Source organism: Psittacula echo (assembly GCF_963264785.1).
Source record: "Psittacula echo genome assembly, chromosome: 1".
Taxonomy (NCBI): Eukaryota; Metazoa; Chordata; class Aves; order Psittaciformes; family Psittacidae; genus Psittacula; species Psittacula echo.
Genome location: NC_137735.1, coordinates 96,967,533 through 97,028,480, shown reverse-complemented (window position 1 = coordinate 97,028,480; position 60,948 = coordinate 96,967,533). Strand labels below are relative to the sequence as shown.

The 60,948-nt window shown below is 41.8% G+C and overlaps 2 protein-coding genes across 9 annotated transcripts; one reads left to right on the top strand and one right to left on the bottom strand.

Annotated features, from left to right (window-relative positions):
• The first annotated feature begins 12,861 nt into the window (after window positions 1-12,861).
• ETFBKMT (electron transfer flavoprotein subunit beta lysine methyltransferase) lies at window positions 12,862-20,749 on the top strand. Of its 6 annotated transcripts, none has more exons than XM_080627398.1 (4): window positions 12,862-12,875; window positions 15,807-16,235; window positions 18,953-19,083; window positions 19,831-20,749. In XM_080627398.1, exons 2-4 carry the CDS (start codon window positions 15,913-15,915, stop codon window positions 20,193-20,195), a joined length of 819 nt encoding a protein of 272 aa, XP_080483524.1. In that variant the 5' UTR covers window positions 12,862-12,875; window positions 15,807-15,912; the 3' UTR covers window positions 20,196-20,749. The 6 variants fall into 6 exon arrangements, with proteins under 6 accessions (XP_080483524.1, XP_080483521.1, XP_080483523.1 ...); XM_080627395.1 differs by lacking the exon at window positions 12,862-12,875 and adding an exon at window positions 13,183-13,313 and having other exon boundaries at window positions 14,343-16,235; XM_080627397.1 differs by lacking the exon at window positions 12,862-12,875 and adding an exon at window positions 13,219-13,313.
• Window positions 13,300-39,587, bottom strand: AMN1 (antagonist of mitotic exit network 1 homolog). Of its 3 annotated transcripts, none has more exons than XR_013957833.1 (8): window positions 39,444-39,587; window positions 36,037-36,169; window positions 32,009-32,153; window positions 29,705-29,922; window positions 26,357-26,413; window positions 25,085-25,196; window positions 24,208-24,441; window positions 13,300-14,458 (listed from the first exon to the last, which is right to left on the bottom strand). XR_013957833.1 is itself a non-coding variant. In XM_080627452.1 (7 exons), the coding sequence occupies exons 1-7, from the start codon at window positions 39,503-39,505 to the stop codon at window positions 24,368-24,370; spliced, it is 801 nt and encodes a 266-aa protein (XP_080483578.1). In that variant the 5' UTR covers window positions 39,506-39,587; the 3' UTR covers window positions 21,394-24,367. The 3 variants fall into 3 exon arrangements, 1 of the variants encoding a protein (XP_080483578.1); XR_013957834.1 differs by lacking the exon at window positions 13,300-14,458 and adding an exon at window positions 19,093-19,707; XM_080627452.1 differs by lacking the exon at window positions 13,300-14,458 and having other exon boundaries at window positions 21,394-24,441.
• Window positions 39,588-60,948: the final 21,361 nt, after the last annotated feature.

Sequence of the window (60,948 nt, the reverse complement as noted above, 5' to 3'; positions counted from 1 at the left end):
CTGTGCCAAGTACATCTGGACTCTGATAAGCCATGTTGTGTCTCTGGGGCTGAATTTTTCTCATCTAAACTCCTCTAAGTAGTTCCAGTCTTTCCCTCCAAGCTGGTCTAGCTTTAGTCACTGCATGCTGTATTTGGGCAGCTCTTCATCACTGTCATGTTCTTCTTTAGCTCCATCTTAGCTCTCATCCCAAGGAATCAGTAACTTTTAGGAGATTTTAACAGTGAAAACAGGCTTAAAAGTTAGCTCACTGGACAACAATATTGATTATAATAAACAATTTCAGAGCTCAGCTGCAGGGTTTTAATGACATCAAGACCTTTTCCTTCCTGCCCAGTGGCAATTATAGAATAGTTAGGGTTGGAAAGGACCTTGAGATCATCTAGTTCCAACCCCCCTGCCATGGGCAGGGACACCCCACACTAAACCATGTCACCCAAGGCCTCATCCAAACTGGCCTTGAACACCGCCAAGGATGGAGCATTCACAACCTCCCTGGGCAACCCATTCCAGTGCCTCACCACCCTCTCAGTAAAGAATTTCTTCCTTATATCCAATCTAAACTTCCCCTGTTTAAGTTTGAACCCGTTACCCCTTGTCCTGTCACTACAGTCCCTGATGAATAGTCCCTCTCTCCAGGACCCTTGTAGCCCCCCTTCAGATACTGGAAGGCTGCTATGAGGTCTCCACGCAGCCTTCTCTTCTCCAGGCTGAACAGCCCCAACTTTCTCAGCCTGTCTTCATACGGGAGGTGCTCCAGTCCCCTGATCATCCTCGTGGCCCTCCTCTGGACTTGTTCCAACAGTTCCATGTCCTTTTTATGTTGAGGACACCAGAACTGCACACAATACTCCAAGTGAGGTCTCACGAGAGCAGAGTAGAGGGGCAGGGTCACCTCCTTCGACCTGCTTTCCTCCACTCCAGGAACTGGACAAGATACCCATTTACATCTAATTTTTCCACTGGTCTTCTTTTGCTACATTCATGTCAGCACAAAATGGGTAGGAATACAACCAAATCTGTTGTAAGCTGCTTCTTTCTTCCATCCAGGTATAAACAACTGCTTCCAGGAAAAGGCATCAGAGGCGTTTGCCTTTGGCTGGAGGAAACATGCATCGCATAGCACAGCTGGCTGAGTTACATTGGCTTGCAGCACCCAGGAGAGTTTTATGCCCACCCCATGCTCTGTTGGGCCTGAAGTCTTCCCACATCAAGCATGTGAACAAAATGCAATGACACCTTCTCTATCACTTGCCATCACCTAACACTATCTTATGATGTGCAGCACAGGAAAGCACTGCAGTAGTCCCTCAAAGTCCATAATTGCCTCTTCTCCATACTGAGATTTTTTGTACTACTTTTCTTCCAGAATCTCAGTATTTTGGTTGTCTTTTCACTGTCCAAAAGCATCCTGCACTGGTCACTAGTGCCTCTCTAGAACGGCTGCCCAACTTTAGGAACAGACCAAACACTTCTGCTCTGCTTGCAGTGTTGATTGCTTAAATTTCACAGCATTCACAGGCAGGTCCACAAAGGGCTGTGGAGCTTCTTGCAAGAGAGAGAGGATAACAAAGACAAGGACCCAAGGCATCATGAACTGCTGTACATGCTCCCTAATCAGCCAAATGCTATGGAAAAGCATTTTACAGCCTGGGAAGGGGCAATGACTGAGGGGATTGTGCAGTAAGGCACATCTGGCATGATCAGAAGTAACTGGTGGGATTACAAGTATTTTTTCCTTTCACAAACAAAGGGTGTTAAAACTCCACAAGGAGCATGGATGGGCTGGATGTCCCCTATTCAAAGCATTAACCATAATCCTGGAGAAATAAGCTTTGTCCCTGGCACAGCAGTCCACAAAGCACCATCAGAGAACTAGGAGCTTCTTACCCTGTTCCTTGGAGGAATATATAGGGTAGGATTGAGAATTTCAGACTGGGACAAGCACAGAAACTTGCTAGCATAAAGGAGAACTGCCTGGGATGTTTCGCTTTCATCTGCTTTCCTGTGGCAGCAGCTTTGTCCCATTACCAGCAGGATTACCAGTGGTGCAACAGCAAGGGAAAGTTTTTGGCTTGGCATATTTGTTCTTCTTCCTCAGGTACTTATGTCTTCAGTTGTGGTGAATATTTCTCTCAATATCAAGTTGGTTCAGCTTTCCCTCTCCTTAACCTCTCAGGGAGCCTTTGTTTCTCAGAACCTGGTAGTTTAAACTGGGTCAAATGCTAACAAGTGTGTCATCCCCCTGCCCTAAGGATCTGCCATAAAAGATCAGTCTACAGGCCTGTCAAGCTCTTTGTCCTACTTCTGTAAGAAGCCAATGCCCAAAGCTTCTGAGAAGTGGAAAAACCCTGCTATTTAAAGGTTACATCCCTTCTCCTTGCTGTGATGGTGTTGCATCAATTTTTATTTTCTTCTTTATTTCCTCCTTCAATGACTTGGAAATCACGCTTCTGGTGGTGGATTGCCCAACGCCTTCACACAGCTCTACAGCTCCCTGCAGAAGATCTTTCACCAGCTGCCAAGCCACATTGATTTCCTGTTGAAAGCTTCTCCTGTTTTGCTGTAGTGCCTATGGGGTCATGAGATCTTGTCAGGTGGAAGAGAGAGAAAACAACTAAGATCCAACATGAATGTTTGTAATACTCAGAACAGTTTTCTACTTCCAGCTGATTTTCAGTTGAGTGGTTCACAGCACTGTGAGCTACTTGACGAGAAGTATGAATATGAACAGTATGAAGTAAGAATAGTCAGCTAAAACAAATGGGACAAGGATGGACTTTAAGACCAAAATTGAAGCCATTCTGGCACAAAGTGGAGAAGAGCACCTAGCAGAATGGGAAGAAAAAAAACAACAGTGGAAAATTTTACAGCAAGGTTCATACAGAAAGCGATTTTTATTCTCTGAGCTTATGCAAGAAGACTACTTAAAGCACTGGTAAAAATATTGGCTGCCTTAGGGTTTAAAACCCAATAAACCAAACCACTAGCCATAAGGCATAAAGCAAAAATTGTTTCTTCCAGTGCAATTCATCATTGCTTAGAAAGTAGGTACTGTAGGTACTATAGGCACATATTCTAATATTAAATCAAATTGTAATACCATTATAGCAAGTAGCTCATCTTCTATACTGGCCTCATATCTATAAAGATTAAGCTTGAATAAAAGCACATGGACTTCCTCTGTCAGATTGGGAAATTATTATTCATACAGCAGAATTACAGATAACAGTGTAAAAGATGACAACTTTCCTGCATCTCTGCTATAGGATCTCTAAAGCTTCAGTGGTTTAAAATTTAAATGCTTAAAATCTTTAATTCCCTAATGTAGCTCATTGCATTTTATTCCTTTTATGTATATCCATCATATGTGTGCCCTTGCATTGCAAATACATATAGACACATTTCACTTGTATCTGCTTTCAGAGAGGATTTTTGAAGGAAATGTTTCAAGAGGCAACTGAAATGATTCAATAGTTAACTGCACCTTCTTCCACCCTCCCTTCCAGGACTGGCCCTATGTTCTTGCTGCTTCCTTCACAAAAAATCCTTGGTAACAAGAAAACAGATCCTTAACCACGGCCAAGCATGGAACTACATTGCCTGTCTTCATTTGCACGGTTGTGGTCCTGCCAGCCAGGCTTTGCAGCACACAGCTCAGTGCTCTGCTGAGAAAGTACCTTCTCTTCAGGCTTGGCCTCACCTCCTTGCTTCAAACCTCCCTCCAGCCTGAATCAGCCTTTTCAGGGGTTCCGCACTTGTGGGGAACTGGCAATGACACCCCAGGCAGATAGGGCACGTAGACTTTGAACACTGCCTCAGGAACAACTCACGGGCAAGTTCCATAGTTGCCATGCCCAGTTTCTAGAGGTTTGTGCCCTTTGCCACCCTGCCCTTTCCTCCCCAAGTGCTCAGTGGCACAGAATGTCAAAAGTCTGTGGTGGAGACTGCCATTTCACTCCATTTCTGCCTTTGCTTTTATACAGAGCTTGTAAGATGTGCCTTTACCTGCTGAGCAACTGATTGGGTAGAGATTTTCCTTCCCCCACCCCATGAAGTCAGGAGAAGGATCATATGCAGCCATTACCTTTTGTATGATTCAGTGCCAAGACCCTGAGGTCAAAGACTGTATTTTGCTCAGAGTGAAGTACACCTTCTGCTCTTTGGACATAGGAGGTACACAGACTGTTCCAGCCATTACGGAGATAAAACCTAATCAGCAAAACATGCTGCTGGAATAAATCACTAGCATGTCATGCACTAATGGAGGTGTTGCGCTGGGACCAGCAAGCCAAAGCATCCACACAGAGATTTCCATCCATCTTCAACAGCACCACTCACTCACTGCATGACCTTGGCCAAATCACTTGTAGCCTGGTTTACAGAAGCACCAGCCTCCTGGAAATCAGGTCAGTGCACTCCTTGTGCCCTCAGAAAAGAAAGGAAATACTGCTTCTCCTCTGCCCAAACATCTGGCAGGCACAAAGCTCTATTGTTTCCAAAGCTGGCTCTGATGGCCTCACACTGAGGGGCAGATGCAACCTCTACACAGGCAGGAGCCCTGACGCCGAGTCCTTCCAGCCCACACATCCCAATGCCATTATCCACTGACAGATGCCTTTCACACCAGACCTGAGATGAGGTAGGAATCCAGTGTGGACAACAAGCCTCTGTTCTTCATTTTGAAATAATCTTTGCTCTCTGCTGAGAAAGTTTGTTTCCCCGCCTTTAAACTCCAATTCCTCTATTTACAGTGCTCCAGGACACCAGTACCTTACAATCTGTCTGCTTGTGAAAGACCCAGGAAGGTAAAAGACTTGCAACATGTAAAGCACGAGTAAAGAACTGTGGCCTTTTGTTTGTTTCTTTCTTTAAAAAAAACCATAGGTGCATATTGTAGCAAGGAGAAAGGCAGGAGGAGATCCTGATGAGATCCTTAGACCACATACCCACAGCAATATTGTCTGTGGTATCAGGGGTTCAGGCACAGCTGCGTCTGTGGTCTGTGCTCCCCACTAGCTGATCTCTGGGTGGTGGGAAAGCTTCCAGAGAAGATGCACTCAAGCTGTCACATCTGCATGAGTAATGGCAATGTGTTCAAAGCCTAGTCACAAATACTGTTTTTCTATATTTCAGTTTTCAAAGCTCAGGCAGTCCCATGTCTGCTGATACTGGTGGGAGCATGAACCAACCCCACATTTTCACATGCTCTGGTCAAAGTCTGTCCATGAACAGCAGGTAAGCTCTTTGTCAAAATGCCTTTGGCCTCTGTACAAATGTAATTAGAGTCTGATTTCAGCTTCCCTGATTTCAATTTCCAAACTTCCCTTTGAAGCCTTATTCGGTAAGAAGTGCCAGACACCCCACATCTCCATTACAATGCATCCTAGCACACTTGAAAGCCCAAGGGCATGCTAAAGAAAACCAAATCCACTAAATCCATACCCAATATACAACATAAGATCAAGGACAGATGAAAAGTATTTCCTGCAATGAATATGCATTGTGATTTTTGTCATTTAGCAAGGACTGCTGCTTTGCTGTGCACTCTGTCATAATACGTGTTCACATCATTGCAATATTTTGAATCTAAAAGTAGTTCTTGCTAATCAAAGCACTTAAAAAGGGTCCTTTTAAATTTCTCTCCTAGGGATTTTAGCAGAAGTCTAAACATATACATCCACAGATTCAGCTATATCTCTCTACCACTTATTTTTCATGCCTGATAACAGCACATCACCTTGAAGTACTTGCTGCTTTAGGAGACTTCCTACTGATGACAGCTAGATTGTAGCTTTTCTGCATTTGTTTACTGGGCTCGTGCTTTTCTCAAAATCAGCTCTAACATCGAACAGAAGAAGAGGACAGAGATCAAAGCAGTTCGCTTCTCCTTGAGGATCATGTTTCTTAGTGACTTCCTTGCAAACCAATAGCCACAACTTCTTTAAGCCTGGATCCATGCTGAGCAATCCCCAAAGTTCCCATCAAGCATATCCTTTGGGGGTGGGAGCATTTGGCACTCTCTGATGTGGTGATGAGCTAGCTCAGTACCTCCCTCCAGGCTGAAATGCAGCCATTACTGAGAAATCTCAGTAATAAAGTGTTTCCCAGGCTAAATCAGAGCCATTGGCTTCCTGGTGCTCAGCACTACCAGACAGGCATGAAGGCAAGAGAGCAGCAGCGGTCTTTGTTGCCAGGCACCGTCAGTGTGTCCAGCTGCTCAGACTCTGATATCAGCCCGTGGGTGGGGGCCAGGATCAGGCCCAGCAAGGGGAACCAGGCTGGGAACACAGCCCTGGGGTGGCCATGGGGAGAGTTGTGGCTTGGTAGGGCCCATGGATGGGCAGGGCAGGCCTGTGGGGAGACAGACACCAGCCTTGATATGGCATTGCTGTGGCAGGGACTGATAGCCCCAGGGGTGCTGTAGTAGGGTCCTGGACTGTAGGGAGGGTGGCGGGAGCCCCATGGGGTGGGCAAGGCCCTCAAGGCCCTGACACCCAGCACATACAGCTGTTACATGATGGTTTCAGTCATGGAAGTGCTTACTTTCTTGTATGGAAGATGACAGAGTCTGTCTGCTCCGTTATTCTTGGGCCACTTATTCAGACTGAGGATTAGTCTGCCTGTGGATGGCTCCTGCCCTGGCTCCACCACAATTAGCAGAGCTGAAGCTGAAAAGTTATGCTGTAGGGCCACAACAACACTGCTGCTCCCGCTCCAGCTGGTATAAGCTGCTTGCATGGAGCTTGACACCAGAACTGATAAAACCAGAGATGAGAGATCACACATCACAAGGTCAGGGGCTCATCAGACTGCCCTCATTATCAGGAGCCCCTGGACTGTGACAAGTAAGCACCCAGGCAGCCCCACATACAACCTGCTGAGCCCTGGAGGTAACAGGTCCATCTGGAAGCAGGCCTACTCCCAGTGCACCACTTGGGTGTTGCTCTGCCATGTCCTCTGCTGCAGTGAAGGAAATTGCAGTGCATTGCCAATGCTCCCAGCTTGGAAGAGCTTGAAACGCACAAAGATATCATCCATGGGCTAATGTCAGTTTAAGTTGTTCTGTATGCAAACCCCATGGAATCATCTAGGTTGGAAAAGAGCTTTAAGATCATCAAGTCCAACCATTGGTCATGTATATTCAAACCCGCTGATACAAAAGTGACAGAGTTGCCTGTAAGAAGAGGCATGCCAAGGACCCCTTTGGAGGACGTGCTGCAGAAGTATGGATGGGAAAGGCAGTTGGAACTAACACTTTGAAAGCTGGTAAGAGGTTCAAAGACAGAATCCTTTCATAGACCTTTGTGACCTTCCCACGCCTCCATGTGCATAAATAGTAACCATTCTTTCCCTCGTCACATTGAACTTGAGCTCCAAACTTTTCACCATGTGAGGGAGCTGGCTGGTGTTGCAGAGGAGCTGTTTACATTCATCTGGGCACCCTTGCAGTGGTATCACTTGTTTTCCATGTACTTTGGATACTAGTGCAAAATAGTGAAGAGCAGACATCCTGATATAGCATTACCTTGACTCACAACTAAGTTGCTTGAGGACCCTCAAACCCTCCAAAGATGCAATAGCAAACATCAGCCAAAAGGGAAGGCATATTGTATCTGGTCTCTGGCAAACAGCCTCCTCTAGGAGCTCAAGTGAGCACCACCTGTCTGCCTTGTCTATCTCAGATCTCCATAGTTTCCTATGTTCCCAGGTCCCTTGGAAGAGTCCAAATATTTGGTAGACTAAGACGTGGAATATGAAAGGAAGAGTCCAGCTGGTGCTAGGCTCTGAGCAGCAGTGGGAAACTAAGAAATTAGAATTAAAAAATCAACCAGCTGCTGTGAACTGATGCAGCTCCTTGAAAACTTGATTTACTTACCTTATCCTTGACACCAGTTGGCATGATCATTAAAATCAGGTAACCAAACATACTACAGCTTCAGGCTTTGTTCCTGGACCCAGCTGCAGGAATTGCTCTGCCTGGAGAAAGAGAGAAGGAATTAGTCATAGGTTTAGACGTAACAGTGAATACCAGGCCACCAAGAGAGCTAAGCTTGGGAAATATCATTTGTGTTAGGGTCCCAATTGGTGGCCATGTTTTCATGCTTCAGACTAAAATGTTGTCTTAGCTCTGTTGTTTGACATCATTTCTGCCTGTCTGGGAAAAGCTAAGGTCTAATAAATATGCTGAAGTCATAAGGCTTGCATAACGCCCTTGGTATGTCACATGTGGAGAGAATGTGGGCCAAGCCACGCAGGTAAAGTGGACAGGATGTATCTTCCTGTCATAGGAAGTTAGGAGGGATGAGGACACGGAGAATGTCTTTGCTTCATTCAAGAAAACTTTGGCAGCTACAGATTGTCTGGAGAGGCTCCATAGTGCCTGAGCAGCCCCTATCCCTGGCTGCCCATTTTCACTCAGCTTTCATCACCTTCCTCTCTCAGTGGTTTGCAGGAAAGCACAGGAAAAACCCAAACCCAAACAACAAAAATCCCCAAATAAAGGCTATGACATCAGGCACAGCCACTGCTCGACTCTATTTACAGTCCTTCCACCTTCCCCCTAAAGCTGTGTCCCACCTTGGGCTAGCTCCAGAACTGATCCAGACCTTGGGAATACCCAAATGTTTCTTGCAAACTGCAGTGATCCCAGACCCCTACCCATCCAAGACAGGACACTGGCATCCAGAAAGCTACTACAGATGACAACAGCAGCATCACAACAGCACAATACAACAGGTATAGTTCAGCTTATGGAATATCAAAGAGAACAACAAATGAAGCTCACCGCAAACTGCCCACCACCACCACCTCTGTTGTAGTGTACTAATAACTCAGGTAGCTGTATCACCAGAAATGGCTGTGCCAATGTGATGGCTTCCTCTCAGTCACTGCCTGTGCTGCAGTCTTTTTACTGTGCAAGTAAAGGCAGCAGATACATGTTTTTACAGAACGTATCTCTGGATGTGTTCATTAGCTACAAGTACATTCATCAGGCTGGACTGCTTTCTATCTAGTTTTCCTCTACAGTGAGATATCACTGGGACCTGAAACTTAGGAACCCAAGTGTCATTACTGTAACAGATATATTGGAGCCAAAGTCCTGCTACTTCAAGGAGACTTCAACTACAGAAAAAGGGATCTTGAAGACATGCACATTCTAGTTTTAACATCAAACCAAGCATCCAAACTGTATACCAAAGAAAAGCACAAACCGTCTGACTTTGTATATCTTTTCCATCTTCACCTGTGCTATAAAAAGGCTGTCATGTCTGACTGTGCACAAGCAACCAGCTAAGGCCATGTATGCTATCATTGCACATGTGGAAAAAAAAACAGAATCAAGAACATACTGGGATACAATAGCTTCTAACTTCTTGGTCTTTACCATTGAAACTCTCACAAAAACTCCTCATATCAGAAGGACTGCATGTGTTGTAGCACAAGGGTCATATTAAAACAGCTTTTCCACATTCCATCACCTCAATTCCACCCCCAAAAAAAATCTGCAGCATGCAGCTTCCAACTTCCCCTTCTTACATTCATTGCTGGAAGGTACCTGATGTCTTCATCTCTGTCAGCTGCCTCTTCTTCCTGCTCCTAACCTGATGCAGCTGGTAAGGCAGCCGGGAAAGATAATCCTATGAAAAACACATTTAATGCTTTCAGCACATATTACAGGTAACGTGTGATTTTTGTTATGTTAGGATATCTATTCCTTAACTGAAAAAGATGTACTGTGATTCTGAAAAGAGTAGGTGTGGATTCTTGCTGAAGGCACAACAGAATAATTGAATTGCCTCTCCCTCACCTAGCCAGAGCTCTCATCTTCAATTTTACCTTAGCTAATGCACCAGCTACATTTTTATGACTTGCTTCCACAGCCTCTGGGCAACCACAAATTGATCCTGATGTGCAAAAACCCTGACTGTGGATATTGAGTTGTTGGGATGCTTTTTACAAACCTCTGAATCCGTCCCTCTTCCTGCTCTGTGAATTTCTGCTAAGCAAACTGTGGCAGCTGGCCTTGCAACAGAGGAGGTCTGGAAACAGAGGCTGGAGCTTCAGTTGTACCAGCTGGAAGGGAGGGTGAACTGGGATGAACCTGGTTGCTAAACTGCAGGCCTGCTTTCCTCCTTTTGTATTTATAAAGATTCATGAGTTGCTAATTGCTAATGTGGAGGTAGCTCCACTCTGCTTTCCTCTTCTCTCTGTCCTTGAGCAGTTTTGTTTCTTTGTGGTTAATTGGTTCATACAAGATTTCCCCAGAGACTTGGGCAGTCCTGCCATCAGCCAGTAATCCGCTAATTCCCTTGGAAATGCAGGAGGCCCCTGTGTGCTACTCTGCATCTGCATTTTGCACGTCTTGCATTCCTGCATGATACACCAGATCAATGTTATGTTGTGATCAAAGATGTCCTTGTCCTCAGAGCAAATTCCAGCAGTGGTGGCAGTTGCCTGCACAATATACTATACATTTGAGCAGCAGAAATTCTCAAGATGTCCCCACCTAAAGCAAAAAGCCTTTGGAAATTAAATGGGTTTTTTTCCTCACAAGGAACAGACTTTGATATTTTGCAGAACTGATCAGCACAAAGCATGTCCTGAAAGTCTAAGTGGTTCACCTAAACTTTTACAAAAGGGATGGAAGCTACCAGTGGTATCAGAGCTTTCTTATGTCATGCTAGGAGTCTATACAATAGTAACTAAATATTGGTAGTCAAATAAGAAAGTGGGTTTCTGGTTTTAACACTGCAGCCAATGTAACTGGGAAGCAAGGACTTCACCCCTCCTTTTTAACTTCAGCAATCCCTAAGATGAGAGCAGCTGAGGGATGATTTTTTTTTCCTAACTGCCTCAGCATGATGTTGGTCTGTGTTAGACAGCAGGGACTTCACTGAGGTGTATATAGCTATCAAGTAATACCACAGAGCAGGAGTGCAGAAAAACCAAACCTGAGAAGTTGCCTGTTAAATACCCAGTCAGGGAAGGTGAAAGACCCAAGTGCAAAAGCTTTCCTTTCAGATTTCTCTGAGAACCTTCTCAGGCATAAAATAAAATGTGCAAGGCAGAGGTGTATCATCACCTGTCAGTATGCTTAAAGCTGTTACCACACCTGATGTTACCTGGCACCCTGAGCTGATGCTGATAAGATTTTCCTGTTACATTACCAAGTTCTTTATGCCTAGCATTGTGATGAGTATCTAGAGGGCACAAAGACCTGTGTCCTGAATTGCATATTTTATGCACAGTTTTGGGTATTATGAGTGTTTTCAATGTCTCCCTCCTTGGAGAGGACCAGCAAGAGCTGCTGAAAGGCTCAAGACTTTTGAAACATCATGGTTCCCCTAAGAGCTTCAAGAAATAGTGTCTTTCCTGACCTTAAACCACAAATGTCTGCACCTTTATATAATCTGAGGCATCATTTCTGAAAAGACTGAGCATGATTCCTGCTTTACAAGAGTAAAAGTCATGCAAGTATCCTTAGAGCTTAATGTGTCTGTGGATTCAGGCTCCTTCATGTGGCAGGTGGACACCAGCTTCTGCCTGGGCCCTGGCCTCCACGCAGTGCACCTCCTCCATCCTGTCCTCTCTGCAGCCCAGCATGGAGGGACCACCTTCTCTCGGGACGCTGGGATCACCCATCTTCAAAGAGAAGGTCCTGCTTCATAAGCAGCTTTCACACCCTGGAGAGCACGCTTGACTTGTAATAAGCCGGGAGATCACTAGATGGCCTCATCACCTCAGAGATTTGGGCACATCCAGGTTCAGGCTGTGTAACGGCCAGATGTAATTCCTTAAACCCTGTCACCCTAAGCGCTGCAGAACTTAGGATCGTCACCTCAGACAAGGTATGAGAACCTTTTAAGAACGCAGCATGTGAAATCTGGGACACTTTGTCCCATAGGGAAGCTGGAGAAAACAACATTTATCCCCTTGTTGTAAGAAGGTGCTTTTATGGCCTCCCCGGGCCCATCTAGGGGGAGAGCCCACAAATCTGTCTGGTGGGATTCCTCTGTGGAGGACAGGGGTGACACAGGAGGGGTTTTTGGTTCCTTGTCCAGCCACCAGTGGGTCGCAGTCACCACCTTGTGAAAATGCACTTTGTGGCCTCAGAGGAACCACCACTGTTTGTAGGCTTGCCAGGCAGTGACCTGCAGCAGGGCTGTGTCCTCCTGAGTAACAACGATAGTGCTGTAAGGGAGGACCCTTTCCTCCTGTCTACACTGGAGAGGGTTTGGGGAGAAGTGGAAGGATCTTTGGAGCAGCAGAAATATTAATGGGATGGATGGAGAGTGGGGAAGAGAAACATGTAGAGGGAAAGGAAAAGACATGTCCAGTTTGCCTGAGTAACTGACTGACTGGAGCACTGGTGGGACCATCTTTTGGTGGCTGACACCTTCAATAGCTGTTGCTGTTTCAAAGAGATTGGGAAGATTGGTTGGGCTATGCCGGATGAGGCGGTGGCCTGGGTATGATGTGTAAAGGAAGAAAAATACATGAAATACCATTTTCACTGCTGTCAAATTTGAGTATGTGTTGTTACTCCTTTTCCCACATGGATTTTTTTTCTTAACATTTTAAAGTACAGGCCTAGTTTACATTGACACAAGCCTGTTTAAAAGTACTTTAACTGAAGCAGGAGCAGAGCAAGCACACGATGCCCATCACTGGCCTGCATTTAGAAAGGGGCAGGGCCCGAAGCGCTGCGGGATGGAAATAGACAACCCCAAGCATCAGCCTACGCTTCAGGGCGAAGCTGCCGTGGCCGGTATCGCCCGCTCCGCGGCGCTGCCGCTTTAAGGGCGGGCGGGAGCTCAGCCGTTCTCGGCCCGGCCCCGCGCAGCGGGCGGAGCGGCGGCGGCCTGCAGCAGGTAGGTGTGGGCCTGGCGCTCCCCGGCCCGTGTCGCGGTCACGCCCCGGCGGGGAGTGACGCGGCCGGGACAGCGGAGGCTGTAGCGGTGCGGCCGGGCCTGCGGGGGTTGGAGCGGCCCAGGCCGTGGCGTCGCTGCCAGTCTTTTCCTTGCCCTTGCGGGGCTGGCTGCCCGGCTGACAAGCTGGGGACGTCTGGGTGGAAGCGGTGACCGCCCGGTGGCGCAGGCGGCGGCTCGGTGCCGCGGCGCTGAGTGATGGCGCGGTGTTGGCCTGTCTCGGTGCAGCGGGCGGCCTTTGGCCTCGGTTAGGTCTGGTTGAGTCCGATGGAAAGCGTGGGCCGGGATGGTTAGGGTGTGAAAGGCACCTGCTGCCCTGCTCTGCCGCCAGCGGGGAAAGAAAAGGAACAAAGCTCAAAGGCTAAATTGCACAGTATTTTGGTTGGTTGGTTTGGTTGAGGTTTTGTGGTGGTGTTTTTTTGGGGGGTTGTGTTTAGTTGATTTTGTGCTTTGTTGGGTTTTTGTTGTTTTGGGTTTTTATTTTTCTTTTTTTTTTGTTGTTGTTTTTGGTGGCTTTTGTCAGTGTTCTACTCACCCACTCGTTTTATTTCCAATAAGATGGGAAGGCCATGACTGTCAAATGAAAGAATATCTGTTCTGACACCTTCCTACACTGAGTACTTAAACTCAGTTTGGCATTTTGAGGGCAGCTCTTAGCAGGTAGTTTTCTACCCTTACTGAGAAGGGTAGATTTAGATTAGATGTTGGGAAGAAATTCTTCATTGTGAGGGTGGTGAGACACTGGCACAGGTTGCCCAGAGAAGCTGTGGCAAATGGGTTAGAACTAGATGAGCTTTAAGGTCTCTTCTGACCCAGACCATCCTGTGATTATGTAAACTCATTAGAAAAGAGTAATTGTGACAGGCAAGGTAATGTGCCACTGAATCTCAGCCCTGCTACTTTGTAACGATTCGTGGGAGGAAAAACCAGCATATAGCATTAGCTGGTAGGATTTATATCTCTGACTTTAGTTAACTTCATGCTTCCCTCAAGCAAGTGAGGATTATATAGCCCTGCCTTCAAGAAGGAAGGCATTAATTAATTATGTTCATTAATTACATGGACTGTGGAATGGCATTCTCCAATGTGGAAAACCACAAAGTGTTCAGTCACGTGTATTTATTTGTAACAAAAATATAAACCCTGTAGCCAATGACTTAAGCAAAGACTTAACTGGACTATCAGCCTAAATAGCAAAGTGTAACAGGAGGGAAGTTCATGGCTTAACATTCCAATAAGCAATCAAACTAAACCCAGTATCTAGAACAGAGGCCAGTGCACAGCAGAAATGCCAATAAACACATATGAACTTTTACTACAGACAGACTGAAGCAATGAAACATGAAGTGTTAAGACTTTGTTTTATTAGCATATTTTTCCTGTTGTAACTTTGCCTCATTATTTTTTAAGGACAACCTTCATAGCTCCAGATGGTGAAGCTGGCCACAGTTCTTCTGTTGTGCAGAATGGCCAGGGGCAGGCTGAAGTTGACTTTCTTGATGCATGATTCTGCTTTTTCATGAAAACTATTGCAGAAAAGAGAGAAAACAATCACAAGCCACCAAGTACAGTTTCTCTTGTGTCTCTATACCTACGGTCTTGCTGCTGTGGAATTACAGGCCTCAAACATTTCTCTGGTCATCAGTTTAGGGGGAGGTTCAGAAATTGCCCTGAAGCAAGTAAGAATGACTGAAAAGAAATTAAGAGAGCAAGATGAGGAAGGAAAAAGATATGTAAATGTTGAAGGATGGATGAAGAAGGAGGTGTAAGCAGGAAGGCAGAAAACCAGCTGCTCTCTCTTCAGGCCACCCCTTGGTAGGAACAATCGCAGGATCAGTGTAAGAAAGAATCAGGGTGGTGGTGGGTAATAAAGTGCTGACAGGCTCTTCTTTTTCTGCCACTCAGCCAAGAGCTGCAGCTCTTCACTCTCCATTCTCCTGATTCTTAGATTAGTCTCTGACATACCAATCTTCCATTCTCCTTTTATTCACTGCTTGTGACCTGAAAGCTGGCCTTGAGTCATGTCAGGAGGCCTTTGAGTGAGAGCTGATCCAGTCTGACTGTCTCACCTTCTAAAAACTTCATTTTTAGAAACATGTTGGATTCAGCTTCTCTCTCTTTAGACAGCTTGGAGCATGTTTATATAGTTCCTCACAGTGAGTGGGCTACAGTGATTGAAGTTCTCCTTTCTTCTACAGCTGAGAACATCCACACATGACTGTTGCTCCATAAGACTAATGGAGCCTTTAAAATACAAGCTGAAATGCAACAAGTCAGGAGCATTCTGATTAAGATCAGTTCTTGGGGTGGGGTGTTTTTTTATTTATTTATTTTCACTTTTCATTTTGGAGCTGGCAGCCTGCCAAATCTGAGAGAGAAAGAGGAAAACCTGTTGGGGAAATCCTTCAATTGTTTGCCTTTGAAAAGATGCTTTCATTTGAAAGGCTTGTCGTCCTTATAATACTTGTAATTAACAGTGTCTCTCAAGCAACCTACTGATAACCTTTGCTATGTCCATAGGTCCTGCAATGCCAGAGCCCTACTGCAGAATCTTAAAATTCAGTATAAGAACCTTAAATGGGGTAGGTTGCTGTGTGCAAGGAAATGTTGAAAGACTGCAAGTTCAATTTTTAGCTCTGTCTGCTATCCTGCTAACTGGTTGTTTCTCACTGGATATGTTCATAGCACAATCCTGAATGGGTGTCTTGTTACCTTCATTGAATGCCCTTTTGTCAGACTCCAAAGGCTTTTTGGGAAAGGGCAAGGCATGCATTCATGGTCATACCACAGCACATGCACCTCCTTCCTAAAACCCTGGTGGTACACAGCCTTGAAGTTAGTGAAGAAACATCACTGACATTGTTCTCCTTTTAGGAACTGTCATCTTGCTATGAAAAACAACATCCTGTGAGTTTGTTTCAAGCTTTCTGCCTCATCATCTGCTTCAGATAAGCTGTGCTCTGAGCAATCCTGGGGAGACATGGCCTTCCGCAGCTGGAAGCGGCTCCTCCTCTTAGGCAGGCAGGACACCTTTGCCAAGGCTTGGAGGAGCAGGAGGGGAGGAGGCCCCTCTCTGTGCTGGAAGTGCTGCAGCCATTGGAGCACCGGCAAGTCTCTGGACCCCGAGGTTAGAGCGTTTTTGGAGGAAAACACTGAGGTCACCAGCAGCGGGCACCTCACACCAGAAATACGTCTGCGCCTCCTCACACCTCGCTGCAGGTTCTGGAAGGAAAAACCTGACCTGTGGCCTTATGGGGACCCGTTCTGGGCAATTTACTGGCCAGGAGGCCAAGCCCTGTCCAGGTAACCAACATTTATCACTAAAGTTCTAAGTCCAGTTTGCTGTGGGCGAGGATGTCAAACCTAGCTGTGTTTGTAGTGATTCCTAGTGATGTGTATTTGCCCTGCATGACAGTGCATTATCCATACTCCTCTGCTTATACAGGAGATGCTCAGCCTTTGCTGGTTGGCAGCAAAGGTGTTCAGCACCTGCTGTATATAGAGTAATTTAGAGCTCTTGGTTGAAATCTGTTCTCTTCAGTGGTGATGCATGTGTTGACAACAGGGCTGAATTTGGGTCTGTGGAGGGCTGTGCAATCAAAACCTAGTGAGGTGTTTAATTTTATTACTCATTGTCACTCTGAACAGGAGGATTGCTGTTTTGTTGTGACATGTGGGTTTGGTTATTTTAATTATTTATTTGATTTTTTTTTTTCATGGTATGGTCTGTTGAGAAAAGTAGGTTTATGCTGATGCACTTGTAGTGTTGTTTAGCCTGTATCACCCTCCTCATGTAGGATTTCAGCAGCCTTACTGTCAAGCCTTACTGTAGCTGTCTCTTAGTCACATCTGAAGCCACACTTCGGTTTTGTCTGCTTACTGTCAAAATGTCTTTAATGTTCCTGATTTCCAGGAACTAGTTAGAGTTCTTTTATTCAGTAAAATCAGATCTCTCACTTTGAACAGCAGCAAAACCTTATAATTGCTACAGCAAAGAAGCTGTCAGACATCCCACACACAGATGAAAGAGAAGGATCTGAATTGGGGCTTTCCTGTTTTTCTGTCAGAAAGCATAAGAAGCAATGTATTTTTGACCAGGAGAAAGTGGAGTCTTACAGGTTAAGTTGTGACTTGATTAGCCTGCCATGTAGATGAACTTGAGTGCTCCTAAATATTGCATAATTAAATTAGGTAATATCTACATTTTGTCATTGTATGATCCATATGCTCAGACATTTGGGTAGCAATAATAATTATCTGACGTTTCATTGTGTTTAAGCACTTGTTTGATGTACTGGGGATATCAGAAATTAGCTGCATCATCTGGAAAAGTAAAAAGAAAAAGGGAGCCTGAAAACATGCTGCTTCCGTAACTGTGCTGGTTTCACGGTTGGCATTTCCATAGCATCAGGACTCTCCCATTTCAAGCTATTCCTCTTGGTGAAACCCCAGGCACCTTGCTAACCCAGCATAGCAGATAGCAGTCCCCAATGGCAGCACCATAATGCACTGTACGGGTGCCATGGGAGAAGGTAATTTTCATTAAAACTGAGACAGTTTCACTTACTAGATTTATAACCACATACTCAAAAGCACCAAACTCTGCATAGAGTTTGGTAGGATTTCTTGTGATGACACATAGGAAAAGAGGCATAGAATGTCAGGCCATCCTCATGTCTCCTGATTTATTCTGATCTAGGTATTCTGTATCTTCAGTCCTGGTCTTGACCTTCCTGCTGTTGTCTCTTAATGGCTTGAACTGTTTAGTATGAGGGTGGGTTGTCTCTTGTTCCCCCAAGCTGGGCTCCTAGGAATCTGCATACAGATGTGTTGGGCTCTAGCCATTAGGTGCCATTAACACTCGACAATCTTACTAGGCCTCGTTCTGCCATTCCTGATGGTGCTTCTAGGTCCTGACCTTTCCATCCATCCGTTCACCATTTACACCAATCTTAACATTTCCATTACAGTTCTCTGCATTGCAACCCACAGCAAAACCTGTGCTTACCCATAGCCCTGTGCAAAGAGTCAGCTATAATCCTCCATCCTGAAACAAAACATAGACGTAGAATCCTTTCTGTTTCTACTTTAACAGAAGTTATGGCAATTGGTAGTGAATTTATGGCAATTTGCAGTAACTTGTCACCTAGGGCTCTTGCCCCCTTCACTTAAGGCCTTCCCCTTTGCAGAAGATTGAATTTCAAGGCAATTGTTTAAGTTGTGAACCTTCAGTAACGGCTAGATGATCTGTAGTGTTCAGCAGTAACTGCTGCTTGCTTTCTGCCAGTTCTCCATTTCCAGTCAGAGGTTTTTGCTTGTGGATTCCTCTTGGCAGGTGTCAGCAACTGCATGAAGATACCCTTTCTGCTCACTGCTGCTTTAATCTCATTTGCTTACTCCTAACTCAGGAGCAACGTTAAGCAGACTACAAGTATTTGCATCAGTGTCTGCATGGCTCGGGAAAAGTAAGAGGAGACATTGTTCTTCCAAGCAGTTGCGTAAGGAGCATTTTAGGGCAATGGGTAGGCCTTGTCTTTTGATGGGTACAATACTCAACTGCAAATATATCCTCATGCTTCTTCAGTCAGATTGCTTTTAATTTCTACAGATCCTTCTTTTCCTGAGTCTGGTGCCAAGCATTTTAGTCACCTTGCAGTTTGTGTCCGTGTATTAGATAAGCTCACCTGTCAGAGAAGGAGCTGGTTGAAATAAAATGCTGCTTACTTGGATCAATTTTTTGTTCTTGTTGTTGTTGCTTTGGGTTTGTTTTTGTTTGTTTTGGGTTTTTTGTTTTTGTTTTTTGTGGGGGGTGAGGACAAGTAAGGGAGAAAGACAATGGGTCTTGATTTTTAGATCAGCAGCAACAAAGAAGGAGCCATGTACCAGCTGCACATGTGGAGTTGTGTTCTTAAGATACTGTGCTTCATTACATGTGTGACAAGAACTCTTATGCAGGGTAATGTAAAACAGAAACCTGCATAATTCCATTAATTGCTTGAATGTTAGTTTTTTCTTTTCAGATATATTTTAGATAATCCACGTGTTGTTAAAGGACGATCGGTTTTGGATCTTGGAAGTGGATGTGGAGCAACAGCAATAGCTGCTGTGATGAGTGGTGCATCGCAAGTCCTTGCTAATGACATTGACCCTAGTAAGGCCTTTTTTCTTTTCATCTCTGCGTAAAGATATTTCTTAATTTTTAAAGCACATTTAACACAAATGTTTCTTTGCTCCACTGGGGAGAAATTCATGTTCCAAAGAGAGTTCTAAGAATGCTAAAAAGATGAGTGGATTTTGCCAGTACAGGAAGCTGGGTTGTACCCGCCTCTCTTGTACTGAGTGTATCTCCCTAGCTCTGTAGAATGAACAAACAGGAAAGTTCCTATTGAGTGTTGCCTGTACACCATCACAGCTGAGTTGGAGAACTCCAAGCACACGTGACAAGTTGGCTTCTCTGTAGGACCATAGCAGTTTCTTGCCCTTCCATGTTTTAGGGCCTAGATTTTGCCTTTCCCCTTCACCCCCATTTAGTTTTCCCATTATTGACTTATGAATTCAGTTTATTCATGATTTAGTTACACATTGATTAGGGAGGAAGTATATACATAAAGTGTCCTGCCTTAAATGTCCTGGGTTCAGCAGGTGGGATATTCTGGTTCAATTCTGTGATTGGTTTCCATTGGTATCCATTCCAGGAATATTCTTTCCTACATCATGGTGCAGTGAGGGTAGAATTCTATTACTTTATGCCAGATAATGAAAACTGTGGAAGTTCCTAGATAGGATAAACAAAAATATTAAAGAGATGAAACTGAAAGATGTGTCAAGGAAATTTGTATGGGGTGTGAGTAGCAGAATCCAAAAATGTAGCTTTCATTTTACTTTGTCTTTTCTTTAGTTGCAGGAATAGCAATGATCTTGAACTGTGAACTGAACCACTTGAATCCCTTCCCCATCACCATTAAGAACATCATTAACTCAGAGGCTGGCAACTGGGACCTCATTGTTCTAGGAGATATGTTTTACGATGAACAGCTTGCTGATGGTCTGCATCACTGGCTGAGGAAATGCATCAGGATACAGCGAACTGAAGTGCTGATTGGTGACCCTGGCAGGCATCAGTTTTTAAGCCACCGCATTCACAGTCAGTTGCACAAAGTCATAGAATATTCACTTCCCGAGTATACTAGACAAGAAAACAATGGATTAACATCAAGTATCGTTTGGAGCTATCGGCCTTCGGATAGCTTGGAAAGCTGCTGAAGCTGGCTTTCTAATGAATTCTGTCTCACTTGGCTGGCTTTTTTATTTTTGTGTATAAATTGAAAATGGAACTCAAGATGAAACACAACTGTTGATGCAAAGCAGATTACTGTACCTTCTCTGTACTGATTTTGGTCGTACTCCCTGAGGCTTTCGCTCCATTTGAGGTAAAAACTACATGCAAACTGTATTCAAAGGGGCCTGCTCTGAAGTATAAATCCAAAGACAAGTAACATGAAAGAGTTTGCATGCTTGACGTTTTTCATGTATATCCATGTCTTGCTATTCGACACTACTGTGAAATGCACTGGATGTCCAGCATATTGCTGTGGGGGAAAGGTGGTGGCTGAAGTACTACTGCACTGCTTTCACAGACTGCTGCAGCTTAATTACAATGGAAATTATTGTTGTCCTTCATAAAACTCTACACTAAAGTATTAGCTCATACTGTGCTTGAAGTGCCTTGCTCTTTCTCGGGGTATCTCTTCTGAATGTCAAAGTAATTTATTGAATCTTTCCCTCCCTCCCCTCTATAATAAAGGGTTTTCTCTTCATTTAAGCTGCCAGAGTGATTATTCAGGGGCTGCACACAAATCTAAATTATGCTTCCTGAACTAGCTAAAGTTGAAGTTTTTACTAAGTGGGAAGTAACTAAATAATAATGGCTATGGGGTAACTTTTATCCTTTAAAGAGTAGGTCAAATGATCTACATTCTCTAACTTTGCAGGGGTAAAAAAAGGCAATCTCTCACCATGGGAAGCTGGTGAGGGTAAAAGAATCTTTCCTTCCGTGACGTTTTTGAACAGAAAGTAATTAAATAAAAACAGGAACTAAAAAGTCAGGTAGAATTATTTTTCTCTTCTCTTGAGGAGATACTGAACAAGAAGTCTAAGAATCATTCTCAGGTCCACCTGTCAAGGAAGAACCCTTTGCAGGGTTAAAACACAGGCCGGAGGTTGTGATTACAGCCATTTGAAGAAGAACCAACATTTCAGGAAGTTCTGCAGTTTAGCAGTTAATTACTGGACAAGCAGTGATGAGGAAATAGTAACTGCAGAGTTGAACACAGTGCACCTACATCTATTCTAATACCAGGTGATGTGGTAGAAGCTTACAAAAATGAAAAAGCAGGTGGTGCTCCCTCAGAAAACTCTGGTGTTTATGAAGTAGGAGATTTAGGGACACATTCACAATGTACAAGGTTACAAAATATAATTTAAAAAGTTTTCATAACTATCCAAACAGGAGGTTTGCAAACTTTAATCTTCAGTACAGTAAGTATTCTGCAGTGCTCACCCAACAACATACAACAGTTTGTTGTGTATGAAGTGGTAAGTGTATACTGGATGTTCTTCTCCCCTTCACCCAATGCTTGTAAACATTTGTTGAAAATGACTGTGATTTAACTTGAATCAATAAATATTCCAGTAGTTATGCTAGTAATAAACACATAAGCATACAGACTCATGCTCTGACACTGAAGGATTTAACATGACTTATGTTAAACTTTCAAGCCTAAAAATACATTGGTAATTCACTGCAGTGTTGTACAGATTTTTAAGCACAGATGAGACTACCACTAAGTTACACATTCAGTAGAGGCAATAGGAGAAAATAGTAAATCTACATGCACATTTAAGGACACACTGTAAGCTGCATTTGCCTTCAACCTGACAAATCCAAACTTACATTAACAAGGGGAAAAAGAACCACTCAGACAGTGAGGTTAGCAGTAGCACTGTCCCACAGATACAATTTTTTTTTAAGTGTCCTTTGCTGTTAAAGATTTTGGTGCTCTTACACCTTTAGCTGCTTTACACCATCTCCATTTAGAATCTTCTTTCTGGATGTAGCACTTGAGATGAGAGTCTGACGACAGTCACCACGCTAAGTTGTAGTAACATGTCTTACAATAACAGTTTGAGGGAACTAGGCTTCTTCAGCTTGGAAAAGGAAAGGCTTCAAGTGACCTAACAGCAGCCTGCCCATACCTATTGAGGATGACAGCCAGGCTCTTCCAGTGAGAAGGGTTGTAAACTGAAGCAAAAGAGGGTCAAAACAGGATAGAAGGGAAAATCTTCCCACCATTAATATAGTCAAGCCACGGAACAAATTGCTTCAAAAGTTTGTGAAGGCTCTTTCTCCCTTCAGTTTTTCAAGACTTGGCTGGATGAAGCCCTAATGAAGCAGGTTTGAGTTCTGAGCTGGCCCTGCTTTGGGCAGGAAGTTAGACTAGAAAACTTCAGCTAGAAAACCTCAGCTAGAGGTATCAATATGAAAAACAGTGCAAGACAAATTTATTGCCAACTCATGTCCAGGACTTCAAAGAAATGATGGGCCCTGACTGATACCAGGGATTCCACAGGGCAATCCAATAAGCTACTCTTTAGCCAAGAAAGGGAATAAAATGTGGTAGATTAGGTTCTTAGGCCTCAATCTGGTCCAAGGAGTCACTGCAATTACAGCCTTCAGATGCGAGTTGCTAATGTAGCAAACCCAACCTCTCCTGTTTGCAGGAATGGTTTGTACTAATGCCACTATACCTATAGGTATCATAGGAATGTACTCATCACTGGGCTGAGACATGGCACTGCATGCAGCAGAAGTCAGGCATTTAGGCACTGGAGTTTGAAAATTATGCTTTCAGCTACACGTGAACAAATTTTCGACATGAATTTGCTCTTCCATAAACCATATAATCAAAAGAAGAACAGAGATTATTGTCAGACATCGCAATATCCTTTAATATTACTGGATGCAACATATACTATTATCTTCCATGCAATTTGACCTGAATTTTAAATAGATTAGTAGAAGACTGGTTTATTTTTGCAACACTTTAAATAACTGTGGCTATAACAAGTGTTAAATTATACGTAAACATATTCCTTATGGTTGCCTAAACTCAAGGCTTCCTAAGTGTCATCAGATCCATGTAAGATCACCCTAGCTAAACCCTCCTACTTCCAGATGCAGAATATCAACATAGTGTGTCACCTGTCCTGTATAATGTTAAAATTGCTAACATTTTTTAAAGTTTACTGTAAAAAAATCCTAAAAGTGCCACTAGAGGTTATGCTGTTTCAAGAAAGCCCACAAACATGACTTCTAATTGTCATCATGTAATAAACACATTTTATACTTCTAAGAATTTTTTCTTTATGATGACCACAATTAAACAATATATAAGTGGTTGTTATTTTCAGCTTCTGGGGCCACTGAAAAGATAATAAACCACACACAGCAGAACACATACTCTTCTGAACTCTACCATCCTGAGATTCATGTACTCATTCAATTTGGTCCTATTTCACTCACAGCAATGTTTATGAGTACCAGTATTTTGTTCCCTAGAAGGATTTTCATCAACTTAGGCAAAAGCCAGAGCAAATAAGTATTTGCCCATATACAAGATTTTTTTAATCAGTAATAGCTACTACTTTGTAATTTATTAAATCACCACAACAATTTCAAAGTTTATGTTTACATTTACATGTTCACAGACTGTAGTTTTTGATGTATAAAAATCCAGCAAGTATTAGAAAATAAGAACAGAAACCTGCAGCATCAGTAACATCAAAAAAAAACGTATCTACAGGTTTTTTTCCAGACCCAGCAAAAGTACATGGTGAAAGGAGACTGTTTCTTACTAAAAATACATTTGCATTGCCGTTAATGCCACCTCCAGTCACCAGTTAGATCTGTTGACTTTTGTCAGATTACAGTCCCAACCTTACAAACACTCCAGCATAATGTCTGGGTTGGTACTTTTAGTTGCAACTACCCTCTCAGACTACAAACTCAGAACACAGACTTACTTAAATTTGGTTTGTATATGTAACTACGATGGGAAAAGATACAAAGTAGTAGCCAAATCTCATACTTGAAGGAGGCTGAGCGATGATAGTGTAATATTTAATTATAGTTTAACTTTCCTCTTACTGAAGTATGATTAGCAATGCAAAGACAGACAGGGCTCTAAGTAGAGACAACGGGGAAGCCCAGACTCACAGGCAAAGACTGGAATGGCGATGGAGACCTCTGGCGGGAACAAGGAGGGAAGCAATCTGATGGTCCAAAAGTCACCAAGGTGCTATTTCTCCAAGGTGCTTGTTTTCTGAAAGAGCTCTCCCAGCTGTAAACTTTACACTCATATGTACATGATAAATAATCAGTAAACAGTCCATGTTACTTGTTTGATTTTGTTTGATATGACCAGCTGTTCTAAAACTTCTCGGGAACGATCTGCAAAAGAACCAAGGAATTTCTTGTTATTCAGTCAGAATATACATAAGTGGTGTTTAGAAATTACGTTAACAGCAAAATAATTCCGTATCTGCATTTATGCTTATTATTGTAATTTGCTATTACAATATCGCACTTCAGATACACCTGTAGTAATTCAAAACTACTCAATTTTTTCTCCAGTCACGTAACTGCAATGCATAGCCAACCAACCAAACTTAAAAAACTCAAGATATATCATAACCTCTCTTAAACTTGTTTTAGGCTGACCAGTCCTTCTCCACTCCACTGTTTCTAGAATGGATCCTGTTGCATACTTTTGGAATAGAGGAGGGGTTTAAGATGCTAACACATGTTTCCAAAGTCTTATCATCAACTTTGGGTCTTCATCAGCATGGTGGGCTAGGGGGGAAGGAAATTAAAAAAATCCAAATTCAAAAACAACAACAAAAATTCCCCCTCTGATGTTTTCCATGTATCAAAGCAAAACTCTCACCTTGCTTTGAAAAATCTCACAGTATGATTATTAATTTATTATTATTTGTTTGGGACTATTTACAAAGTGTGGTGTGCGCTTCCAGACAGCAAGAAGATACTATTGGGAAGTAACTACTCTTCTTGCTCCCTGCATGATTTGACCTACCTGTTATCAAAGGGCATCCATGGAACAGAAAAATGTGTATTTTCGGACAACAAGTAAGGACCGCTTCCACAGCGACATCAGTCAGATTCACACATCGTTCCATGTGGATCTCCTGTTATGAAAATAGTAGTTACAAAAGCCTGTCAGGGCACCCATCATTTTGGAGGCAGACCTTTCCTTTGTCCAATCATTTTCAGAGATTCCCACCTAGAAGAAATGATGACCTACTATGCCTCTTATGAAGGCTATCTGCATAGTCTCAGGGTTGTTTAGAACAGCTGGAATCAATGTTTTGCTACAGCTAAAGCTATAACCAGCTAAAAGATAAAGACATTTTCAAGTCAATTCTAGTATATAAAAAATATCTCACTGCTATTTTCTGAAAGATAGCATCATCTTGTACTACATCCCTTATGAAGACTAGAATCAAGACTAAAAAGATTGTCCAAAGTAGACAAAATTAGCCGGAAAAAAACCAACCCCAAATCTAACTGTTCGCCCTCCAAATAAAACAGTTACAGTTCTATTTTTCCACATTATTAATACTGTCAGTTCACCCGGATTTGGTATTTTGTTTGGGGTTGATTTTGGGTTTTTTTTTTTTGTTTTTTTATTATAAGCTAGCAACTGTGACTTGTTTCCCATCTTAACTTCTAAATGCATAGCTTGGATTCAGAACCACTCTTTAGGAAAGTAAACACACACAGAGATATGTACTACATAGAAAAGTAGATAATTAGTAAATAAAAGTAGTAAGAGGTATGGGATGCCTCTTCAACATTTTATGACTGTCTCAGTGTCCAGATATTCTTTATGCAAAGACAACTTCATTTTCATGGTTGCTTTGACGAATTAGAGATTTATCTGTGCAGAGCTGCTAACTGATTTCTTATATCTGTGAAATTATTCACGTTACAAATTCTGCCTAAGTGTTCAACAGAATCAAGAAATAACTACACAGAAATCAAGGGAAAAACTTAAGCATTCATTTGCATTTATTACACAGCTCTCTGAAAGAATGTGAGTTAAAATAAGCATCCTACATAAAACAGCAGAAAACTCATTTTGAAAAGACTGAGCTTCTCAAAAAGCTAGTCTGGGGCACTGCTACAGAGAGAGAGATTGAAAATATTCAATTCATAACCAAGATCAGGCCAAGTGTGTACATAAAGGCAAACATCAGTCAATAAAAACTATCCTTCAGAAGTAATATTGATAATAACTTTAAAATGCAGGTAATTGCTTTACTTTATTTCTTTGCTATTAGGTTACCTTTAAATTCTCTGAACATGTTCCACTTACTAGTGCTACAACACCATCATCTGTTACCTAGAGAAAGAAATCACGTTGTTATTAATACAGCAGATTAAAGCTCCTTTTTTCAAACACAGCAATTTGGGGGTGTGCAGAAATGTTATTAATTTATTCACTCCCTATGGTCACTGAGTACACTTAACATTACAGCATTTTCTTCCCAACTAAGCTTGTAGAGAAAATTATCCAAGTACGGCGTTTTTCAGTCTGTTACATACTGTTGCATTATACTGCTGTGTGATCCAGCCTGCCTTTCTAAACAGATGTTTCCAACTGTGTCACTGCTGTTCCTGCAGCTTCCTTGCCTCACTGAACAGTGGCCACACTATCATGGCCAGAGCATGGCAGTTTTTAATTTCTTAAGGCTTAAAGCACTTGTGCTCTACCTAGACTATTTTTACTCCTGTTTTCAGGACTGCTGCCAATATTAATGAAATTTCTTGGGTTGGGAAAAAAGACAAAAAAGTAACCACAGGAGTCTTTTATCTGTTGTCTTAGTTATCTGAAGTAAAACAGTTACACAAGACAAAAATCCCTCAAACAAGCAGCCTTACAGCAGTTATCATGCACTTGCTCTAAAAGTTTTATCAAAGTGATGGAACAACGATTATCTGCAAGAGCCAGAAGAGAGACAAAAGACATTCCTCTCCTTAGAAAGGCAATGAAGGGCAATTTATTTGTTTGCTTCCAGGAACCAAATTCATTAAACTTCTTCACTTCGAAAGCTGAATTGGATGTCAGATCATACAGGCTTTTTCAGAGAGCTTATATTAGATGGCACGAATAGTAGTCACCAAATACACATAGTAAGGCTCAGCCAAACTGGACAGCTAGAATCCAGAGATCACAAGCTCCATTTCTGTTTAAAGGTTTGGTTATTCCTGTTGCTCCAATTGCTTTCTGGCCCTCTATTACCAGTCTGCCTTACAGAACTATAACAGAAGGGGTCACATCAGTACAAATGGAGAACGGACAGGAATGTCTCAGCATGAAGGCATATAAAGGCCTGTAAGAACTGTCAGGTATTGTCAATACCTATCTTAGCAGGTCATCAAGATGACAGCACATTTAGCACAAGACACCCAGACCAGGAGACAAAGAGCAGTGGTCTCTCGTGAGACCTCACTTGGAGTATTGTGTGCAGTTCTGGTGTCCTCAACATAAAAAGGACATGGAACTGTTGGAACAAGTCCAGAGGAGGGCCACGAGGATGATCAGGGGACTGGAGCACCTCCCGCATGGAGACAGGCTGAGAAAGTTGGGGCTGTTCAGCCTGGAGAAGAGAAGGCTGCGTGGAGACCTCATAGCAGCCTTCCAGTATCTGAAGGGGGCCTACAAGGATGCTGGGGATGGACTATTCATCAGGACTGTAGTGACAGGACAAGGGGTAACGGGTTCAAACTTAAACAGGGGAAGTTTAGATTGGATCTAAGGAAGAAATTCTTTACTGTGAGGGTGGTGAGGCACTGGAATGGGTTGCCCAGGGAGGGTGTGAATGCTCTATCCTTGGCAGTGTTCGGGGCCAGGTTGGATGAGGCCTTGGGTGACATGGTTTAGTGTGGGGTGTCCCTGCCCATGGCAGGGGGGTTGGAACTAGACGATCTTAAAGTTCTTTCCAACCATAACGATTCTATGATTCTATGATTCTATGAATGAATAAATTCTAATAATTCCCACAAGTGGGACAGTTCCCAAAGGGTATAAAATCACGCATCCAAAACCAATGGTCACCAATCTAAGATCAGCCTGAGTATCTCCATGTCACCAAAACAAACCTGGACCAGACTGAACATTGGAGAGATCATCTGAATGCTACTGTCTTGTTGCTTGTGGGTATATGGTTATGAGAGCATGAAATCAGTTTTGTATTAAAACAAAGTCCCCTCCCTTCCCTGCACCACTTCCATACCTTCTACTTACTGTACTTCATTTCTGCAGGCACCAGGTAAGACCTATTTTAAAAATGGCTACATCACCTTGAAGCATTTAGTCCCTTTGTGGTCTAGCTCACATCTACTTCCATGTTCCTACAAGTGAGCTGTGTCCTCCTTTGCCTGTTCATTTATTTCCAATGTTCTTGCTATCTTATTCTTTCACACAGCTTTGCCAGTTACACTTGATACTTTTACTATGCATTCTGGCACTCAAACACAAGAGTATGGTTAGGCCTTGCGATCTCTACAGGCAAGAGCCATCCATAGTTTCTCTGCTTCGCACTTATTTATATCTTGTATATGTTTCTATTTATTTTTAGTCAAATAAAATTCAGAATTCTAGTGTATTATCATGATATCATTATCAGAAAAGAATTCAAAATGTGGGAACGTTTAGTTACTCAAGAAGCTTTAATCTCATTTAAAACATGGAAAATGGGGAAACTTAGTAATTTCCTATGAAGGAGAAGAGAGGCAAGGGAGCAAAAAAGTAATGAAGAAAGTTTGAAGAAATAGAGTTAAATGTTAATAATAAAAATTACCAAGGAAAAGATTAAAATTACTTTTGATGCCCTACTTCTGCAATATCAGAAAGAACAGCATCTAAAATAAGAACCTGTTGTGTGTTTTCCAAACCTGACACTTCATTATGAATTCTCTGTGCTTGACTCACATTCAACATAATCACCCACCATCACAGTCAACCAGATGCTTACAGCGGAAAATCCTTTCCCTCACTTCATTATCTTACTGTAATTATAAAGTATGTTACAGCATTGCTGTTGTAGTTGAGCTCCTCTTCTTATGCTAAATACTATCGTTCTCTTACCTGCCCTGGCATTTTAAATGTCATTCTTTCCAAGTTGACTCCGGAACTCTGACAAGCCATTCAGAAAGCACAGTCACTCCTGAATTAGAACTAATTACAGTGTTTACTTCTACTAGGGGCTTATATTGTTTGATATCCTGCATTATTATTATTCAGGTCAGTTTATTCTAACTAAAAGCAGACGATAATCTGTCCAAGATTCTACTTTCTTTAAATGAAATATTTTGGATTACTTTACAACTTTAAAAAAATTATTGCTCTCAATAAAGAAACTGAAAAAAAAAATCTCCACTATTAGGTTGATTCTAATAAAAGTTTATGTTTGGTCCACAATACATGCTGTAATATCAAAATGTGGGTTTTGTTCTGGTTACCAAGGTGTAAACTGTGTCTTTCTTCTTCCTTGAAAGGAGGAAATTGGAAGGACCTATGGTCCTAAATCTTGTCAAGAGTAAAGCTAAAAAGATCCCTTTTCAACTTTATCATGACAATCTTATAAAATAAACAAATAGAAGTCAATTGGCCAATTGCCACCATAGCTACCTGAGTAGATGAGAAATCCACACTGTGAAGAAATTTGCAGTTTTCTCCTAGTGCTTGCAGAGATGCATCCATGATGCCTGAACAACTGCCCAAGTTCACTATCTGTAGGAACTGGCAGTTGAGCGCAAGAGCAAGAACTCCACTGTCAGTTATATCACAGCACCTTTTAAAAGACGCTTCACGCAAGTAAGGACAGGATAAGGCCAGTGCTATGACACCTGTCAGAGAAACAGAACAATTTAAAGAATTACTCATTTTTTTACATAACTACTGTGCTGAATCCAACATGCTGTCCTCTGGTCATTGACTGCTCAACTCTGACCTCATGCCATCCCAGCAGACTCAGTTTTGCGGTCGGTTTCTTTTAATTCAAGAATAAGAAAAAGAAAATGACCATGAACAATGCCGGAGTTGATTAAAATGTCTAAATACTGAATTCCCTTCTGTAGTGCAGAGGGATACCTGAGAGATCTTACATACACGAGGTATGAACTCAGTGAGTGCACAAGAAAAGGCCAATGGCTCGAAAGCAGACTAATGGTAGTGCTAGGTCCCAGGTAAAAAGTGAGGTAAGAGGTTATGACAAAGGTCAATTCAAAAAATCAAAACAATAGTTCAGAAACAGGACAGGAACCAGGTAAACCTATGACATGGCTGAGGCCAGGACTTGAGGGTCCCTAGGCAGGCAGTGCAAGTGGATCTGGCAGGTCAGACCAGTCATGGCCACTAGGGTCTGTTGGTGCCCTACGAGCCCAGACAGTCAGTAATGACCAAAATATTGGTAGTCAGTAAAAGTACATGAACTGCAGATGCAAATTGTGAAAGGAACTTTTACTGTAAGGATGATAGAAACATGATAATTATAGGGGTACAGAAAAATACATCACTTCTGGATAGACAAAAATAAACAGCTGAACGACATTAAGGTATGTTACTATGCAAGAACTCCAAAGCAGCATTGATAAAATAGCACACACTTGGGTCAGAACCACTTTGCAAAGAACAACAGAACAGACAGTAGTGGTAGTTGAATTTCAAAAAGAAGTACCACTGGATATTGTATTACGGGACATGAGACATTCCATGTGCAACCTACAGAGCAAGTGTTTCCTATTAATGACAGAGCTCAGATATTCCTACACGTGGCAGGCAACAGGATTGCTAAGACAAACAAAAAAGCCTCACTCAATCAAACCAACCAACACCCTCACACACACCTAGTACTGAATTAGTAAAACATAATGCAAATGGGGTGGGGTTAAGTCTTTTTTTTTTTTCTCTATGAAAATTGAGATGAGTGAGAAAGAACTGTTCCAGCTTAAATTAAAGGCTTCATAACTGATTCTCAATTTAAAAAGGGCTCAATTTAAAAGAAGGAGAGTTAGTAAAATTCGGTGGACTAGGAACTTGCCAATAAATAACTAGACTTCAGCTTTAATTGCAAAGTGATCAGGAACCTCTATCCAAACAGATGAAAAATATACCTAAAGAGCTCTAGGCTTAGCTGGTACCTTAATAACCGTACAAGAAATCAGTGGAGAGATGGAGCCATGGAGGAAGACCATCACAAACTGCATCTCAAGGGTCAAAAAGTATAACAATGAGGTGACCTTGAAAATCAACAAAATCCATTTTTTAAAAGTTTAACCACTTAAAAAGTGTACCAGTTTGCAGTGGTAAGAAAATACAAACCAGGACTGATTTAAAGTACGGTATACATTAGCTCAATACTAAGTGAATATTTTGCTCAATTTTCAATAAGGATGACTAAATGATGGAGCAAGGAATAAGTCTAACGAAAAAGACAAAACAAAACTTGTGGGAAATAGAACTCAGCAAGCTTAATTCTTTTAAGCTAATAGCTCCTGATACTTTTAACCTCCAGTTTCAAGTTGTAACACCTGAAATCCTAAAGTCCTAAAGCAAGTCAAGTCTTTTAAGTCAGAGAAGCTACTACAAGCTTATTTAATAACAAACACATTTGATGAAACTTCAATCCCAGTGGTATTGGAAAGGCTCTGAAACAAGTTTTGAGGAAGGAATAATTATGATGAAGTGGAACAGATTATCAAATGTAGCATAGTTTTACCAGAAACTATCATGAGAGTAACCTGATAGCTCTCTTTTGTAAGTTAATCAATGCTCCAGGCCAGTAATTTACACAACCGTGCAATTAGTATTGGTGTGACATTGGGGATTTTTTTAAGCAACATTTACCCAAGACATTTTTTGCAACTTACTCCAATCTAACAAGAAAAATGAAACAGAATTAAGATCCCTGTTACCTGCGCACAGACAACATACCTTCTGAAGTGATTCCCAATCTGTTTTCTCTGCAAGAGTTTAAGTTGATTTTTTTCAGTTGCTTGCAGTTATGAAGCTGCAGTAATGCATTATCTGAAATATCACAGTCTCGAAGGTCTAAAGACTCTACAGCAGGGTGCAATACCTGTAATGAAAACTTACTGTTTCAGGCAAATTCTGCTATGTCATAGAACATACTTATTTTTATCTAAAATACTTGTAACATTAGACATCACATAGAACTTTTAAAAAATATTCACTAGGGGATGGGGTTACCAGTTCTAGGAACTAAAAATTCTAAAGAAAATATGGTATATTTACCACAACTGTTCATCCCCTACAGCATGAACATTCAGTTTCTGTGATTACATCTACAGCAGGAGCACATTAACACTACTACTTAAACAGTGGAAATACTGTTTTGATGGTTCAGTTACTATCACTAATACTTCTGCTAGCTCACCTATGTTTACTGAGGATAACACCCTCAAAGTCTTACAATTTTGATGGCAGTAATCTGAAGTGTAAACATATACTGACGGCGATCAGAACTAAAATCCGCTGAACAGAAAAGGGTAATATTTGAGATATTTTGCCCCAGTGTATTTTTGTCACCATACACACAGGCTCTTTTTCTCATAAACAAGCAATCCCATTATCATACCATGAAGAGGTACCAAATCCTCATTAAATAGGCTGTTTCACTCCCGTAAGACCAGAGGTTGGATTTTGTGAAATCTTCCCCAAGAGCGCATTTTTGAAATATAGACCCAAAGCAATGCAAATCCTCAGAATTTAGTAACACTAGCCATATATATAAACTCTATTTTCAAGGATTCTCACTACTTTTTAGTAAGTACTGTTCATAGCTCCCTGTTATGCAAACAATCTACACCTTCATTGAGCCGTCTTTCAGAACAACAAGCAAGCATTAAATCAGATTTTCACATTACTTTCTATTACTCTCTTCAGCTTGCCATTCCCTTCCTTAACAAGGACAAAAGCATACAGTAGATTTCCATACACAAGCAAAGGTAACAGCATAACTGACAGGCCTGTTAAACGCCTATTTCTTTCTCAGGTTCACCACTCTAAGAGGCACAGTAAAGATATTACAAGGAATACTTATTTTATGTTTTGCAAATATGTAAGGTGCTAAAATCTTTACTGACGAAGACAAATAAGTCTTTTGAAAAACAAGCAAAACTTGCTAATAGATTATAATTCAAACTTTTTTGCAAATATGAATGGCAGACCTCAGATAGCTTTGACAGCTAAAATCTGTCTCAAAGAAAATGGAACTTCAGATAGAATAAGGATTGTTTGGATGCAGAGTTCAGGAGATTGAAGTATAGACTTGTATCTTGTGGACATATGCTGAACGGCTTTATAGATCTTTATGGTAAAAGTGAATTGGAGTAAGGAGTTTAGCATGTGTGTCATGAAAGGCTGCTCCAAGGAAAAAGCAGAATAAGGGAAAAAAAATTCATGATAACACAAATCTGGGAAAGAACAGGGAGGTTAAGAGATGGAATCCAAGCTTATACGTAAGTGCAACTTAACAGAATTTCTACTGGAGGATCTTTAACCTTAGGCAAAACACTTAAACACCATAGAAAGGATATATATAAAAGCAAATGAGATAACACAGCCTGGAAAATTCCAGGAGAATAGACCTAGCTACAGTACCCGGAGATTATGAAAGAAAAGGTCAGGACAGAAGTAGTAGCAAAGAAAGAAAATTCCTTATCTGTATGGATGACTAACTGAAATGTTGCAAATGTGTCACATGTAAAATACTTCAGTCATACATGATGTGAATAAGTAATAGTAAGAAGCGCTAATTAACATAAGCTATTTTTGCTATGCTAAGCAGCAAAAATATCTGCAAAATGAAAGAACAGGAAAACCGCAGAACAAATTGGTACGGAGAAATGCTATGAGTTCAGAATCCAAGAGGTGGCCAGCGTATTTTTAAACATACAAGTGAAATAAACCTGGAAACTGTTAGCAAAAAGAGCTAAGGTATAACATGTCTAAGAAAAGTGATGACAGCTAAGGATATAATTACAGGAAACTGCAGGAACAGAGAAAGGAAAAAACACATGAGAAAAGGAACCAGCACAGAGTATCCCAATGTTAGGAAAAAGGTAAAATTTTACGTTAAATATAATCATATAACCATTCTAGCAGTCATTATATTTGACAAGTTTGTAAAACCAATAGAAAGCCTTTATGCATATGTTAAAATTTGTAACTTTGCTGTTCTGCATCTTAGTTATTTTATAACTGTTCCAATAGGTGATTGTGTTTAAAGTCATAGATCAAAGCTTCATACATTGAATACTACAATTGTGTTGGTTTGTATCTTAGTTACTTTATAACTAAATGTTAACCTTAGGAATAGAAACAAATACCTTATATAGTAAAGAGAGTGTAGGAAAGAATGTACTGTGAAACTCCAACTTAGCAGAACTAAAGATTAAACCACATACCAAGGGCAACCAAGTGAGGATAAAAGGATGGTGCGTTCACATAATGGTTGGGGCCCATCCAAAGAACGGAAAGGTGAAAAGGACAGAGTGAGGAAGACTTCTTACTTCAGCAAAGGTGAAAAGGACAGAGTGAGGAAGACTCCTTACTTCATCAGGACGACCACCAGACGACCACCAGAGGGGGCTGCGCAAGCGCAGAAGAGGCTGATGTCCTAATGGACTGATGAAGCAATCCCTGATGCATATGTATTAGTTAGTGTAGCAACCTATGTTGAATATGCATTAACTGCAAAACTTTTAAAGTATAAATTGCAAACGCGATGTGACAAAGTTGGAATCAGATTTGGGTGCGTACCCCTGGTTCCCAGCGCCTCAATAAAGCACCTCATATAACCATTCCGGTGGTTATGTGTTTATCTTGACACTACCACCAGTGTCAGAATGGAAAACAGTCTCCAAAGGCACAGCTGAATTACAAGAAAGATGAGATTTTACAAACAGAGGAAAAGACTGTATCTTAAACTCTCTAGTTTATTTCCAGACTAAAGATATCCTCATAGGTTTTGCACATTTATACACACACAATCATGTGGTTTTAATGATATATATCTCTTAGGATGCTTAGAAAGGATTACTTACTGAAAAGATAGCCTAAACCAAATTGTGTCAACTCAAATCTTCCAAATAAGATAAATGAGTAAGACTCTGATTTCTACTGAGAGACTTATTTTGTACAATCCAAAAATGGTGTGCAGTAAAGATAAAATTTCTTGTTCATAAGTTTTCCACAATACTTCTGATTCTGCCTCTAGTCTTGGCTTCACTATTCTGACTCTAAGAAAGTGATATTATTTGCTTCTTCCAAGTTACAGGTCAAAGCAGGAATGAACAGGGAGTCATTCATTTTACATTTCACTAAGGCCAACCTTTAGCTTTCCTCAATTCTCTCACCTCCCTTTGAGGCTAAACAAGATAGCAGTAGATAGATACCAAAATAGATGTGTCCCTGAATATACAGCTAAAACAAAAGTCATTAACTGGTTTCATTTTGAAAAACTGCCACACATCAGTGAGCAAAAGAGATGGGAAAATTTGACTGTCAATTTCTAGCCCTACCATCATCATATAATTTATTTAAATCTTAATCCTTTGAAATATGGATATCATGTGCATAATGTCAATAGAACATACAAGAAATCTAACAAGTTCTTGAAATCTTTTTGTTACTAAACTATGCACTAGCTTCTTGAAAATATACTACATTCAGGAACAGAAACTGGTTTGCAACAGTCTAGTTTCCCATACTGAAAAGAGATGATAAATGTCACTGAACAGAGAACATTTTTATCACTACAAACATAATCTTATTACTACTAATAAAAGTTAATGAAGGCTAATGAAGTTTAAGAAAAAACCTGTAGAGACATACAGTAAACAGGCCTGAATTTATCTGTTGTCTAATGTAAAGTTTTAGTTTAGCTCTTTCTTGTGTATTAACTAGCACAGACAGTATTGTTTTGAATGGGTTCTTACCTCGCTGATATTTGAATCAGTTATTTGCCCTTGCCTACTCATTAATTTGATCAGTTTATCCTTTATGTTGGGTGGCAATGACTTAATATCTGCAGCATATCTGGAAAGGTTCTTTGTCAAACACTGAAGGCATCTGAAATAAAGGAAAGTTACAGTATAGTCAAAAATAGGCATTACATATTAAAATTAGAACAATCAAGCCATAAGATGTCATCTTCTGCACCTGGCTATGCTGCCTTCAAACCTTATCAGTTCCACCTGTTCCATCAATTCAGTTGTTGCCCTTTGGGGTCAATCAGCTGATCCTTCTGTGGCAAGTGTTCCCCAATCAACTCTAGGCATAAATTAGCCCCATTCACTGCAATTACTAACCCAGCTCACAAAATGAGTTTGTTTGTCATACATTCACAAGCTCTAAGAAAAGCCTTTTTACCAGCAAAGCCTCCACTTGGTAGGCAGTAAACCTTCAGTTAGGCCAGCTGGTTCCACAGAAAGAACACCTTTGATTCACCTCATTTAAAAACGTTAAGGAGATATTTTCAGATATAGTATTTTGTTCACTGCCTAGTCTGTAGCACCCTTTTAATAAGAATTGTCCTGTGTAACCTTGTGCCCAACCCTCTTAACTTTGTGCTTAAAACTAGAACTGATGACAGAGGTTTGTCACTTGAGACATAAATTTTTCTTAGTATTACCTTTACTAATTTTGTATTAATGAACCATGAAACTGTGAGGCTCCGAAAATAGTACTGCCAGAACAAGTGGCTGAGGGCAGGGGGCAGCAGCAGCCTGGAGTTAAGCCAAACGAGATCTAGCACACAGCCACAACTCTTGAGTCCCAGGTGACAAATTTTTTTTCAGAAGAACCTTGTCTGGCACCAGACTGCCACCAAATCATTAAATTCATATCAAGTAAAAACTCTCGTATGAGAGGTCAAATTATTAAGGCTCTACAGTCTGAAGTGTGACACAGGTTTAAGCAAGGAAAGAAGCAAGATTTCCAGTGTGGAAGCACATTAAAAAACCCAACTAGAATTAGCACAGTGCAATAAGGGCACCTCTAGCAGGTCACTGCAGAAAACACTAACCAGAAGACACTGATTTCAAGCTAAATTCAAGCAGAGTGCAAACACAGGCCTGGCTTGCAGTGTATCAGCATGAGTTGCTGTTACATAACCTGAGCACACACCCCAACTGCCTTCAACTTGTTTCCCTGGAGATGTGTAAGAATGCAATATCTTCACCGAACTTTGGTGACTGCTGGATGAACTCGGCTAACTAACATTGAGAAGCCTGTACATGGCTCTGAGTCAGTACATGTTCAAGCAAGTTACACCACCCACATTCTTTGTCTTGAGATTAAACAGCATACCTACATGTAACATTCTTTTGCTTAAATGCAGTGTTATAAATTGAGACCACAATGGATCGTAATTCCAATTAAAATTTTATTAATTGTAGCAAGTAGAATATGAGCAAAGACAGCGCTGGACGGCAGGGGAGTCTGCGCTCCGCCAACTACCGCACCAAGTAAATCAGACTGTCCCTTTTTATACATCCTGACTTCCGCGTTCATAGAGTGGTGGAGATACTTTGCGCCTGTTCCAGCTGTTGCTAGGGGTTCAGAAGTCTTCCTCCTTTGTCCTATGGTTGACCCCGTCGGTTATACTTGCTTAAGAGATAAGCGGCGTGGGTTGTGCTTGCTTAAGAGATAAGCAGCGTCGGTTATGCTGGCTCAAGCGATTTCACATCCGTTGTTATCCGACCTTTACATTGGGTTTAGTATAAGTCTTAATAAACAATATCCTAGTCCATAGTTTCTCACATGCAGAAATAAGGAACAGTTGTTACTTCCTAAAAGAACATCTCATCAAAGCTCCAAAGACTGCAGCGTGAACCTCACTTCAGACAGCATGCTGCTCAGTGTGAGGGGGCTTGTCTCATGCTGCCATAGCCAGGGTCCCCAGAGTCAGAAGGAACAGCAGATTGCTGTCATGTTTTCTACTATCCTTTATGTAATAAACCAGTTAACTAGCCTTGAAAACTCACATCTTTCCTGTGGAGATCCCAAATGAACCAGCACCTCCTCAGTGTTAAAACAGCACCTATCTTCGGCTAGGGTGAATCAAATAATAGAGTTTCTGAGCCTTTTGGGGGGCTATGTGTGCACTTTCCATGTGGCTGTTCCCTTTTGTATGATGGATGCCATGAGAATGGGCAAGCAGTCCTCTATCATACAAGGGCACGCACTTCAGTCACGTGCTAAAAGCATATTTTCATATGACGCTACATTTTGGCCACTGGGTAAATGAATTTCTTTGTCAATTCATCCTGAAGGAGGCCAACTGTCACCATATACTGTAGTACATAAAAACTGTGGTATCTAAAAACTCAATACAAATTTAAGATTTTTTTTTTTTCTCTTGAAGATACTAAGTGGCAAATCCAGCCATGCTTGAGTACGGACCAAACAGACTGATCTACTTGGTTCAAATTTGCAGAACATACTTCAAAACCTATACAGATACATGGAAATCAATGTAAGCTGTGCCAAATCATCTGGTTACATTTAACTATCTCTTGCCACATAATTTTAATTTTTAGCTTGAGAGGAAACCTTATTAAGATTAATCATATTATTTTTCAAAGAGCTGGTGGACACTCTCAGGGTACATTACTAATCTACAGTTTAAACAATTAATCATTTCAATTATGTTTTCACTGTTATTCATAGGAAACCAAACCACTTGTTGGCTACACCAGGGGAACTATAATGTCACATTCAGTGCTTTAAAATAAGAAAAAAAGTCTAACTGTATTGTTTGCTAGCTAATTTCAGTTGTCAAATATTTTATTCCTATGCTGTCTCAAACTCTCTCCTAAACACAGAGGAATCTGACATAATGAAAAACACAAAGAAAACACCATTCAGTGGATTCACTGGAGCCAGGTGAAGCCAGGGATCCTCACCCATCCCTCCACATCCAGATCTGCCAGGGATCATCCCCTGATCTACCTGCCCAGCTCTGTCACTCCAGTCAAACCCTGCCACCTGTCCTGGAATTCCTCCTATGCTGTCACCCCTGCCAAACCAAATCACTCATCCTGCCACCCCATCAAAGCCTGTCAACTCTCCTGGGGCTCCCACCGAACCCTGCCGCCTGCCCTGTCACCATGACCAAACCCTGTCATCCACTGTGCCATCCCGGACAAAGGCTTGCCCAACCCTGCCCCCCTGGCCAAACCCTTCCTCCGGGCTCCCCACAGGAGGCCCCGCAGGCTGCCCGGCCCCGGCCCCGCTGTGAGCGCAGCGGCCTAACCCGCCCGGCCGGCCCGGAACCCGTCGGACCTCCCGGAGGGAGAGGAGGCCGGCGGGCACAGGGGCAGGGTGTCGGGACGGCACTCACAAGTCCAGGAGGAGCTGGGCTTCCTCGCCGGCGCCTTCCCAGCCGCCGCTGAGGCGGCTCATGGCAGCGGCGGGGAGCGGGTACGCAGCACGGCCCGGACCCAACGGCTCCGGGGGACGGTACCGAAATGGCGGCGGCTCTCTCAGTTCGGCAGGCATGACGGGAGATGTAGTCCTGCTCTCGGCGCGCCCTGGGATCGACTCGGGGTCGTGACGAGGAGCGGCGGTAGAGACTCACGAAGCAGCATGCAAAGTCCCAAAACTCGCACAGTGTGGCAGTCTCGCCCCACTTCCAGCGCTTAGTATTTAGGACAGAGTTCTTCCCAAGCCGGGAAGAAGCACAAGGGGACTTGGGGAGGTCAGCAGCCTTCAGTCAAGGGGTGCAGTTGTTTCAACCGGTTTCCCTCATAGCTGGCATCATTGCCGTCACACCACAGCACCGGTTTTCCCAACCTCCATTGATCTGCAGAGACGAGAGCCTGCTGCCTGCCAGATCTTGCTATTTGCAATTCAGTTTCTTTTTCCTTCTTTTACATTTCTGTCTCGATAGCGTGGTATAAATTTAGACTACACAGTCCTTTAGACCTAACAACATTATTAGCATATAATTGCTGCATCATTCTCTTCAGACCTGTCACCCCTACTAAAAAGAACAAGTGATCAACTAAGATAAGGAAACCCCTGTTTACGCAGAATTAAGTATCTAGGAGAAACATGGGTTGCTGATGATTCCCAGATGTTAAATACGAACTCACTCCTCTAAACAAGATAACAAAGTTTTATTGAGGGACAAAGTCAATAAAGCAAAAGCGACAGTGCTGGACGCATGACCATAGCCAGAGGCACCAGTGATTAGCATTTGTTACAGGTTTATATACTTTCACTATTGCATTAGTCACATACATATTCATAATTCCCGCGTATAGGCGGGGAATATTATAACTAGCTCCAGTAACTTATTATCATAAGTCTCCTCCTCTTGACGTCTGCGCACTGCTCTGCGGTGATTGTGGGCAGGGGTCTTGGGGATGAAGTAAGCAGTCTTCCTCTTGTGAGTAGGGGTCTTCAAGATGAAGTAAGCAGTCTTCCGCACAGTGTACTTTTCACCTTTGGCACAGTCGGACACCCCAGTAATCATACAAATAGCTGAAACCAGCCATATCTGTAATTCTTCTGATAGTTGGCAAAGATTTATAACAGTGTGACCTTCCTGCAAAATTTATTGCAGGATGGGCAGACAAGGAGTATCCAAAGCTAGCAGATGTTTGGGAGGCTCTGTCTCTAAACTAACTGATAAGTAGAAGGATGGTGTGAAATAACTCATTCAGGTTTAGTGGGGCCACTAAATCCTGTTATCTCACCACAGACCTACAACACAAACATTGTTCTTTAAAGCTAAAGATACTTTAGAAGACTAGTGTGAAACAACTAACGCATGTTTAGTGGGGCCACTAAATTCCACAGACTTAACAACATAAACATTGTTCTCTTTCTACAACCTAAGTTAAGCTAAAAAGTACTTTAACTCTATATTTTCCAGGCACTAGCTTTTCTTATATCAAGCCCCCCCCCTTCCCTTCTTTCTTTTACCTTTACAATTTCTTTTGCTATGTGACTCCGTTTTGCTCAAGAGTTCCCGTCCTTCTTTGTTGTCTAATTTGTGTCTTTAGCGAGCTTTGTTTCTGTTATTGTAAACTCCTACAGTTATATCCACATAACCACACCTAGGATTTGCGAAAGCCAATACATTTATGTGATTATCACACCAGATAGCTGCTGAAATCAGTGACTGGAACATCTGGATTAACAGATAAACCTCAAGGATGCTGATGGATGATGATACTACAAGACCTACAAAATGTACTTTGCTATGATTGAATAATTAGAAATATGCATTAGTAGGTAATAGGATGATTCCTATCATACCCTTAGAGCGTAAGCTATAAAACCACTTAAAGAAAAATCACTTGGATAAATATTTACCTTTATAATTCCATTCAGTCAGCACGGGCCAGATGAGATTTTTTTAACAAAAGCAGGAGGCACACAAAGCCAACAGAACAAGCTTTGTTTTAGCTTTCCCCTCGATTGCACAAATGAGATAACTCGGAGGTGCTGAAGGGGTGCTTACTGTAGCAAGAACCGAGTGTGCCATCTGTGAGTTGCTTGGGAGCATTTGCATTCTATATGCAAAAGTCCTTTACTAAATATCCCATCACCCTTTTCTCCTTGTTTTACGACCATCTTTTTAAGAGGTGACACTGCTTTATCACTATGGAAGCACCAGTTTCCTAATAATTACTAAGAACACACAACATTTCCCTTAGTTTTCTTATCCCACCTTCAAGCACCAGCTTTCTGTGAATCCTTTCATGGAGAGAAGAAGCACTGTCACTTGGAGAAGGAAGTTATCATCAATGCATTTCAGGAACCTCCTGGGTTGCTTCTGCCCTGCTGTGTTGCCCGTCCAACAGATGCCAGGGTGGGTGAAGTGCCCCATGAGAACCAGGGCTTGTGAATGTGAGGCTGCACCTACCTGTCTATAGAGGGCCTCACACTCTCAGTCTTCCTGGTCTAGTGGCCCATAGCAGACGCCCACTGTAATATCCCTTGCCCCTGCTCTCCCTTTAATCGTGATCCATAAGCTCTTGGTCAGCTCTTCATCCATCCCATCTTATTTCTCTGTCATACGCTGCTTGAAATTTTCAGAATGGCTTTCATTTATTTATTGTTTTTTTTTTACTACAGATCTTGTGACTGTTCTCTGTCTACATATTACAGTATTTTCCTTACATAATGCCTTTTAGCCCATAGCATGTATTAAGGAAGTCCTAATTTCCCATGGAAGTTCAGATTTTTCTTGAATTATCCCATATAAAATTACTCTAAGTTCTTCAGAGTGATGCGGCCAGTTTAATATGTTCCATTATGTGCTTTGAGGTCAAGCTGAGTGGTCTCACTGCATAATTTAATTTGAAAATAACATTTATGATGCTTCTGTGGATAATTATCACAGTTCTTGTTAATGCAACTCACATGGCTGCAGCTGTGTTGGCCCGATGAGTCAACAAGGCAGTCTTTGCCATTCTTAGAAATGTCATTGTAAGGCAGTGCTTGAAGAACTAGTTGGAGTAGTAACAGCTTAATTGTTGTAATATAAAATACAAACAGGTCGCTCTATGCTTAATTCCTTCCTATGAGCCTACAATTGCTCTCTTACTATCAGTATCCTAATCTGATCCAATATTATTTCTAATATCTTCTTAGCTCCATATTCTCTGGTCCAGGCAAAACTGCACTGGTCCTGATTACACTACCTCCACTGAACTCACACTAATGGCTTGAGCTTTGAGAAAGTGTTGCATGCTGGTCAAAGGCCTGAGCGCGGTTTTGCTTGTATTCTCTGGAACAGAATTGAGACTCAAAACGGAGTCAAGCACCAAGGAACTGCATTTGCACAACAACAAATTTGCAAATTCCAAAGAGAGAGAGAGAGATATGAAGAGAGAAAAGAAGGAAAGTAAGAGGAAAGAATAAAAGAGTTCACAGCAATAGCTACTGTGGAGGATGGATGCAGCTTAGTCTCCACCATGAGCAGCGGTTGGGACTTCATACAGGTGGTTGGACACAGGCCTTGGGAGAGATAAAAATAAAGAAGAGAAAAGGAACCAGGAGAAAGAACAAGGAACTGGCTCTGAGCAAAAATGGAATGTTTAGACGCTGCGTTTGCAATAAAGTGATTATAAGATGCTGTGTTTGCAATAATGTGATCCTAAGACTAACATGATATAAGCCTGTGCAGAGAAAAAGGAATAATGTCATAATCTTGTGATCAGTATTTTATATAGAAATAAGGGAAGTGAAAATTGCTGTGCTGCACTTTGCAGGGCTGGGGCAGGGGCTATAAAACTCAAGCTGTATTTCAATAAAGCGTCTTCTGTTCACCTCCTGAGAGGAGTTCATGTCATCTCTTGTCACAAGCTACCACCCCAGAGCTGTGGCATCCCGACAGTCCAACCAGTTTCCAAGTCCAGTGGGGAAAACTTTCCTCCCCCATGCTGGTTGGTGCCATTCTTTTATGGAGTTGTCATGAGCTGCTCTGGTTAACCACATCCTCCATCCAGCAACAGTAGTGCGCATGCCCAGTACCATCACTAGGGGGTCTTCCAGAAGCTTTAGGTAGTCCTCAGGGGCCTCCTGGCCCCTCCATCTCCTCGACCCTGGATCTGTGCACATACACAAGGGTTTGGTTAAGTTTCTCCAAGTTAGCTCTCCCCCTTTGTTCCAAGGTGTCAGTGGTTTTCCTGCCATAGCAATGTTGGGACAAACATCCTGCACAAACATCCACTATGGCAGTGGTGTCAGCAATGTCGGTTTTTGCCGATGCTGTCTCTTCGGTGGTGTTTTCACCGACACAGTCTCTCACACCCACTGATCAATGCCCAGCTTGTCCCTGAGCAGTGACTGGCCTCTCCTGTCCAACTCTCCCCAGTTTATGTACTGAGCATGACATTCTATGGTATGGAATATCCCCTTGGCTAGTTTGGGTCAGCAACCCTGGCTACGCTCCCTCTTGGATTCTCGGTTTCCCATGCTCTGTTCTTCATGGGCAGAGCATGGGAAACTGAGAAGTCCTTGATCAGGATAAGTATTACTTAGCAAGAAGTAAAACATCGGTGTGTTATCAACTTTATTCTCAGACTGAAGCCAAAACACAGCACTGCACCAGCTATTAGGAAGAAAATTAACTCTATCCCAGCTGAAACCAGGACAGTACCCTTAATACCAATTATGTCATGTCACATTCCATACTGCCAAACACCATCACCTTTCCTGTCTTTTGATATATGTACACACAGATATCTTTCCCTTAGTCTATGGACCATCCCTATAAAAGTCTGTTGAGTTAACTTAGTCCATGACTTTGGGCTCCATCTGTCAAAACAGACTTTCACAGGGCAGTAGAGGTTGTATGTGGTATTGTACTGTTGCATGCTGAAGCCATTTCCAATTCCAGCACCACTCCTCTTGTCCAGTTTCATCAAAGTTCATTCTTCATTAATGATGATCGAAATGGAGTTTAGAGTGATGAATACAGGTGCTGCCAGACACCTGCTGCAATGGTGGGTATCTAGCTGCCCTAGAAGTGATAATATAGAGTATTATGTTGCAATAAACATCATACAGTTTAATTAATAGCCTATTTTCACCCAAAATCAAATCCCCCTGAGGCATGGACTAGACTTCCCCATTCTCCTGCACTACCCACCAAGTGCACCGAGGTCCTTGAGCAAAACCAATCCCACAAATGGGCTTGCCTTTGCCTGAGGCAGGAATAACCTAGACTGCTTTCCTGTGTCACCACCAGACTTGCCTCTCAAGGCCCAGGGTAGTGTTCTGGGCAGTGGTGTGGAGCACAGCATAGATTTCCAGCCATCCTGTGGTTGCTTCCACCATGGTAAGCACATGGTGCTTGCCTTGGCGGGTCAGTGGGAGCGTGATATGGTCAATCTGCCAGGCCTCCCCGTATTTGTACTTCAGCCATCCTCCTCCATACCAGAAAGTGGACCTGATTTGCTAGCCAGTCTGTTTCTAAATGGATGTATGTGACATTTTTATTGTGAGCACAATAAAAGTTGTAGGTAGGTGAAGTTAGACATTTCATTCACCCAATAAAATAAAATTATTCTCTTTTGCTGAAAAAGGTTTTGCAAGATTAATCAATAGAATTGTAATCACTGAGTTGCACAGCAGAGTTTATTGAGTGTTTCAATGAGTCTGTAAGTATCTTAGTTGGTTTTTAACAGTTATTACATATAGTAACAATGGCTAAAAATGGGGAGTCACTTTTCAGTCATGTCCTGCAGGTCCCAGGTCACCTTGAATCAAACAACTGACACCTAGTCACAGGGAGAAGAACTATCAGTTTTATTGATCATGTCTGAACTTTATTGTATGTAAATACAGTGAGTTAGTGCCAAGAATCCATCTCCTGTTATATTGAGTTCACTGTAAGATCAGGGATGTATTCTTCTGTGCTCAGCCTCTTCTCTGGCTGAGAATGGCTTTATTTGATCACATGTTATGTGTAGAAAGAAAGGTTGTACAATGAGCATGCCTATTAATTGTTTTTCACTGTAGCTTGAAGCAGGTCATAACACTACACAGACAGCTAAAAAATTACCTTCTTCACTGACCCACCACCCCATTTCTACATGCAGTACCCAGCAATGTGTCTTCTTTTGGTTTCTCATTCAGTATTGCTGGCCAGCATCACATATGCCAAGAATGGTTGACCATAGAAACATTACAGAATACACAGCTAGGCAAAGTCTGTATGTTTCCCAGTACCTGTTCTCTCTGTCTTGCTGCCTGTTTCCTAACATCTAAAACTGGGTTTTAAAAAGGGAGCTACAATGTACAGCACTGCACTGGAATTTGCAGATTTTCAGTTGAAATGTTTTATCTCAGAGCACATGTTCTTAGTTTTGGGTCTCTGCCATCCTTTGAAATAAGCTGGTAACCAAAAGAGATTAAGGTAATGAAGAAATAACTATTTAATAACTGAAATACAAATGATAATATTTTGCCTTCATTGGGTAAATTAAGAAAAATACAGAACATACTAGACCTAATGAAATAATAAAAGAGTTGTTGGTTGGTCAATTTGTTTACCTATTTTTTAGTGGATGCTATGCACACAGAGTTTTTCAGGCTGTTCTGGGGCTAAGGAATAAGTTCTGCATTTTGAGCAAGATTACCTGTAGATGATTTTCTGGCAAAGAACAGCCACATACCCAGATCAGCAAGTGCCTACGTGGAGTTCGACACGAACCAAGGGACAACTAAAGGTGAAGGAGGATGGGAGTGAGGCACTGGGAGTAACAATCCCAGCAAGATAAGAAGGAGCTGGAATTTACTGAGTTGCTAAATTGAGGACTGTGGGCAAGCTTTGAAGGTCAGGTTCTCACACCTGTGCTTAACCAATTATATGTTAGTTGTTAAGGGCCTTAAAGATATGTATCCAATCACAATAGGCCAAGTTATTGTAAGCAACTTTAAACAATAATATATAAAGAGTTAGCTTTCTATAATAAATGGCTTTTGTCTGATCACGTTGATTTCCAACTGAGTCCATTCCGTGACAATTACCTGAGGTGAGAAATGTCTTGTTTAAAATGCTCTATTTCAAGTAGTTTATAAATTAAAATCATAATATATAGTGAAACAAATGACCACATATCAGCCTCTTAAGAGAAAGGTAACAAAAATGGTTGGCTGGATTACCAATGCTGTGATAGAAGCCACAGACATCTCTCACTGACAAAATATAGGCATTTTCACTGTATTGCATCAGCCTGCAAACACTTTCCTTTTATTTTGCATTCCATAAATATTTATATACTTTCTTATTTTATCATCACAGACCTGACTATAAGAAGATATATATTTGGTTTGTTGCCTGCAGTTGTCCTACCTTGGCAGGCACTGCAAATCAGTATTCAGATCAAAGCCCTGTATGATAGGAGTTAGATGCAGAAAAGCATTGCGGATACAGTTTCTGTGTGGTTTACTGTAAGTACAGCAAAGGATAACACACTGAAAGATATTTAAGGTAATACAAAACTGGGATAAGACAGAATGATCTAAAGAGAAAATCAGAAGTATAGATGTGAGCATTTAGAACTGTTATGAACATTTTACAGATTGATATGCTCCTGTTGCTTTTTCATCCACATGAGAAATCAACATCGGTATCTTTTTGAAATGTCACTTTGGTACATAGATATGGTACAGCACAGTAGTATGGTTTCCTAGCCCATTCCAATCTCTTAATAAAGGTTTAAAAATTTAATGCTGATGTACTGATATCTTGAATACCAAGGGAACTAATGGAAACCCTGATATCAGCTTGCCATAGGATTTCAGTGAAAAAGGTCAGAGGGACAATCAGGTGATTGATCTCTGACAAGGCTGATTATAGATTATTACAAAGACATAAAAAACATGTTAAGTCATAGCAAAGTGCTGTGGCTGCTCTGATATTAATGCATTGTGTAATGTGTTAAAGAGACCTATATTCAAAAAGAAAGGAAACAAAAAGAGTCTTTCTACTCTTTTATTGGTTCTTTATCTGGTATAAAGGATTTCAGTGTCTTCCCTAGTTTTGTTGGAAATATCACAAATCATTAGAAAAACAATTGTATATTTATCTTTAGTTACTAGAAAACAATTGCACATTTATCTTTAGTTACTTTATAACTAAGCATTATGTTAGAAACCTAACCAAGGAACGCTTTGTATAATGACTGAAAATTATCCAAGAATAAAGTTAGAACAGAAAACTTTGTTTGAAACCCGCTGGAACTACCGTTCTGGCCAGTTGCACTTAAGAAACTAGTTAACAATAGTTCCGCAGTTTGGACCAAGGTCAAGTCATCAGAGTGCAGGTGCAAGAGCGAAAGGTGAAGAGTGCAAGACTGAGGAAAACGTAGATACTTCATCCCGAAACCCCTGCCCACGACCACCAGGAGGCAATGCGCAAGTGCGAAGATCATTATAATACAAAGTGGGAATAGCTCATGAATATGTATAGGCATATTGCATCAGCCGACTTGTAGTGTATAAATTGCGAACGCGATGTGACGGGGTTAGAACCAGATTTGGGTGAGTACCCCTGGTTCTCGGCGCCTTAATAAAGCACCTCATATAACCATTCCAGTGGTTATGTGTTTGTCTCGACGCTAACAGTTTGTTTTAGTTTTTTTTTAACCTGACTACATTACCTCAAAGTTGTGAGATAATGAGGGAGAAAGCACAACGGTGACACAAGAAATATGCTAAAACTAACATTGATGGGGGAAATATAAAACTTCATTTGTAGGAATATGGTTGCCTGATCAGGATGGAAAAGGGATTCTCTGAAGTCAATTAAATTGAAGACAGTTAAAAGATTGGATTGACCTCAAGAGGCTTTGGTCACAGGAAATTCTGGTGCAATATTGCATGAACTATGTAGGAAATTCCCTTGTGAAACCTCATAGGAGGTGACTTTGTTTAAAGCAAACTGAAACAAACCTAGCTTCATTCCCCCCCACATGCACCACAGTGTATGCGGTGCCCAAGGAGTCTGCCTGGAATGCAGGCATCAGGGCATGGGTGTTCGAGCTATCTGACTAGCAGTCAGGCACCACAAAAGATGCTAGATGTTGTATTTGAGATCTGTGATGATGACAAGGACAAGTGATACTAGGTGTGTTGATGCTCCTGAGTGGTTCTTAGGTTGTTGACCATGGGCAGAGTTTGGGTATGTCTTTTGCAGTTTTGGATCTTACAGTGTTTCCATCTCTGGCAGTCACTGGGAGTCATTACAGTTCTTTGTCTCCACATCTCAATTTCCTTTGAAGCTGGATGTGGTAGGGTCTCCATGACCTGCTCCTTAGGTGCCGTTAACACAGGCCCCTATCCCTGATGGGTGGGTGTACTTGGCTGTCTCCACACCCAGACATTCCCATTCTGTTCCCACCATCTTAGCCTTTGTATTACAGTTCTTACAGTCAAACTTTAATGGTTGTTGTAGCCTAATTAGGTTGCAAAGGAGATCTGCACACCCAATTCTGAAGAAGACAGGAATCCTAGTGCTGTTACTTGCAGTCTCACACCCACATTTCCACCTCTGTTATGAGCATGATTGGTTGAGTTTTCACCAGGATGTTTGCATTTTCTTTAACTTGGTATCCCGTTTATCTGTAGACCACTCATCAAGGTAGTTAACAGTCTTACTAAGGCATGCTTATCTAATCAAGATAAGCTGTCTACTTCAGATGCAAACTGAAAGTCTTTCAGATGTTGCATAAGTGTCATGTTTTTCAAAGTGTGGCTCCAGAGAGCCCTATTATGTTCTTTGTCTTGTATATATTCACAGGTTTGGGTCCCTAAATTTTTTCTGTTAGAGAGTAGTGTAGGGGAGAGGGACCTGGGGGTCCTAGTGGACGGCAGGATGACCATGAGCCAGCACTGTGCCCTTGTGGCCAAGAAGGCCAATGGCATCCTGGGGTGTATTAGAAGGGGGGTGGTCAGTAGGTCGAGAGAGGTCCTCCTTCCCCTCTACTCTGCCCTGGTGAGACCACATCTGGAATATTGTGCCCAGTTCTGGGCCCCTCAGTTCAAGAAGGACAGGGACCTGCTGGAGAGAGTCCAGCGCAGGGCAACTAAGATGATTAAGGGAGTGGAGCATCTCCCTTATGAGGAAAGGCTGAGGGAGCTGGGTCTCTATAGTTTGGAGGAGACTGCGGGGGGACCTTATTAGTGTATATAAATATATAAAGGGGGAGTGTCACGAGGATGGAGCCAGGCTCTTCTCAGTGGCAAACAATGATAGGACAAGGGTTAATGGGTATAAACTGGAACACAAGAGGTTCCACTTAAACTTGAGAAGAAACTTCTTCTCAGTGAGGGTGACGGAACACTGGAACAGGCTGCCCAGGGGGGTTGTGGAGTCTCCTTCTCTGGAGACATTCAAAACCCGCCTGGACACATTCCTGTGTAACCTTATCTTGTTATAAGGGGCTCTGGCAGGGGGATTGGACTAGAAGATCTTTTGAGGTCCCTTCCAATCTCTAACATACTGTGATACTGTGATACTGTGAGTTCCTATTACATAACAATAGAAAGCCAGTCTCTACATATGCATATGTATGTATTTAAAATGCCTTTAAGCTATTTATTATTGATATCTCTTTGCAGAAATATAATTAGCACATGTTTACATCTGATTCTTTTGGGGTTTTCTTTTCAAAAGTGTTGAACTTTGTCTGAAGAGGATGTTCAACACCACAGTAAATGAGGTCAAATTTGAAGTAAACCTCCTGAACTGGAAGGAATGAGGTGAAGAGCTTCAAGATCACTATATTTCATAGAATCATAGAATGGTTTGGGTTGGAAGGGACCGTAAAGATCATCTAGTTCCAGCCTCCTGCCACAGGCAAGGATGCTTTCCACTAGACCAGGCTGCTCAAAGCCAAGTCCAGCATGGCCTTGAACACTTCAGGGAAGGGGCATCTGCAGCTTCTCTGGGCAAATATTTCACTGTTCCTGTTGCATTGGCTTCCTTGTTAATGTAGACAAAATCTGAATCAACACCACTTAATCTCTTTCAGATCCTTTCAGCCTATTTTTAAAGCTTTCCAAAAGAAAACAAGCATGTTTTAGTCCCATTTGAAATGAGCTATTAGAGATCTATTAGTAGAGGTTTGTTGCTTTGAGTGCAGAGATTTTACTATCAATTCACATGATTTTTTGTACTGAATTTTTAATTCAAAAAATGTAAAATAAAAAACTTTATCAGTCTCTTTAGAGCATCACTGAGAAGCTGTGCATGGAAACCTGCTGTGCATGGAAACCTACTGTGCACCACATCTATTGTGCATGGAAAAGCACTGGCAGGAAACAGGCTTTTTAGGAGCTATGTGGGTGATGTAGGTTATAGTTAAAATTGGAACTTGTGTTACTATTGAAAAAGCCTGAACAGATACGAGGGCCTCCTAAAAGGTCAGGTTGACCTGGAAACAACACTGACTACTGAAGATAGTTGATAGCTGAGAAAAAGACCTTATGTAGGTGGATTATGAAACAGGGCTAAAGAATTTCTTATCAGAAAATACTATCCTTGAAAACTGGTACCCTCCTGAAAACACATGGACATCATCAAGTTATGAATTCAGTGCGTCAGCAAGACTTGATTAGGCTGTCTTTTAGATGATCTATCCTCATTATAACTTCATTTTAATATTACAAATTATGCTTGAGGTCAAAAGACCCCCACCCAGGTTAAAATACCCTTTCCCTGAGCATCTGTAGTAAGAAATCAATGATGTAAATTAACTACCCAATTAGTAAATGGTGTAAGATTCACAGGGAATTACTAACCTGAACTGAATTGTGTAACTGTGAATTTTGTATGGGTTGGTGTGGTAGCACTCCTCTTTGCCCATAATAAGAAATTATGTGCAATAAACAAATACCTTAGCTCTATGTGTGAATTGGGTGTTGCGCATCAAGTGATACATGCTGGGTTTGAGATGGGTGCATTTGAACTGTGCACGGTCACCTTAAGTAAAAAAGGAAGCGGGTGGGTGAACTAGAGGGATCACTCCCTGCCTGCATGATAATAGTGCAATGCTAATACACAGATCAGTATGTATCTGTGGTGCCAGTTGCCAGACTCCTTGAAATGCAATGGAAGATGTGGAAAATGTAGGAATGATTCGTGTCAACAATCGGGAACTCCTTGTGACCATTGTACTTTGTGTGAGATATATAGAAATGATCCTGATGTTTTTGTCAGTACAATAATGAAAGGGAAGAAGAAACAAAGGAATAATCCATTTACTCAACTGCTTAAGTGCTAGCACGGTTGGGTGACCAAGAGACACATCCTGTTACAGGATGTTGTGAAACTTAAGTACTGAGCAAATAGACATACAAGGTGTGGAACAAATAAAGCTAAGACTGTGGTTAAGCTTGTAACAAACGTCTCCCTGTTAATACATTACCAAGAAGGTCGGCAACCTCCTCTAAGAAGTTTCTTCACCAAAAGGAAGACCTCAGCAACAAGAGAAGAACAATGAAAAGAAGCCACGTCAGTATCCGGGTGAAGAAGACAAGGAGATTGGTTGAGACCCAGGACTGAGAAGTATAAAAGACTAAACCCCAAAGATCCCGGTGTGCGTCTTGGGTGGAGCGGAGACTCCCCTGCGCACCCAGCGCTGCTTGCTTATTGCCTCTTACCCTTAATCAATCTGAATAAAATATTCGGAATCAGTCGTGGCTAAGACTGAATTTTTATAACAAAGATAATACACAACACCTTTCATCAATGTATAAAGGAAAAGCAGAAGAAGCACATGGTTTGTGATGTTCCTGCTAGAGGCACACAAGTGTTCATATCATCTTGAGACAAATTCGTTGGTGCTTTGAAGCTGGCCAAGTGTTTACCAGCAGACAAAGCATCCAGCTATCCCTTCTGAAGACCAGCTTTGGAATTTCCTGGCAATGATCCAATGGCGCTGATATCCCTGAAAGGAGTGTTACTTCCTGTATTCTCATGCAAGACACTCATCATTGTTAGACAAGGAAAAAAGCATGACTGTTGATTTTTCCCATGCATGCTTTTATTTTCAGCATTTGAGAGTCCTTTGCAATGTGCTTCATTCAATTCAGCCATTGTTGCAAGCTTGCAGTTTCTCCTTTTCTTTCTGCAGGGATTTCTCATAAGTGTATGTGGTAAACTAACTTTTGGAACTAAAGAGGCTTTCTGTAGCTCCAGTACTTTTAATACTCCAGATTGATTAGGATACAGATTGGAAAGAGCCTTTACAGCTAGCGACACTGGTCACTGGAATATGATGAGGACTAGGTGCCAAATGGAAATAGCACTTGGTGTAGGTTTTAATACTCCTTTATGAAGTTAACTCAATCAGTGTCTGTTGCTGTTTTAAGGGAGCAATATCTAACAAAGGAAGGACAGTGTAGCTTATTCACTACCCACCTAATGCTAATGAGATTAGAATATCCATTACACAGGAAAATAGAAACATAAATGGCCATTACCTATCACATAGTCTTGCAACTTTCTCCCTTGAATCACTTTTCACACTCAGCCCCTGCTGTTACTCCTAAAACCCTGTAACAAGTTTATGCAGACAGTTTCCACAAATTCCGTTAGAGGGTGAGGAGGCAAGCTCAGCACCTAAAGGAACCCCTAGCAGCAGTTACATGGCAATGGCTCTTTTTCCTTTTTCCAATGTATTCAGGCAGAACTACAGAGAAAAAAAATCTAAGAAATGTCTAAAATTTAGGTAGGGTTGGACCCTCTATCCTCAAGGAGGTAAACGCCCTCTTCAGATACATGTGTGGGCTTCATTCTCTGCTTGTGTCTCATCCTGACAAGCTCCTTGCAGCTCTCCTCCAGTGCCATAGCAATCTCACCTGGTGTCAGAGAGCTATGAATAACAAGGACTCTCCAATGTTTTGGTCACTTGCATGCACAGATGACTCAGTAGTTCCTTCTGCAAGCTCACATGGAGCATCTTGAGCCCCACCTCTTCACCTCTGTCAGCCCATCTCTCTCAGCAGTTAGACTACATTAGACTTGAAGAGAATTTGGCACCTCTAGCTGGCCAACCACACAGCAGCGGGCTGTGCTTCCACTTCTGCCTTGCTCCTCCTGCATATCTGTGTGTCTCCCTTCTGGGCTGCCTGGCGCTGAGCACTGTGGAGTTTTCACCATCGCCAGAAACACCCTAGCCAGTTGAAAGTGAGGTGGAGATCACCCTCTGTCAAATTCGTTACGGGCTCATGCTTTTTGTCGCCTCCAAATTTTCCAGTTCTCTGCAAGCTGAGATGTGGCTAATGGTTAGAAAGAACAAGTAAGAGATTTTGTTAGACCCAACCCACAAGGCTATACAAGCTGGCTGTGAAAAGCAAGCCTTGAGGGAAGTGCTAATAAACTGCTTTACTCAGGATGGTTGCAGGAAATCATGCTGCGCTTGTGTCAGAATAGATCAATTTGAAAATACATCCTCTATTTGCTATGTTGTAGGTGGACTTCTGTGTTTTCTTTGGTTTGCTGTTCTTTTATTTTCTCTTCCTAACACTCCCCTCTCAGCTTCTAGGAACCTGATTGTCAGACATTTATTACCTTGCTTACAAAATGAGCTGCAACTGGCTGGGAAATCCAAATGTTCCTTCTCCTTCCCCACCCTCTGAATATACTTATCTGACCGTTATTATTTAAGCCCATCAAACAGAACTGTTAAGGCCAAGCAAAACTGAATCTTTCAGAAACCTGTCTGCCTGGCCTTTATAGTCACTTTCTTCCAGACATCCTCCAGCCTGGTCATCCGGCATTTTTCCTTCAGAAATAATAAACAAGAATGAGATTCACTGATGAAAATTCACAAACTTGTGTTAAAAAGTTTGTCTGTTTTTCCTAACAAGAAATTTATTCCATTGTTGCCTGTTGCTGCATTTCTGTGGTGCACTGGAGCAATATAGACTGCTTGTCTTTAAAGCCAGTGGAAAAGATACAGGTGGCTGGAGAGCAGAAGTTCAAGGGGAAGACTGATCAATGAGAGTTCCAGAGGTGATGAAGTGCACACAATGTTTTAAGACAGAAACTTGAAAATAACTGAATGGGATTAATTCATGCCATGATGTAGGCTCATACCATCCTAAAGAAACAGGCTAACCACATGTCATGGGAAAACATGAAGTGTTAAAGACAAGGCAAAGGCATGATCTACCCAAAGCAGGTAACCCAGGCTGGTGTAACTCTGGCAAACCAACCAGCAACACAGCAGAGCTGAAAAGGCAGATGTTCAAATGTCTGACAGAAATTGATGGCACTGTAGCATTATTATTATTATTTTTCTTGTTCAGAATTAGATATAAATTGCTGAACTTGCTGATATCTAAATACATGAACCTGTACAAATCCATGGCTTTTACGCTTGAAACATAATTTTTCATGTTTTGAAACTTCCAGCCTTGAAAAAGGAAGTTCTATTTTTAATTAATTAATCTACCTTTTATACAGTGCTTATGTTGCTATAAGAACATGTAATGCATCTTTGGGATAGAGTCTTCATTTGGTGTAGAGAACATGACTGTACACCTGCCAGTAATTTTGCTTATTAGTTAAGTAAGATAGTAAAGGTCTGTGAGAACACTATATATATCTATTTAAGCATACATGCCAAGCATTTTGGCAATGTATGACATTTTGTTAACACAGTGAAAAAGCTTTACATAGATGGATAGATGAGTAAACACAGTTTAGCATGGGATAACAGGCTAGTTAATCTATGTTTAAATTGTAGGGCTGCTTCTCCTTTGCACTTGAACTGAATAAATGCTCTTTGTGTGAGAAAAATGTTCTGCTACTGATTTGTACTATTTTGATGGCAGTGCCTCCTAAATTATCTTCAGTTATAATGTGTATCCAGGAAAACACTGGGAATCTATTAATTTGTTCCTGTGAGATACAAGCACATCATATCATTGCTGTCTGACCTTGCCTCCCTACCTTGTTTTTCTTTTATCGAGGCAGGATGGTTTACACTGTGCTTTGAGACAGTTCATTTGATGATGAATTGTGCTAGTTGGCCTTAAATGAGCTGCTTATATTCTGGGAAAAGAAGAGCTATGCACATAAACAATGGCTATCTCCAGCATTACAAGAGACATGAGCTCAGAAAAAGAGACCACCTCTGACAGAGTGCTCCCACTAATCCCTCAGGGCCCTGCCTTTCCCCAGATCACCAACTGTTATGTGTAGGGCTTTTGAATGTAACTAAGAGCCACATGTATACTCGGAGGGTGCTAAATGAAACTGAATTGGGGAAATAAGTTAAAATCACAGAATCATTAGGGTTGGAAGGGACCTCTGGAGATCATCTATTCCAAGCCCCCTGCCAAGGCAGAGCCACCACACACCTGGGACAGGTACCTACACATTTGGTATATCCAAGGTCCTGGGTAGGAAGCACACAGGGTTAAGGTCCACATTCCCTGTGAGACATATAAATCACGACAGTCAAATTCAGAGTCTTATTTGTCAAAAAAAAAAAAAAAAAAAAAAATAGAAACATGAAGGTACAGACACACAGAATTTCCTACAGGGCTCCTTAAAAATCACTGCGGGTAAAACACAATTTCTACTGCAAACAACACATCCCATCTTTAGTTAGGTCTTTGTCAGTTTAGCAACTCTCAGTTTCATCAAACAGGGCCAACATTCTCAGGATTTCTCTGACAAAGATGTCCCTCCAGGACCTGGGAGATTATCCAATTCTAATCTAAAGAAACTTACAGCAAGAAGGAGTAACTAAAGACTGAGCTTCGGCAAAGAGAAAGAGAGCGAGAGCGAGCCAACTTAATTTTCTCACATAAGTAAAGTGAGGAGAATTTATACCTGTCGTTTAGGTTTGCGGTGACTGAAGTCAAGGTCCCTTGTGTGGGATTTGGATATACTTGCTGTGCTTCTACCCTTCTTTTCTTCTCTCTCTCCATCTGTTGCTCTTTTGCTCTGTGGAGACTCCTTATTTATGTGAGAAGTTTACGTTGATTCTGACAGAGTCTTTTCAGTGTTAGATGCATTAACAAGAAAGTGGCCTTTCACTTGGAAGCAGTGTTTGGCCAGCACTGACAGAGAATCAGAGTTGCTGTGAGTCCTGGGCTGACTCGGGGAATGGCAGATGGGAACAAAAGAGACACCAGAGAGCCATTACATTGGAAAGGTCATTCAGAGCAGAGGCATCTGCAGATAACAGACTCTTCTTAGCTTGCTCCAGACAGTTCCCCCCCCCCCCCCCCCCCCCCCTCGCTCCAGGCACTTTCCCCCCACTCCAGCCCCACCCCGGAAGGAGACTGTGATAACACCCCTGGAAGGGGAACGGCACCACGATGCATCCCAGCCCATGTGCATCACAGGTGCTGGGATCCCTGAACTTCCACGGAAGAGGGTTCAATTGATTCATTCAGAAGCACTGGAGCCTGACTACCCCATTCAGCCCATTCACTTTCATTATTGCCAAAGACTCCGGCCTCTCACCCACCCTCAGACACAGCTGGACAACTGTTATAAATTGAGACCACAATGGATCGTAATTCCAATTACAACTTTATTAATTGTAGCAAGTAGAATATGAGCAAAGACAGCGCTGGACGGCAGGGGAGTCTGCGCTCCGCCAACTACCGTGCCAAGTAAATCAGACTGTCCCTTTTTATACATCCTGACTTCCGCGTTTATAGAAGTCTTCCTCCTTTGTCCTATGGTTGACCCCGTCGGTTATACTTGCTTAAGAGATAAGCAGGCGTCGGTTGTGCTTGCTTAAGAGATAAGCAGCGTCGGTTATGCTGGCTCAAGCGATTTCACATTCATTGTTATCTGACCTTTACATTGGGTTTAGTATAAGTCTTAATAAACAATATCCTATTCTATAGTTTCCCACATAAGTCTTAATAAACAATATCCTATTCTATAGTTTCTCACATTCCCACATAAGTCTTAATAAACAATATCCTATTCTATAGTTTCTCACACAACCCTTCCTGTTTAACCCTTGCTGCTTTGCATCTTTGTGGCTGTGAGTCAGTGGACTGCCTGGGAGCAAGCTAGAGCTCTGCGTTATAGAGCAATTGCTTTCATCCAGGACTTTCGTGGAATTGTTTGTTTCCTCTCAGATAAAATACATTTTCCATCGGCTGTTGGTAGTCATGGTTACTGCAAGTATTAAACTTATTATAAGATCCTGAACATGGGTCAAAATGACCTCCATTAACAATAAGGCATGAGTAAAACCAGGCCCTGGTTCTATTTAAATGCTCAAAGGAGAACAGCCAGGATTGATTGTATCAAAGATGAGTCATTTGACAGCCTGGCAAAGAAACTATCTGATTAACTAACTTGGCAATGAAACTATTTTTTAAGGCATCCTGAAGAGAGCTGCTTTGTTACAGCATTAAGATCAAACCCACAGGTCAAAAAGAACCCAGCCCAGGTGAAGCCCCTTTCCCTGAGCATGTGTAGTTATATTAGTATATAATAATATGTTAATTAATAAAAAATCAGTATGTAGCAGGTGTGCACAATGTACTATTTTTGTATATAAAAGAACATTGAAACTTGCTGTTGGTGTGCTTGATTTGAGGGGATGTTCACGTGATGCAGAGAGTTAACTAATGTATGGGGGGGGGGGCGGTGTACAAGGGGGTTGTACAGGGGAGTCCGAAGAATTTCGCTTGCTTAACAAAAGTATTGCCTGCTCATACTCAGCGAATACCTATCATGCTTACCATGCAGTACCAGAACATAAGCTACCGATAAGGGGAGAAACAGTTACTTAGTTCCAGTTTTGCGGTTTGGACAGTGACCAGGCTTCTAGAGAGCATGCGAGACGACTGGAGGTGAAAAGTTCAGTCTTGAGGAAGACTCATTCACTTCATCCTGAGGCCTTCGCCCACGACCACCAGGAGGCACTGCGCAAGCGCAAAGGACTTTTTACCTCATCATAATACAAAGTGGGGATAGGTCATTAATATGTATAGGCGTGTTGCATAACCTAATAAATATTTATAACTTTAGAGAAAAAATGTAGAGGGAAAACGACACTGAGGTGCGCATGCCTTTGGAGGAGCAATCCCCCATGTGCCTCAGCGCTGAATAAAGCATACCAACTTTACAACTTCCAACGAGTTGTAGAGTTCATCTGCGTATCACACAGAGCACCCAGGCCTGAATAAACACAGTATCTCTCCTGAGTGTGTGGAACTGACTTACTGCACAACGGGTACAAATCTGTTTTTCAGACAACATGTCTCCGGAATAGCATTGCCAGGATTTTCATACTTTCTCAGGTCTTTATTTACTGATAAACACTTGTTGCCTGTTCTGAATAGCCCAGGTACAGTATTGACCTGGTTCATTTGGATCCACCTGCATTTTATTCTGTGTTACCTGGCTTGGCCCTAGTGAGGTGCCTGTACTACTGTGGAGGGGCAGAAAGATGCACAGAGCCAGTAAGATCCGCAGAAATACATACTTATGAAAAGCATTCTCACAGTTTTTCACTCACGTAATAATAAGCAAAACTGCTTGCAGTTGCCAAGTCAAGTTCCCTACACTACCAAATGAAGAACCTAGCCCAAAGATGCACTATATATTCTCACAGCAAAATAAACCTAAAATAAAAGGTGATGATGAGCTGCTAAATTGGCTCAGCCCTACAATGGACTTTACCTTCTGGGTGCGGTTTCACAAGGGGATAAACTGATGGGACAGAATAAGCCTCAGTCCTCTAGACCTCATCCTGCCTCCTATCTATATGGTGCCAACCTTACCCTTGCACTTCTGCTTTTCGTTTCCATGGGAGCAGATGGAAATAGCTAGCTAACTAGCATGTCATTTTTGTTGGTGTAAAAACTCTCCTCTGAATTAAACCAATATCCTACAGTGGATTTTAAAGCGGAAAATACAATGTGCATGGGGATAGTCAGTACAGGGGGCTCCTAGTGGTTTGGAGCTGGGACACTGCTGGGGCACAGCTGAAATTCACATCAAGGGAACGGGACTAACTGCAAAAGAAATGTGCCCCACAAGATACACATTTTCCTACAGTGTCTAAAAAATCAGAGTAATTATGATGTTCAGAGGAGAGTGAGCTCAGATTTTATGCTTTTGCTTAGGAATGAACAGATTTGTGAAAATGAGAGTACTTCCCTGGGAAAATTATTGTGCAACTGGTGGAAGTGAGACTCTCTGGATTTGTTTTTGCTTCATTCAGCAGGAATGAGGTTTAGATTCAACTGGGCTGCTGAGCCAGCAGGTCTGCAGAAGCAGTTGTTAACAGCTGCTGACAAACAGCTGTAAGAGGAAGCTTTTTAGTTTGGATATCCAAGGTCCATCATGCTTTAGATGTGAACCACATCAGCTAGGTTTGTACTCATAAGGCTATATTCCAGTGGGCTGTGGATGGTTAAAAGCACCTTCTGCTTGCTTTAGCTACGGCCAGGAAAAAAGTTACATGCAAAAGCCAGTCTATACAGGAAATATTATAGTATAAATCTAACACAGTTATAGAGATATTTAATGATTGAGAAATGAATGATAAAGGGTAGTGTGAATTGTATGGTTTATGTTGATAATATACACAAGTGTTTCAGGTGACTTTAAACAGTCATTTATTTAACATGAAACTCCTGTATTGCTTAATGCCCGGGGCAAGAGTTGTATAACTTTATCTAACTTTATGTTTGGAGGAGAGGGGAGTCATGATGGATTTCAGGTCTCTTTCAGACCATGATTAACATATGTTCATCTGACCCCAGAGCAAGGCATCTGTCATGTAAAGTTCTTGCACGGCAAAAGACAGAAACCAGCCTTCCATATCCTTCCCACACACCTCCACTTGCTCATCTACTCAGAACTTTGTGCCTGAATAATTTATAACTGCTGTAATTGTTTAGGTTATGTGGTTAAAATAGGTGCTTTGTGGTTAAGTTTGCCTGCAACAAACACCATGAGTCAAATGACATAGAAGAACTCATCAGAAATGCACCATCTGACATGACATATGTGCACACATGAAATTGTTTTAAAATCTCTCAGAAGTGCAGGGGATTTGCAGAAGCAACAGTACTCCCTATACAAAAGCAGGAAGCTACTTTTATTGCCCATAAAATGTTCTGTATCACAGGCAGCCTTCAATCCAACAATCCTGAAAATTCTTCAAACAAGCACTAAATACCTGTGCTTAGAAAAGAAAGTAAATACTTCAGTGCCCCAAGGTTTGATTAATCAGATAAGCTGGAAGCTTAACGAAAAAAAGAAGAACAAAGATTCATTTTCAGTTCTACAACAACCGTGATCATCACATTGACACTTAGGCAGGATTCCTGCAAATTACAGCAAGGGGAAATAACTACCTACTTGTCTTTGCTGATAT

Excerpts from the sequence above, each read along its gene's own strand:
- ETFBKMT (XM_080627398.1), top strand. The coding sequence starts at position 15,913 with ATGGCCTTCCGCAGCTGGAAGCGGCTCCTCCTCTTAGGCAGGCAGGAC. Across the intron at positions 16,236-18,952 it reads GGAGGCCAAGCCCTGTCCAG|ATATATTTTAGATAATCCAC; the intron begins GTAACCAACATT and ends TTTTCTTTTCAG. Across the intron at positions 19,084-19,830 it reads TGCTAATGACATTGACCCTA|TTGCAGGAATAGCAATGATC; the intron begins GTAAGGCCTTTT and ends TCTTTTCTTTAG.
- AMN1 (XM_080627452.1), bottom strand. The coding sequence starts at position 39,505 with ATGAGCCGCCTCAGCGGCGGCTGGGAAGGCGCCGGCGAGGAAGCCCAG. Across the intron at positions 32,154-36,036 it reads CTGATTCAAATATCAGCGAG|GTATTGCACCCTGCTGTAGA; the intron begins GTAAGAACCCAT and ends TTTTCATTACAG. Across the intron at positions 24,442-25,084 it reads TGGATGCCCTTTGATAACAG|ATCGTTCCCGAGAAGTTTTA; the intron begins GTAGGTCAAATC and ends GTTCTTTTGCAG.